Raw genomic sequence first — 70,456 nt, forward strand, 5'->3', positions numbered from 1 at the left:
CAGGGAGTCCAGTCATAATTGTAACAACATGTGTGCTGGTCAGAAATGCCAGGAGATGATTTTGGTGCAACAGAAGGGTTGGGTTTTTTAACTTGTTTTTCCTTGAAGGAAGGAGAACCGTTGGAATTGAGGCTCTCCAAGCAAAAGCCATTTCTCCCTTTGTAGTGGCTGCTGTGTCTTACAGTGTTTGGATTTGCTGTCCCTGGAGTGCACTAAGGGGAGGTGTGCATTGAAGGCAGGTGTGCTCTCCTCTCCACTGGTGTGTTATATCTCTTCAGAAGAATAGAAAAGTAAGTTCAGCACAGATCAGGAATGAATGGGCAGATCTTTAGTGAGCACCTCTTGCACAGGTAGGGGAGAAGTCTGAGTGTGAAGCGTGCCAGGATTGAACACCCCCAGCAGGGAAAATAGAGCAACATGTGATGTCTGACAGTAACACTACACGGCTTGTCACAGGGGACTTGCATTCTCCTGTGGCAACGTGGCCATTTCTGTGTTGGACCAACACATTACCATTATGGGATGAACTGGAAAACACCAATGTACAGCCCTGTGAGAATGTTACGAAGCACAGTATAATTGTCCGTGTTGCATTTTGGCCAGGATGTCAGGATTAGCACTCCCTCCTCTGTCAAGGAATGTTTAAATGAGCACAGATGGTCATGACTCAGCCTGGGGTTCCCATGGATGTCTACTGCGTGGTGTAAAACACTTGGACAACCCCCAATCTGATTGTATATCCAGCCAGATGAAGCTGGGCTCTCAAGAGGTTTGAGCTTGGGGTAGCTTTGTGGGGAGGGACTCAAGTTCTCCATCAGCCATTTGTCTTCCTAATACCTTTTGTGAAGTGTGCAGTCTTTCCTTTGAGCCTGGATCCCGCCTGAACTGAATGAGGAAAAACCAGTAAGAAAGAAATGTAGTGACTGGTCTAGTGGTTGGGGGTACTGTGTTTCCTGACCAGCTGCATGAAGAACATGCTAGAGAGGATTGCTCATGGAGCAGTTAACCTTGGGCAAAGTTCAGGAGCCAAAGAAAGGGGCAGAGCTCCACTGAATTCCCTCCCTTGCTGGGATTCCCTGTGTTCTGTATTTTCTGCTTGGGACAAGTAGGATCTATAGGCTTTCTGTTCCTAACACCCTTTTGTCAGGGTTCAAATTTGGATTAGGCCCTTGGGATATGGCTTGTCCCAGCCTGAGGACTGGAGCTTTACCCCACCTTTTGTGGGATCTTTGAGCATCTGTGGGTCCTGGGCTGAGCTTGGTACTTTTGTGTGACTCTTTGTAGACACAATGTCTTGGGTCTCTGTGCTCTGCTCTTGCACATGCCATAATTGTGTACAAGGGTTTGTGCAGTTACTGAGAGATAGCTAAAATTTTTCTGCAGGCCTGATCCAACCCAGAAATCTATGCTCAACACTTTGGAATTATATCATGATCCCATTTCTAATTCCATGGATACAAGCAGGTGTGGTGCATAAAGGGGTAAAGGGTTTTGCCAGTGGCAGTGCAAACAGTGTGTAGATGTGGGCTGGTATTACAGAAACCACATGCTTGTTAAGTGCCCTATTTAGGCTTGCCTGCATGGTCCCATTAAAGCGAGTGTTGGCTCCTTTGATGGGGCATGAGACTGGTTTCCTTCATCATTTCCCCTGATTTATGTCCCAGCAGCAAACTTGGTACGGCAGTGGGGAAAGACCAAGTAACGAGAGAAGTTAGCCAAACCTCACCCCCTCGGCATGATAGGACATCAGATCCTTCAAACCCTTGCCTTTGGCAGCCTGTTAGTTACAGGGTTTAAATCATGCCTTTTAAGATGCAGGTAGAGACACTAAAAAGCTTTGGCCTTTCTGAATTAGGGCCTGGATTGTGTAGTTAGAGTCATTTTCTCAATTAGCTAAACATAAATCAGTATAACGAGGCACTTGGGAGCACTGGGCAGGTTTAGTACCTTGTCTCTCCTGCCTGTGTCTGTACCACTCCCACCTGCTTGTTTGGCTGATCAGCCAGTGATTTTATTTTTCCGTGCTGCAAGAGCTGAGCAGTGGGTTTTAGTGTCTGAACTGGTTTTCACACCTGGCACATGTGTGCGAGAGGGGAGAACTGGGAGGAGTTGCTCTTAGGCAGTAAGCAAAGCAGCCCTCACGTGTGGCAGAGGTTGAACAGCCTCAGCACTCCGTGACACACCTCCAGGGTATGGGGACAGTGTCCTGTTGAATAGGCAGTGGTGGGTGGTGGCATGAGTGCGGAAAGTCCAGCAGCAGCAGGGATGCTGTTGGATGTGCTATCTGGGAGTGGAAAGCACGTGTGGGGGCCAGGCACTGCATTTGTCCTCTAGAGCTGGGTAGTGAACACGTGACTCCCTTTTCCAGGGCTCCATCATGTAAGGGCTGCGCTCTTTTCTGCAGACTGCTGGATAATGAATATGGGATAGCTTGCCCTGCACCCAGGTCAGCCCCATGCTCTGGTGGAGCACTGGGATCCATTTCAGCAGACAGCAAGAAAAATGCTTGGAGGTTCCTCACAGCAAAGAATGAAACCCCGAGGAATGGAAGAACTCATTTTAGGCCTTGTGATACCATTGAAGCGCGTATAAATCATCCAAGGGGAAAGCTGCAGTGTTAGGGACATCCCTTCACTCTGCTGCATGTTTTAGAATGGGGGAGGATGTGGCAAGATGGCAGAATGAAGGAACAGAGTTACTGTTCCCCCAGACCATGCTAGGGCTGAAGCTGTGGCCCTCCCTAAGTCAGCTTTCAAGACTTGGAGCTAAGTAAGAGACCCAAAAAACACCCAAACTGATCTTAAATGGTCTGGGGTGATAAAAGTGAAACATGAGCCATAAATACATCCCTGAATAATGGGCCTCTTTAACTTCCCCATGCAAGGTTTCTTGCTTTTCTTTAGCTGTTGGTAGTGCTGTCAGTGTATCTGAACACATGCCTCTCTGGTGTGATCCTCTCATGTTCATGTGGTCAGGACTCCTCCACAGGTATGGAGCTCAGTATCCTGCAGATGGTGTGTCAGCAAGCCATGTTATCTTGCTTCCTTCCTTTTCCCATGTGAAAGAGACACCCTGTGCACTACCACAGCCTTAGGAGACCATGAGTCCTTGGGCCAGCAAGGATACCCCACTAGAAGTGTTTGTTGACTGCATGTGGTTTGTCTAAAGAGTCACAAACTGGCTGTTCCTCAGTTGTTAGTTTGGGCAACAAACCCCCTGGAGCCTGTGCTGTGAGCCTGTGCCAAAATCTGCACTGTGTATCCTCACTGCCTTGGGAACATGAGCTAGGTAGAGTGAAACAGCTCTGTCTTTGCAGGCTCAAATCACTGTCCCCATTCCAGTATAGACAGATCCTGTGTCCCAAGGAGGGGTTAATGCAATTCAGACATCATCATCTTCAAAGTTTCTCCATTTGCATCTGGAGTAGGTTTCTGAGTATCACCCCAAACCCTCCATCGTGTCTTGAATAGTTCTGTAGCTGTTTAGGTGATGACTCTGGTTGCTGATGGTGCATATTCCATTGTCTGTGGTGCTGATGGTCTCCCAGAGGTTGTGTCTCTGGCTTGGCTGTCGTGTGAGCTGCAGCTGGTCCCACGTTTTGGTGGTTTGCTTCATGGCAGAGAGTTTGATAGTACTTGGCGTGAGGATGTGCTCATAAAGAACCAGGTCCATTCCAGCGTTTTCCTAACGTGCTTCCCTGATCCTCCAAGAAGAACATCTTGCAGCTGTTGTAAAAAATCATGCCTCGTTCTCTGCAGGATTTTCTTCTTGCTTCCAGATCTTTTTTTCCCCCATCTGCTAAAATGCCAATTGTTTTCTTTTCTTTGCTCCTCAAATCAAAATATTTAGCGATGGACTTTTCTCCATGACATCCCACTGCATCCCCCAACTACTGTGGAGTGTTCATCAGTCTCATTGACACTAAACAGTTCTGCAAACAGCACTGCCAAGCAGGCAGGCTCCTGCTCCTGGACTTGCTCAGCATATCTGGTACTGTCAGTGACAGTCCCTCTGTGAGTCTCTTGGGGATGATGCTCTTGCTGGCAGAACTTGTGAAGCTATTGGAAAATACTTTCCTTGGCCTGGCAAGTTGGACTTGGGCACTCATGATGCTCCTTCTGGCCTTGACATTTGCAAAGCTCTATCTGCTTTTCATAGAGGGGAGACACGATGTGCTTTTCAAGGACTACTCAGTCTCCTCTGCCCCAGCTGCCTGCCACACTGGAGCCTTTCATTACTCAAACCCCTCCAAGCCACCAGTAAGTTTTCTCCTTCTGTCCTTCAGACAGTTTCCCTTCCTCCTTCCAACAGCTGCTGAGAAACTTCGTGGACCCATCTGTCCTCCAGGCCGGGCAAATAACCAGGGCTCCCCAGAGCCACCAGGCTGAGCAGAAGGTGGGTGAGCACAGGGTGATACTGGAAGGACTTTGATTCACAGAATTAAAACTCAGTAAGATTAAACTCACAGCCAGTTTCAGAAGCCCGTTCCTTGCCATTCTACCCACCTCTCACAGGCTCCAGGGTTATCCATGTTCACCATTACACTTGCACTCAGAAATCTTTGCTTTCACCTACTGTGTCTGTAACCCCAGAGTGGCTGTTCTGAGTTGGTCACCTCTGGGGAGGTGACAGATGACAACCCATCTGGGCATTCCTGGAGAGAGCCAGAGGGAGACTTCCTGATGGGGGCGAGGCCTGGGGAAGGCATTTGGGATGGCTGCCATCCACAAACACATCAAAGGTGCGAATGGCTTTTATCAAGAGGCAGTAAAACTTTAATCCAAAGCCCACTTTAAATGTATTTGCCACATATTTAAAAGGGAACTGGTTTCAGAAATGCTTTTGAGAGTTTTAAAAATTCTTCTGGACCTGTCTCTTACAACTCTTTCCACTCTGGAAACACGGTGCTTTTGTTTTTGGGATCCCAGATGTTTGGGACTCATGAGTGAGGGAAGAATAAGAACTAAAACTATTTCTAAACCTCTTCTGAAACATGGGCACAAATGGGGATTTTTTTTCCTAGCTCTAAACCTCTGTTAAACTCTTGAGGGTTTTTTTTAATCCCAGCCCATGCTTACAGTAAATACCACCTCCTCAGTCAGCAAGTGAGACATCTTCCCATTCAGTTGTCAAAAATCCCTCATTTCCACCTCACTAAGCCTGCAAGACACTGGCCTTTTGACCTCCTGGGGTGCTTGCCCCTAGTCTGGAGCTTTAGGCTGGTCCTGTTTTGCTGGAAAAAGTCAACCTTTGGTGTGGAAAACAGGAGCAATTCCTTGGCAAGATCAGAGGAACTGTAGCCTTTCTCATTTCTTTCTTTTTTTTTTCCTGCAGGAGAGTTTAAACATCGCCGCTTTCATTTGGAGAGGGCGAGTGACTTTCCCATGCCGTAATACCCAGCAAGTGTTGAGAGAATGTGGTTACATAAAACCATATTTTTAATACAACCGACAGACTGTCTTGAGAGCTAAGTGTTTTTTGACAGTTTTTATGCACCTGTTAATTCAAAGCTCTTAACATGTGCCAGTTAAAAAGAGCCAGGCACTAAAACATCCACCCTGTGGACGGCAGGGGCTCAGCTGCACGCCAGAGCACAGGGAATCCGTGCAAGGTAGAAACTTGGCTTCTCTTATGCTGGTACACAACTAATTCAACTCAGAGCTTTTTTTTCCCAGTCCTGCTTGGCCTTGAAGATTCCTGCTTCTGCTTTGGACCCGAAGAACAGCTGATGTTTCTTTGTGTTTCTTCTATTCGCTTTTCCCAGCCGTAAGAAAAGAGCCTAAACTTCCTGTCAGGGCCATGTCCTTAGAAGAGATGCACTGACAAAACCTCCTGAGGCTCCTCTGCTAATTTTGTGTCCCCTTGTTTTCCCGATAGTGGGGTTGCTTCTTCTAATCAGTGTTGAGGCAGGCATTGGTGTAGCCCAGATGGAAACCTGACACACAATCCTCCAGCGTCTCTGCTCAGGTATCACCTCCACCATGCTCAGGTGCTCTGTTCACACACAGCTTTAAAGTAAGACTGGGAAGTTCTCCTACTCTTCCCTAAAATTTTCCTTACTCTCCACCCAATCAGTATTACCAAACTCTCAATTTAGAGATTATATCAGGGTCATTTGAAACCTCTCAGCAGACAGATCTTCCCTCTTCCTTCTAAGGCTTCCTCCCCACACTGCTCACATCACATCTCCACGGAGCTTTGTCTGGCTGTGCACGCTGTGACCCCCCTGGAGGCCTCATCCCTGTGGAGAAAAGCTTGAAAACTCAGCACCATCTAACAGAAAGGCTCAAATAAGAAAACCCAGAAGGCAGATACAACAATACAAGAAACCTTGAGAATTTTAAATACTTGCAGATGCTGACACAGTAGTTTCTGTGGTAGAAATGACCAGCTAACCCTAAAGTGAGAGGCCACTCCCTTTTTGTGCTAGTGCCTGTGCATTTGGGATGTGTTTCTGTGTAAGGGAGGGTCAGCATGGCACTGCCACCCTCCTGCTGTAGAAATTTAGTCAAGTTTAATCAAGCCCTCATCTGACAATTGCACAGCCTTCAGGAGATGGGGCCGTGGCAGCTCGAGACCCTTCCTTGATCTGGGCCAGGAGGCATGAGGACAGTCTCTAGTGTTAAGCCCAAAGTTTTGGACTCTGAAGAATCAGGACTGTCAGAAAACACAAGAGAACATATTTGGAGAACAGGGAGCCTTGGTACATCCTGCATGTTGAGCCCTAGCTGAGAAGATCACTGCTAGGTGGGCAGTGGAACTGATGGGACATGGAGGGCTTGTGTGACGTCTGTAGCTGAAGGTGGGAGAAACCCAGGGCACAGGTGTGCTGGATTTGTGTGCTACGTGATGTAGAGCCCCAGGTTAGTGGGGATCTGCCTCAAATTACAGCTCCACTAGCCTGGACAGTTGACTACGAGCAGGCTCTGTTGCCAAGAGCAGATCAAGGGCTGCTTGTCTCATCCACTGCTCAGAGCTGATAGCTGGGACTCCTCTGCTGGGTGGTTTTCTGCAGTGGGGCTGAACATCAATGTACCTTCTTGCATCTCTGCTAAGAGGCATAAATCCCTTTCCTTACAGGCTGTGTTTGTAGCCTTGATTGCTTGAGAGTGGGAAAACTCACCGTGAATATCCTACCAGGATGGTGTTAGTGTCTCTGGATGCTGCATGTGAGCTTGAACTGACATGAGGGTTCTTTAAGTAGGAAACACGAGGTGAGGGCTTGTCAGGGCAATAGATGGGGCTAGGATTCCACCTCATTAACACTCAGGCTGTGTACTGCAAAATCACCTGGCAGGACAAATCTGATCCAGGTCAGGTGTGTGCACACTGTTGCTTTGTATTGAATTAGCTAGAACACGGTATATAGTGTTTATATTGGCTTCACATTTTACATTGGCTGCAGGAAGACATACGATACCCCATCTGGCATGAATTCTGTTGGACTATAACAATTGAGAGGATAAATTTGACTAGGCAGAGTGGTATACATTGCCTCAGTGTTTTGCTGCATGGGGTCACAGCAGTTTTAATTGTGTCCTGGGTACAAAATTTTCTGTCTCAGTACTGGTTAACTGTGCAGGTCTGTGTGATGTTCATGGGGATGTTTCCCTGAAGAAATGTGACTCTGCTACTGCTGAAAGGTTGTATTAGTGTTATTCTTTATATTGCTACATTGCTGTTCAAGGGCTGCAGACTATGTCCTTTTGGGGTGCACCTTCCAAGCAAGATAAAGGTACAGCTGGGATCACCTCCCATTCTGGAATGACAGAACTGGAAAGGATCTCAACATGTCCTCTGCCTCATAGCTACAACCAAGTCCACCCTGCGCGTCCTGACATAAAATTGTCCTGTAGTTTCTGCACCCTGCAGTGATGGAGAATCTGTCTCTCAGCAGCAGAAGTTTAACCAAGGGTCTAACTGGAAATTCCACTGCTACAGTCAAAGCTGGGTCCTCTCACCCCATCAACTGTGTTCCAGGAGAATGGTTTTTCCTCTTCCCAAGGCAGAGCCCTTTCTCTGTGCTCCCCTTGGAAGTATTTGCACAGCAGGCTCTGCAGTGAGGCAGGGAGTGAAGAATGCATGGTGGGAAGCATCCAAAACTTGTTCAGATCTGCGTTGAGTTTCCAGTCGAGCCATCTGTGACTCATCTTCATGCTTGTGCATCAACTCATGGAGAGATCCTCAGAGCAGGCAAAGCACTGGATCCCTGCATGCTCACACGGACACCAGCTCCAGGTTTTGTGGTGCTTGTCCTCATGAGGGGACAGGGCTATGATGCAAGATAATGGTGGTTGTTTACTGCTGTATTTGAGCTCTGAAACACGCTCAGTTTGCAACTACAAGAAAATTATGAGAGTCATAATCCTTGCTGAGAGCTGAACTACTTTTCCAAACAAGTTGACTCCATTTCCATCTGATTTAAATTTGAGAGAACTGCTCATGTCCCAAAGCTGAATGATTTTATCACCTCTTCACCAGCCCCAGTATGCGATGACAGATTTTTTTGATCAAACCAGAGAATAACTTTGCTGAGAGATCTCCCAGTTTTCACCCATCTGAGATGTTTCCTTGATGTTTCCTTAGAATCCCTTCGCCCTTTTGCTGCAAAGGTGTCCTGCTCTGAGAGCAAAATGTCTCTCTAGGGCTGAAGAGCAAAGGGAGGCTGCAACACAGCCTCCAGATCAAACTTGCAAGTTTCTTTCTTTAAGCTCAAAGAATATATGCAATTTTTATTCTTTTATTAAAGTGTATGTTAACTGCATTCAGTTAGAAGGATTGTTCATGGGGTAAAACGTGCAAGCCTCATTTAGGATGCTAGAAGTTATTTTCATTATATTGCTTAGAAATGTGCAGAGTAAAATCTAAGGGGCCTTTTTTCTGGCGTGCTCTTTCTTCTTTGGAGATCTTCCTGAAAAACCCTTCCTCGGACTGGTGATGGTGCAGCCAAAAAGCACTTGGCAGAAAGGTAATGTGAATGCAACCTTAAACATTAGCGAAGCGCTTGAATGCTGCTGCAGTTTTCCCAGCTGCTGCTGACAAATTAATTTCCAGGACAGATGCAATAGCTGATCTGTCTTGGACAAAGGTTTGCCTTTCCACAGCCACGTGCAGTAATGGAAACAGCAATTTCCACTATACTTTCTGCCCAAGAATAGATCTGTTACAGACTTCACATCCCCTCACTTGAGGTATCTCTGAGTCCAAACTGGACAGCTCGGTTCCCTCTAAAATCAAGTGGCATGTTCTGAGTGTGGCTGGTCCTAAGGATCCTGGGCTGGAATTTCTCACTGTCAGCTATAGAGGGAGCCGTGATGAGTGAACCGGATCTGGATGGAGCTTCGGCACAATAGGAACTGCCCCGTTAAGAAGGGAATTGTGTAGCCATAGCTGAAGGGAGAGCTGTGCTGATGTACTCCTTAGGGTTTGTGGCCAGCCCTGTCCTGGGGGGAATGGCTGCGACATGGGAGGATAAAGGATGCTTTGTACTGCGGCCACATTCAGATGCCTGGGGGAGGGGACCAGGGAATGAAGCAATTCTGTTTGTTTTGAACCAAAACAGTCTTAAAAAAAAAAAAAAAAAAAAAAGATAAAATAAACGAGAAATATTGAGTCAACTTAGGACATGGTGTTTGATCTGAAACACAATGTTCCATTTTACAGTTTAATTTCATTTTTTTTTTCCTAACGTCGGGTTTTTCAATAAAACCTCCAAAAGGCTCATTTCAGAAACACCTATGTGAAGTCAACCCCTTTGCTTTGAAAACACTTTGGAATGAAATGTTTTGAAGTTTTAAAAAGAGCCTCCTGTATTAGGCTTGTTGGTTTTGTTTGGGTTTTTGGCAAAAGGTACTTGTCAAATTCAGCCCAACTTTGTGAATGGTTTATGTCCCTCTGAAATTAAACTCTGGTCAAAATTACTGTTCGCTGCACAAATTCACCCTCTGTATCTGTGGATCTGCCGAGGGCAAAACGGAGCCTGCGATTCAGCCCGGAGCTGTCCCACCTCCTTGGAACCAGGGAGGAGAACCCAGGCTGTTTGCATGAAGGAAGCAATTCAGCTCTCAGTAATCAAAACCCAGGTCTTGCTTCCTTTCCAAGGGCATTTGGAGTCCCCTTGCTTCCAGTGGCCAAAATTCCCATTGTCTCCACGAGGAGCTAAAACATACACTGCCACCACATGAAGAAAATAGAAGAGCACGGGAAGAAATGGCCCCAACCCATTTTATTTATCTGCTTCCAAGAAAAAAATACGAACACAAGACATGAGGTTTCTTTTCAGGCACTTTCTAATGACTCGGATGATCCAAGGAAACAAAGGAGAGCAGCCAGGAGAGCGCTGCTCTTCGGAAGGGCAGGGAAATATTTGCCAATGCAGCAGCTCTGCAAATGTGTTAGGCTGTTAAGCTCCTAATCCCATGTCTTATTTTTATGAATTTTCACACTAGTGGGATATAATGAACGTTGAGCCCAAAGACATTAATTGCTCAGGTCCTTTTTTTGAGAGGAATTTCGATGGAGTGTAACATTTTAAATTACAAGGTGTGAAATAAACTCTACAAAACTTACAGCTTTAGTGGAGGAACTCCAAAATCAAATAAAAATGCAAAACCGCTGATGAAGTCCAATTTACTGTAAAATGCCCTGGATCATGGTGTTCCAGTAATTTTTTTTTCCCTACATACTTTGGTTAAAATAATTTATATCCGCTGCAGTGTTTATGTACCTTAAGCTTTATTTATTAAAGGATATGTATATTGCAAGCCCAGTTTTAATGAGACATGCTGAAATCTGTAAGGTACAGTGCGACTTTTGTTCTAATCAGCACTAAATCTCTTCTCTTTTTCTGTGTTGAAAACGTTCATGCTGGACGGAAAGGGCCGTGTGTGTATATGAATTTCAGGTACATATAAATATATATGTAAAGTAATAAGCAAAATTTATTTCTTTTTTTCTTCTATCATCAGGGCAAATACTCCATCATTGTTCAGTCTGAGCACTTAAAATCATGGATGGATTTTATCCTTATTCTTAGAATGGGACAATTACTTCTTTTTTTAGGCAAACTATGTATTTGCCAAAGATTGTGCTTTAGGTTGGCTGAAAATGTTTGTGAATTCACATCAGTTTGACGAACTGTTCTGGCAAAGGAAGAAAAAGAAATCCAAGTGTTTTGGCTTTGTTTTCTAATGAAATGTTTTGAGATTTCATTTTGAACCAACACCCTTAAAGTAAAGTTAACATCAACTAAAAAATACTTTGGAAACTTAGAAACTTCTTAAAATTATGAATTAAATGGGGCCTTAGGGATGTTTGTTGGGGGAGTTGCTTTGAAACTTTCTTCCTGTGTTCTCATTCTTGCAAGGAAATAGAAAATAGATAATAGAAAATATATGGCCATTTCGGTGTAGCATTAGGAGCAAGTTCTAAAAATTCTTTTAGGTTTTAGGAACTTAATCAAACTTAAGCTGTATTTTCAAGACATTGTAGAAAGCCTGGCTTTCACTGACACCCCAGAGCAAGATAAATGGTCTTTAGCTGCTTAACCTTTACTGATAGCACTCGAAAATGAATATGATCACGCAAATGTCCCTTGTAGTCCCTAAACCACTGTTGAAAATGGTACAATGGTTCCTAAATTCCTTTAGATGTAGTACAGGGCATGGATATCATGGGCAGGAAAGTGACTCTCTGTCCATACAGAACAGGTTTTGATGAAAATGAAAAAGTCCACTTCTGCCAATTTTTTTTTTTGATTAATGAAAGAAAGAAATAGAAAAATCTTTAGTTTAAAGATTCCTGTCATAAAGAGGGCAAAATCTCTTCTGTTTCTAGAGATGTGGCAAATGGAAAATTTATGGTAAAAATCAGCTTTGCTCCGTGTTTCAGAGGCAATCTGTAAGTAGAGAAGGTCTGGTGAACTTTATTTCCTCCTTGTGCTTTCCTCTGCACCTATTTTTCTGATGAACCTGAAGACACAAGTTCCCAGCAAAGCAAAGTGTGGGAGCAGAAGGGGGATACTCTGCCTGTTCCACGGAAAATGTTGGCTTTAGAAATGAATGCATTTCTCAGAAGTGAACCCCAAAGCCCAGAAATGGCTGACCAAGGAATTTAAAGGGAGAAACACTCGGAATCAGGGAGCAGAGTAATAAAGTACAGGTTTGTTCTGTAACAAATTCCAGCACTTGCAAGAGTTTTTTAGACATATGGAAGTCCATTTAGGAGGAAAATTGGTTGCAGCCGCTGACTCAGAACCTATTGGAATCAGTGGAAACATTTCCATTGTCTTCTGTCCTGAAGAAATGCTGTTCCTGTCCTTCCTTCCATCCCTAGCCTGCGCTCACTCTCTGGGCCATATGGATTTCATCTCCCTCAAAGACATGTAAGAGAAGAAGGTTTGGCTGTTCAAGGGTATGATGTAGTTTTGTGGAGAGGAATGGCTGATTTCTACCTGATTTGCTGCAAATCAGGTAACCAACACCTCGGTTTCAAGCCATTGGCTTCGGGGGCGTTACCTTGGTGCATCTGGCTCTCCTGACGTGGCTTTAATCACATCATGTAATTGTGCCCCCTCAAGAAGAGCTTGGAGGAATGAGGGTCTGTGTTTCGACAGCCATCAGATTTCTTTACTGCTGACCATAATTGCTGGGCTGTCCCTGGGAAAGAGCGCTGGGGAATTGCTCATCTGGATGGTTCCCCCTTCAGCTATTTCAGTTTGGAGACTTTTCTGGTCTCCCAAATGCAGGGCATGGGCAAACCAAACCCACCAAGAATCAATTGTAAGGGATCAACTCCTGTTTCTCTTTCTGCACGGCAGGCTCCCAAAAATGGGGGCACAGAAGGGGATGGATGCTCACAAGCACTCCCTGTCCTCACAAGGTGTCTCCTCCAGATGTTCTTGTGATCGTTGCCATTATCTGCCTCCTGCCACTGAGGCCAGGACAAGTTCCCCACGGAAGAGGTGACAACCTGCAGAGCAAGAAATGTTGAAGTATTTCAGCCTCTAGAAGAAAACATTGATATTTTCAGACTGGAGCTTGGGTTGAGGGAAAGCATGAGAACAGATGGATCAGCTCAGTCGCCGCTGCCACCCCGGACCTGCTGTGTGGCCCAGACAAGTCCCTTCCCTGTCCCTCATTCCCTTTCATCCAGTCTTCCTTTCCCCTCCAATGCTCCAGTAAGACCTGCCTTACACAGAGGCACCCATCTCCTCCTCCTGTTTGTGATGACAATCCCAGTGCTACCATCAGCTCCAGCCTGAGTGGAGGTGCCATTACAGAAATCTTCCCTGAAACCATTCTGGGTATCAGCTGGCTCTGCTCTCCTCCTCTCGCCACTGAACTGCAAGTTTCATGGCAATCTTCTCTGGGTACTCTGGACAATGAATGTGTTTCTTGCCATGTAATTAAATTATCCACTTGAGAAAGAAAAAGATGTGGTTTTGTTCCCATTACAAAAACAAACAAACAAGGACTGATGTTTATTATGGGCCGAGGCTACTCAACAAGTGTTTTCTGGGACTCTAATAAATTGCTGAAGAAAGTTTACAGCTGAGCCCTAAAGATGGTTTAGTTTTCCAAGGGGCTGGGATGTATTTATTTCCCATTTTCTTAACCCGCAGTATGGTGAACAGTTTAACGTGCTCCTTCCAGGGTTCAGACGGTGTCAACCCAAACCCACGCTCCTCACCCCGAAACAGTTAACCGCTTTTTAATTAAAAACACACCAATTATTCATTTTCAAGTTTTGCATTTATTTTTCCCCATTTGCTCAGCCTGCTATTTGGTTTTGCTTCCGCTTCATTAAAACAGCTTCCAAAAAAAAAAAAATAATCTAAAAGCAAACCTAAAATCCCCAGCCCCACACACCAAACCCAAACAACAAAAGTAGCCCAGCAAGGAGCCTTTCAACCAAGCGATGTTTTGGGTGTCAAGGGCGTATCTGTGAGGCACAGGGCTGTGCAGGCTAGTGATGGTCTTGTTCTGTGGCATCTGGAGAAAGCCTTGTCCACAAGGACATCAGTCTCAGGATTGCAGAAGGACAGGGAGGACCAGTGACCATCAGTGAGTGGGTCAGGGCACCCACGTGCAGCTGCTGTGGGATCCGTCATGATGCGTTACCAATGCAGTGAGTATTTCAACAGCTCAGCAGCCAGACCCAGAGACTCCCATCCTGCCACAGTTTAAACACGCTCCTCACTTGAAGCACATCATTTGTGCATGAAGATGAGTGTGGACAGATGTGGGAGCAAGGCACTTAAATACAAGTTGGTTGTAAAGCACATGCTTAAATATTTGGCTGGATTAGGAGTCTGGTATTGAAGGCTTTGCTTTTAGAGAGAGACCCCAAAACATTAGAAAGTTGATTTTTTTTTTTCATGTTCATTACTGAGCCTGCCAATGACATCATTCGTTTGCAAGATGAGAAAAAGTGTTTAAACGAGATTAAAAAAAAAAAATTAAACAAGACGCAATTTTAATGGCCACTTACAAAGGAGATTTATGGACGTGCATAAAGCTGCTTTCCATGGGAGAGGGACTAAGCTTTTAACAGTTACCTTCCTTTGGATTTTTTTTTTCCCTCCTGCAATATAATACCCACAAATATTTGTGAGTTGTGACTGTGCTCCGAAGGGTTAGTCCTCTTCCAGAAAGGGGGGGTGGAGGGAGCAAAGACGAAAACAGTGGTGCCAATTTGTCTGCCCAGACTCTGATTATGGGAGGTGGTGTTTTTTTTTTCCTTTCCTGCAGGGGAGAGAAGCTGGTGGGACGCTTTTTCTCTCCGGGGTTAGGGATATCTGATACCCAGCCCAAGAGCAGTCCAGCAGACTGAACTTTCATCTCCAGCAGTGAGGGATTTAAAATAAAAAACCCAACCAAACCTTGTGGATAAACTTCTTAGTTAAATTTGCAGGAGATCTTGGAGTTTCTGCTGGGGAAATTAGGGCCACTTGAATGTCTGATTGTAAGGAGCAGAGTGTGTGTCTGGAGAAGGGGAGAGAGAGAGGAGATCACTTGGAGGAACAGAGGTGGTTTCAATACATCTATTTATTTATTTGCATGCCCTGGGCCCTGCCCTTCTCCCTCCTATCCTGCTATCCAGTGACCCTCGGTGCTGATTAAAGTTCCCGGGTGACCTCTGAGTGCTTTTGTTACCCTGCCCGGTAATAAAACCCCGGTTAAACGGCTGGCTTATCCAAACCCGCGGCTCCTTACGCAGCCGGCTCTGGAGCCAGCTCAAGTCTGAGCCCTTGGGAACATGCGGCTTAGCCCTAATTTAGCTTGGCCTGCCCGGGGCAGGGGGAGGGTGGGTGGAGTTCCTGGTGGCCGTCTCAGTGCCACCAGGTAGCCATCGCAGGCAACCTGACAGGGGCACAGGGTGTTTTTTTACCAGGCAGGCAGCTCCCCTGAAATCCTCCAAGGGGATGGAGCAGCTCAGTGCGATGAAGACAAGCATCACCCACCTGCAGGACTGTGCCCTGTCACCCCGTGCCCACGGGCTCATGGCCACTGGCACAAAGCCACTGTGAGGAGGTGTTTTTGCTCCTTGCACCTCAGACACGGTGCCGATCCGGGGGGGCCAGAGGCAGAGCTAATGACCACAAGGCATCCCTGGCAAGAGCAAAACCAGGGAAGGGGATAGCTGGACTCTAGCTCAGATTCACAGACCATCTAGGCTGAAGATTAGGATAGCCCCTTCTTCATAGCCCCTCTTCCAGTTAGTGGAAAGCTGATGGAAAAAGAAAATAGGAAACTTGTTCCTGCCATTGGCAGCTGGTGAATGTGCTTGTCGTCTCTGTTGAAAGCTAGGTGGCAACAGCTGAAATTTAAAAATTGGGACTTATACAGACAAACTGATGAACTAATTTCCACTCCCCCAGCCCTCTCCCCCACTTGTGTTTTATAAATGACAAGGCAAAGGAAGGGCTCCAGCCCTGACTGGGTAGGGGTAGGTCTGGGCAAGGCAGATTGGAAAAGGTAGGAGTCCTGCTAGTGAAAACTCCAACCCAGGTACTGCACAGACTGCCCAGCTGCCCCTACCCTGAAAATCAAACCTCTGAGATTTCGGGGTGCTCCCAGGGGTCATGCAGATGGACTTTGCAGAAACATCACTCAGGAGGAGTTGTCCCTGGCTGCATTTAGCCCAGAACTCCCTCCCCAGCCGTTGGCTGAGCATGTCTCCAAGCCTCAACTGGTGTCAGTTCCCAGTGGATGGTTCTGTTGCTGTGAGGCAGCTTTATCCTCACCTTGAGTAGTTCATACCTTCCCATCCTCCTCACCCACACATGGCCAGAGGAGATGGCAAACAGAACCCCTCAACTGGTATCCTGGGGAACCTCCCTTATTAAACCTGGTACACATCAAAAAAGCAATGCAAGTGTGTGGCTTTGCCCCACCATTCACGTGGGCTGGGGCAAAGTTGGGCATGTGTGCAACCAGCCTCAGGTTCTAAATCTTGTACAGTGAATTCTGCAATATTCCTAAATAAGCTCCCCAAGTCTAGTATTTATCACCTTTATGAACCAGTAACAAGCCACCTTGCTCTGGCTGGAGATGTGATAGCACTTCCAGGAATGACTGTGTGTGATGTGAACTCAGCCCCTGGTTCAAAATATTATGCAGTGGAACAATAAATCTCAGTACTAAATTGCTGCCCCATTTAAGCTTTGATTAGACTCTGATGGTCTGTTCACCCTGGAGCTGCTGGTATTAATCTGCATGCTAAACCCTAATTATAAACTGCTCGTGGCATTTCCAGATGATATCAAGATGTTTGGAACTAAAAGAAACCCTGATGTTGAGTTTACAGCTTGGAATGACTGTGGACTACCTGATCCCCCACAGATGTAATAATGCACCTCTAGTGGGGAAGAAAGAAGAGAGAGGGATTTGGGCCAAGTGTGTAGCAGGAGTTTGTGGGGGGAGGTTCAGCTCGAGACACGAATTTGGGCACGCACCCCCAAACGCTCACCCACATGTGTAAGGTCATACACCCTCGTGCACACACATGTTCCTGCAGGTGCTCTCTGTCTCCAGCTCCGTGGAGTTCTTATCCAGCCCTGGCTGGAGCAAGTGCAGAAGGACTTGAGACCAGACATTAAAGGGAACCAGCATGATGAAATGACTGGAGGAGAACTTTTCGGGGTAAAAGGATTCTGATTTCGATCCCCAGCACCTGGGCATCAGCAACAGAGTCCAGCAGTGGGGATATCACCGGACAGGACAATGGGGATCCATCCTAAGATGAGCCAGAGACAGAGATGCTCTGAATCGATGCCTCTCATCAGCTTTGCCCTAAGGAGCTGTGGCAGAAGTTTTGGGGTGCAAAGCGGTGAAGGTCTGTATTGGAGCACTCGCTCTCTAACATGCTGCTCTGGGCCTGGGAGAGGAGTAAGCATCATTTGTGCCCTCCTGCCCTCTGACTCACCCATTTAAACTGCTCAGACCTATCCAGGTCCTCAAGAGAGCAGAGCTGGAGGGTGCCCAGCATGTCATAGAATAGCTGAGCACCTGGCATGGAGCAGGAATAAATGATATGTGCATTTTGGTCAGGTTTCCTAAAGGCACAAGCTTGTTCAGTGGTTCTGGCTGTCAGCTCCTGTTCCTCACTGCCCTCCTGCATTTTTTTTTTTAATTGCTAGGATGAAACAAATTTGGCAGATCAAAAAAAGGGCTCTAAGACTTTACATGCTGACAAGTTTCATGAAAATAAGGTAGGGAAGAGAGAGGTCCAAAGTACTTTTCCTCACTGAGCAAAATGCTTCACCTGAGTGCCATGATATGATTAGATAGCTGAGGACCCACACCTGGGTGTCACAGGTTTTTCTGCCTGGTTTCTTTTATTTAAACTCCCGTGGAAGAGAAGATATTTAGGGCAGCTGAAAGAAGAAGGTAATGTATGCTAGGAAAGGAATGTGATGTGGTGGTCAGTGCAGGAGAGCTGAATGTAGGAGCAGAGCAGGTGAAGGCTTGGCTTACTCAGTGCCCTTCTGCATCCCAGTAATGCCAACCACATGGAGTGTGAGCTGCCCTGAGGATGTTACTGCTGCTCATCTGCCCCGAGTGTTTCTTGTTGGCTAAAGACCCCTGGGAAGGTTGTCAGGTCCTGTCTGTTGTAGCTGAAAACTGTCACCAAGACTGTGGTACTATAAAGTTCCTGTTCAGACAGATGGGAAGGTGAGGGGAATGTTTCTGAGGGCTTATGACATACTCGGGCAGCCCATATATTGGAGGTGGGAACCACAGGAGCTGCCAGTGCTGGGTTTCTTGGGAAATTTCAAGAATCAAAAAAAATACCCAAGTTAGGGACTTTCTCACTGACACTGCAGGCTGAGCTTGTAATTTTCCAAGAGAAAAGAAAGCAAAAGCAAAATGTCCTGGTCATCTGCAGAGATGCAGATCTTTGGTTTTCCCCTTCTTGATATGCAACTAGGGAGAGTTTGTGGTTTCTGCCTCATCTTCTCTGAGGGTCAGACATGGTCAGAGCACAGGGGATGGGTTTTGAGGCAGGGCTCCAGCTGGTGAATCTCACTGATATCCTTCAAAACATTAACCACTTCTGGGAGCAGGAAGGGCCACACTGGGGTCTGGCTGCTGTCTGTGGTGTGAGGCTTGACTTTTCAGCTGTGGGTGCTTTACCTGGCAGATTTCTGGCTGTTTCAGGACCTTTGGGCTTTCTCCTATTCTCCCCTGGCAGAAGAGGCTCAGAGGTTCCTGCCTTGCTGGAAGTGTGAGCAGGAGGCAACCATTTGCTGGACAGCTGGGAAGGGGAGGAATGGGGCTGTGAGCAGCTGCCAGGCAGGTGCACGTTGGAGAGGAAAGGTGGGATGGGAGAATGGTGGGGAAGGGGAGCTGCCTGTTCAGCTTGACACCAGACCAGTGGTAAGGTGGGAAATGTCTAACCAGCTACTTGAGGGCCTGTGGGATGTTGAAATGGTGTGTGCCTTTGCTGTCATGGGCCATCTGTTGCATGGGAGTCCTTCCCAGCCTCAGGGTCATGAGAACTGGGGTATCCCAGGACTTCTGCTTTGGGTTTGATCCTGGGGACAAGTTGCCTTTGCACGAGTTTCCCCATCTGAAAAACAGAAGTGTGTTGAGATCCTTGGGTTGCAGCAGACCACGGTGTGGCTCATTCATGCTTTATGATTGTTCATTCTGCAGGAACTCCTGGAGGCCCCAGAGTGAGCACATGGGCTGGGCTGCTGTACAGGGAGGAACTGCTGCATCTGAGATGGGTGACAAGTGTCCCATCCTTATCTGCCTTTGCCGATGGAGGGGGAGACACTGAACACTAGAAGGCAATACCCTTGAGCATTCAGGTAAGGTAATAATATCTGTCTGTACTCTAACCTGAAGTTTAAAACTAGTTCAGGGAAATTGCTAATGAAGGAATCTTCTGTGCTTGTCCTGTTAAGATGGTCCTACTTCTGTTTTAGTGGCAGACTGAGATGTGCAGCTCTATAGGGCCCTGGGACCCCTTGACCTCATCCCCTCTGTCTCCTCATCTTTCTGTTTATATTTTGCTCATGAACTTTGTGGACCACTTAAGTCACATGAGACAAAAGCGATGGACCAATTATGCACCTCCCTATACCTGTCAGAGCCCAGGAGGTTCCTGCCACACTCATTTCCACATTGCAGGTGTCCCTTGGCATTGGGCCTGTCTGGTCACAACAAGCTGAAAGATGAACAGCCCTGCAGTGTTCTGTGTGGTCTTGGAGGCCTCCCACTGTTCCCAGTCTTCTTTCTTCCGAGACAGACAGAGCTGGAAGAGTTTCCCTTGGGTTCAACTTGTCCCTCCCACCCAGTCACAGAAATCCAGTAGTGCTGCAGGAGGCACCCAGGAAAGGAGGTGTTTAGGTCACTCTCAGGATGTGATTCTGGCATCCCATGTTGGTGTTCAGCCTGTGGGTGCTGTGTGTGTGGGCAGCACCCAGGACTCACTTCAGGGTAAAGCCACAGCAGCTGGTCTTGGAGCTGAGCCCCGTTATTGCCCTGCAGGTGAGACTCTCCCTCTGTAGCAGATGCACACACATTGATGTGGTCACCCTCAGTACCAACACGCCTCCACCTACCATCTTTCCAGGCTGTCTGCTGGTACTGGGCTGCATTCCCAAAGCCAAGGCTGGAAGGGAGGGTTGTCTGAAGGATGCCCTTAGACATGAGGAGTTCTTATCAGGGATGTCAGTGAGGATAGTGGTGAAGGTGGCACAGAGACCTCTTGCTCTGGTTTCTGTGGCTCCTGCTGTCACCTCCATGGCAGAGGTTGTCTGGGGTAAGAGCAGACCCTGCTGCCTGTGGAAAGGGATGTTTGTGGCTGGGGCTCTGCAGCACCCGCCCAAAACAGCCAGGTCAGTTGTAACATCCATTTGAAGCAGATCAGGGGAAAAGAGAGTAAAAGCCAGCTGACCAAGAAGGTGGCAGCCAAGTATCTGGGAGACAGAAAAGGGCATCTCATGCTCTGGGCAGCCCACAGGGGTGTGTAGAGGTAACCACCCACCCTGCCTTGCCTAAAGCTGGAGTCCCTGAGAGCCAGGGTACAAGATGCCAGCACACCAAAGCCCGCCAGATACAGCTTCACACACCCATGTGAAGACACAGCTCCTTCCCCATCCAACATGTGGACACATATCACAGGACTTCACACACAAATGTTCCCTCAGATGCAGAAAAAGGGCCACACCAGTATGCAATAAGGCACACATACAGCAAGGCACTCACTGCTGCTTACAAAGATGCACACACAGCATTTTGGGTCTATTTAGACCCACACAGTTCTGTGCACTCACACAACCTTGCCCCAATGCTTTTTCTGGCCTTTCCACGCAGTGCCCACCAGCTTTGTTCACCCCCCAAGCTGGGGACAGCAGAGCCCCACAACCTTGCCATGCTCATTTGGGTCTTTGAGACTGCAAAGGGTAAACTGGGACCGGGGGGGGGGGCTGAAAGCAAACTAATGATGAAAATGTCTCCTCCACGCCTGTGCCTTAATTAAATGCATGGAGAGGCTCAGGGAAGCACATCTGTTTTCAATCTGGAGCCCTTTGATGGCATCAAATGTTCTTTCCCCAGATCAGGGGGGATGGAAATTCTGGGCTGGCTGTGGCAGCTCGGAGCCCAGGCTCCAGCCACCGGGAAGCAGCGGCCTTTCCTGGCCGGCGGGACCCTGCCCCTCTGTGCCGCCAGCCCTGCTGGCCTGGGGCCCTTCTGCGGCGAGGTCCGGGGGTACCTCCCAGCACCTCTACCTGTGCGTGGCCACGGGGGCCAGCCGGGCCAGGACAGGCTGCTGGGACCTCTTTGCTTGCTGGCCTGAGGAGCTCCGAGTGAATCCTCTTTTTCTTTTTGCTGTTTCTCTTTTTGCCTTTTTTTTTTTTTTTTTACCCTTCTGCTCTCTTCATTTTGTTTGCCTTTTGTCTGTTTCTCTTAGCTCTCTGTTGCACTTTTTCTTCCTCTTTTGCTATTTTTCCTCTTCCTTTCCTCTCCTCTCTCCTGTTCACACTTTCTCTTCCACTTACCCTTGGTCACCTTTTCATCTGCATTTCTCATTTTCGCTATTTCCCTCCTCCCGGCTCCTCTCCCCAGTCCCGGGAGCCTCCCCAGGGGCGCGTCCACCCTCCCCTCCAGGTGCAGCTCCGGCTGACGAGGGGGAGAACCCTCACACCCCCCTGCGCGCCCCCCTCGCCCCTACCCGGGGGGCTCCCCCAGCCGCCCCCCACGAGGAGCTGCCGAGCGCGGCGGGGCCCGCGCTGCCACCCCCGTCCCGGTGCCACGTCCCGGCGGGGCCCCGCGGGTGCCCGGAGCGGAGCCGCCCCCGCCGTTTGAAGTGCGGGGCGGAGGGGAGGGGAGGGCAGCGCAGGGGCGGAGGGAGCGGAGCCGCCGGCAGCGGGGGCGGAGGGACGGGGCGCACCCGCCCCAGCGGCCCCACAGCCACCCTGCGCTCCCGGCCGGCGGCAGCTCCCCGCGCCGCCGCCCCGGCGCCCCGAGCCGGCCGCCGCCTCTCCCCTCCGGCATGTTTTAAGCCCGGCCCTGCCCGCTCCCCTTCGGGCTTCCCTACCCGCCGCCGTCGGGTCCCGTCCCGTTCCCCCCGCTCCGGTCCGTGCGCATCCCCCTCGAAGGGCCGGCGGCTGGGGGGGCGCGGGGGCGGTGGGCGCCCGCGGGGGGCGAGGGCAGAAAAGCCCCGCTCGGCACGATGGCGTCCAGCTATGCCCACGCCATGGAGAGGCAGGCCCTGCTGCCCGCCCGCCTCGACGGCCCCGCCGGCCTGGACAATTTACAAGCCAAGAAGAACTTCTCCGTGAGTCACCTGCTGGACCTGGAGGAGGCGGGCGACATGGTGGCCGCCCAGGCGGAGGAGGGCGGCGGCGAGCCCGGCCGGAGCTTGTTGGAGTCCCCCGGGCTGACCAGCGGCAGCGACACCCCGCAGCAGGACAGTAAGTGCGGGGTCATCCCCTCCTTCCATCTCTCCCCGGGGCGAGGGGCCAGGGGAGCCGCGGGGGCCGGTCCCGGCCCCGGCCCCGAGGGGGCTCCCGCGGGGAAGTGGCCGGAGGAGCCGCCGGCCGGTGCCTGGACCGGTTCCTCCCGCTTCCCGAGTCGCTTTCCCAGGTGTGCAGGGAGACCTTGGCAGGGCCGGCACCGGTCGGCTGCAAAAACGCTTGTTTTCCCCCAGCCGCGTCCCGGGAAAGGGGCGATCTGCCCTTCACCGCCGCGCCGCGCTCGTCGGGTCCTGTGCCGTGGCTCCCGCACCCTCGGGAACTGGAGGAGAACATCCCGGGGAGCCGAGGCGGGCAGGATCGGGCCCGCGGGCGCAGCCCCCTCGCCCGTTCCTTGCCGGGGTGGTCTGAGAATGGGGCTTGGCTGGACGGGACGAGGCACGGTAGGCGGCTGAGCCACGCTCCATCCAGCCAGCCATATATCCCATCCATCCGCCCGGCCCGTCGGAGCGGTGACCGGCGTCGTGGTTTGCGGGACGCCGGGAGGCTGCTTGGAGATTTGGATGGAGTCCGGACGATTGTCCGACGCCCTGCCCGGAGCATCGCGGCTCGCAAACAGCCCGAGGGTGCGTGCGGGGCTCCAGAGTGGAGCCGCCAATTCCCTCCCCGCCAAGCCCCGGTTCTCCCTGATCCAGGCCCGGCGGGCAGGGCAGGACAGAGTGGCCGACCCGCCTCTGAGCTGCCTGTCCCGGGTCCGAGCTTGGGAACTCAAGTAGCCGTGAACCGGCAGCCCAGCGGCTGCGGGGCAGCGGGATGGGCGCCGGCTTGCGCGGCATTTTCGAAGCGCCGCGTGTTTTCCAAGGGCAGCGCTGTCAGAAAGGGTGAGGGGGTTGTGCAGGGCCAGTAACTCCCCCTTACCCTCCCTCTGCTTTCTCTTAAAAAAAAATTGCATCCCCGGCCGCGGGGACTGACCGCGTTTTCGTTGCGGGTGCGGGCCGGCTGCGGCCGCTCCGCAGGGACTCCCGTGGGCTGCGCAGGGGCCGCGGCTGCGGACACGGTCTCGCTTCCGAGGAATCCCCATCCCGCGCCCGGGGCTGCCCCGCGGTTCCCGGAGAAAAGTGGGAAAAAGATTCCTACAAAACGAAACGAAAATCGAACGAAAATGCCAATTGCAATTTTCGTTCGCTTTTCGTTTTCATAATTTATTTTATTTTATTTTTTTGCTGGGAGCCGCCTCCGACCCTGTTTTCCCCGCGGATCCGCCGTGGTTTTCCCGGTATCCTGAAGGAAACCGGGCAGGGGAGGCGGAGAGCTTTCCAAAAAGGAGTCGCTCCTTGCAGCAGCGCCCATGGGATCCCCGAGCTCGTCCCGGACGGAGCCGTTCCCGGCGGGAGCATCCTCCCGGAGCGGGAGAGCGGTCGGGAAATGGAGCGAGCGGTGCGCGGCCGCCGGAGCGGCTCCTCTCTCCCCGAGAGCCGGACCGACCGCCACTGGGGCATGGCTCTAAAAAATTTCCCTTCCAAAAGCCCGGAAAAATGCAATTTCTGGCTCTAAAGGTGTATATGTTAGTGGGGAAGGCAGCGATTGCGGCTCATCGCGGTTCAGCTCCCTGAACCGCAGGACGGTCCCCAAGATATTAACCAACAAGTTACGTAGACAACTTTTTCTTTTTCTTCCATTTCCCCATCCAGTTTCGTTTATCATATTTTATTTGGATTTATTCCCGATTTACTCCGAATTAGTCCTGGTATTACCCCTTGCCTACTGCTGAGCTTTATGGAGCCAGCTCGGTCAGAAAAAGAGGGGCTGTGTTTCTCCAATACCGACCTTGCTCTTAAAGCCTGTAAAGAACCAAAAAAACCCCAGCCCAAGGGCTTGTTTTCTAGCTAGCACTGCCAAGTCGGGACTAAACTGCAGGTTCAAATAATTTAGAAGTTCTCTTAGTGCTGTAGAAGTTTTAAATGTCGTTGCGGTGAATTAGAAAGTTTTGAAAGTATTCTAAAGCAAGCAACTAAATAAAAAAAAAAAGGAGGGGGATAAATTCTCCCGGGTTTGTTGGGCAGAGCTGTCATCTGGGCTTTCTGGCTCTCTCACTGATGTGTTTGGCACATCCCGAGTCTCCGTGCCTCAGTTTCCCCACCTATTGCATCTGTTCTGTGCAGTATTTTGCAATCCATGTAGGAAAAGGACTGTGCCAGAGCTAGGAAGTTCAACAGGGATATGAACTTTTCTCGGTGAAAAATGAAAGCTGTTTCAGTGGAAAAGCTAACACAAGGCTCGGTTATTCTCCATGTTTCTAAGGGAGAGAAGGTAAAAGCCGTTTGGAGAAATTGTGGAATGTCTCAAGAATATTAAAAATGTTCTTTCAGCCTGGGGGAAAATCAGCTGGTCTGCCACTGATTTCTGTCCCAAACTGAAGTGAAAAGCCAAATTATTGGTGCTGTTTTTGTAATCAAAAATTAAGGGAAGAAGGTTGAGGCAGAAATGACAGAAGCTTTTATTTGGACATTTGAGATCGAAGGAAATATTTTGCCGCTATTTCGTTTGAAAGAGGCTCAGGAGAAAACATTTCTCTTATTAAAAAGAGAAAAACAGCGTTTGTGTGAGAACCTCTGCTTGTGATATTTACAGGGAGAACTGTCAACGTATTACGGAGCTGAGTTTTCGGTGGTGCTGTGAAGCTGTCACTCTTACTGACTTCAGTTCAACTTGCAGCTCTGAAAACCTCGCCCTAAAAGCTGATACAATTCACGGCAAACCTCCCCACCTCTGCTGCTTAGCTGGGAGGACTTTGCAATCCCAGTTCCAGTTTGTCACAAAACCACCTGTTAACATAGAACCAACTCTTCGTTTGGTAGCAGGGCTTTCGCTAACTCCGGCTAAAACTGGGATGAAAATGCAGGTCCCAGCTCAGCTGAGGGGATTCCCAGAGCTTCCCAGCAAAGACAATCAACTCTTATTGCTCCTGTGCCGCCTGTGTGGGTAGCAGAAACCTGTCAGTGGCCTGTGGGTTCCCAGAGCTTGTGTCTCTGAGTAGGGTTAATTCACAGTTGCTCTTTTTTTAAAAAGATGGCATTTTTGATCTCTGCTTTTTCTTTTTGTTTTGGTTGGTTGGTTTGAGTCTTGCTGGTGATGGCTCGTAAAATGATGTGGAGAAAGAGTGACCACCAAAAGAAAAGTTGTTATGCTGGAGTGAATAAGCCCTGCTTCGGTCCAGTACGTGCTTGAGTTCTGCATGTTGGAGTTATTACTGTCCTTTAATTTCTCTTCAGTATAAAAGCGATGGCAGTCTGGGGGCTGGCAGATCACATCAGGCTGGGTCACAACTAAAGCTGGGGCACAGGCTGCCTGAGTCCCTCCATGGCTTCTTCTGTCTCAGCAGGCATTGTGACCCCTCGGCACTGCTGCTCCTTCCCAAGGAAGCAGAAACCCTGCCGGATAGCTGGGAGGAGGTGAGTTTCTCTGCTCAGGGTGGGTCAAGCAGAGCATCTCTGTGGCTTCAGCCCCCTCTTCTCTGGCGGCAGGTTGAGAGCACGAGGAAGGGCCTTTTCAGCCAGCGCATTGTTTGGTGATGGGGCAGATGTTGCAGAGATCAGAAATAGGCATTATTTCAAGCAAGGACGTGACAAAGTCAGGGAAGGCTGAGGATGGCTCCTCACGGCAGCGGTGCCTGGAGGCAGCGCCCGGCTCAGGGAGCCGCAAGGCACAGAGATTGGAAGAAGGGATGAGCTGGGACAGAGACCTCTCCATTGATGCCTGGGCTTATACCCTCTGGCTCCACTGGTGCTGGCCATCTGATACAGGATCCGGAGCTGAAGGACCTCTGCTACCACCTGGCTATTCTTTACATGGCTATTCTTTTTGCTTTAATTGCCTCTTTCTCTTTTTAATCAGAACCAAGTGAGGTTGCTGCAGGAGTAAAAGAGTGTGTGTAAATATAGAATTGTTTCTCTTTTTCTTTTTTTCTTTTTTTTTGTTTGCTGATCCTGAGGTCATCTGTGCTCCTGTGCCTCCCCATCCTTCACCAAAAAATACGCCTCCGTAAAGAGGTAGAAAAACTCTGCCATCGCTTTGAAATGTGAAAGAAAAGTTATTCCTTGGATTGCTGAGTTCCCGAGGATGAACGTGAGAGGAAGCGCCTGGGACAACTGCAGGGTTTTCTTCGCTTTATCTCGAAGTACTAAGGGGCTCTTTTGTTAGTAAATCACAGCCCTTATTCCCAGAAGATGCTGAGGAGGGAAAAATGTGGGGTACATGAATTCGGTCTATAGGAGCTATTTTCTTTCTCCCTTGTCCTGCAAGGCTGATGGGCAAAGGGAGAGCCTGCAGGCAGCAAGTGGCTGCTGGTGCCCACAGGTTGCACCCGGGTGAGCCGGGGAAACCGGCGGGTGCCTCGATCCCCACGGACAATGGGGAGCATCCTCGCAGGATGCTGCCACGAAAGATTTTCCAGAATTCTCCTCTTCCAGAAACTGATGTGGGAAAAGTGAGGATCAGATCAATACTAAGACGCTTGTTTATGTTATCTTCATGAAAAACACAACAGCTTTTTCTTGCCAGAGTAGTCTTTACGCACGCCAGTTGTACTGCCCATGTCCTGGGGGCTTTGTGGAGTGTTCACTTGAGTAAAGGTTGAGTAACAGGAATTAACACCAAGCAGTCATTAGAAATTTGGTTAACTTCTTTCCTTTCATGTTCTTTGGGCATCTCTCTCCAATTTCGGTCTCAGGATGGCTGGTGCATGGTAATTTCATTAAGTATCAGCGTCAGGTATTTTTCTTACATCCCTGAATCCTACAGTTTGAGGTGGGAAAACGTTTTGTGTTTTTCACATAAATTTCTACGGCTTCTGGATGAATACAGGAGATGGAAATGCGACTGCCACATAGCTGGGTTCTTAAAAAGAAAAAAAAAAGATGTGAAAAAGCGAACAAAAATGGTCAGTGTGCTGTTATTAACAAAGAAAAAGAGCCATGTGAATTTGGAGGAGGGAGCTGACTCGGTTTATGAGTGCTGGCCATGCTGCTTTCCTTTTGACGGGTGAAAAGAGACTTTTATTTGTTTGGGAATTTCGCTTTTTTTGATCATAATCAGTTTTGCTTCCTGGTTCTCATGGTCTCATAATTTGCTGATGGTATTTGTGTTTTCAATCCATCCACACAGAGCTTCCAACTTTTTAATTTGAAAAAGATTTCGCTGAAGGTTCTTACTTTCCCTCTTTCCCTCCTTAATGTAATGAAAACATTTCCATGAAAATTAGATTTTGAAATCTCTCATAAAACTTAAAGGTTTGGTCTAAACTGCTAGAACGCTTTTAATGAACATCAGCTTTCTGTCATCTGCACCGAGTTTCCAGTGCTAGCCGGTCTATTTTCCATCTTTTTGATGATGTATAAAGCAGTGATTGCATGGGAAAATATTATCTCAAGGTTAATTTGTGCAGGCCTTACTCACACGAGTCATTGCATGCGACTCAATGGGCCGTTTATGTGTGTGCCAATTGATGAGTATTAGTGTTTAAAGACTTGACCAGCAGCCTTTGAGTCATGCAAAAAACTTAGTTTTTTTCGGCTGGTGGAATATTTTTGCGCAGGCATGAAAAGGTTTTGCTGTCGGCACTCAGGGGCACCATCCTTTTGCCCCTCGGCAGAGGTGCAACACGCACCAAAATATGTGGTGTGAGGAAGCCTGGGAGGAAAGAGCCAAAAGCATGGACAGCGTATAAAGCAGGAGAGACTGGGAGAGTTCGGCGTTTGACAAGGCAGGCACAGAATTACAGGATCGTAATTCCTTCAAGGATATATTTTATTTTTCCCCCCGGTAACTGGGTTCGCTCCCAAGGTTTTTGACATCACCAGAATGACTTGATGGGATTATAGGTGTTTATTCCTGGTTGCAAGTTGTTTATGATATATTTAATCGTTTTTGAAACCCATATTAAGTAGCCCTGAGGGAGCTGTGTTCCTGCTGGGCCTCTGTTGCATAATGAAGTACATCACGAATATTTACCAAGTGTCACAGTATTCCAGACTTGGGCCTCTGTTTCTGGGGAAGATGAATCACTGCACTGCTGGTTCCCCACCCTACTCGCCTTTCCTAAAGGAGGCTTGGATTTTGGGGTGGATTATGGAGATTTGAAGTGAGAATCGTTGCAGTCCGTCTGGAGGAGCTGTTGTCCAAGGCTCTGATGTGACTTTCTGTTTGAACTGTCCTTGCAGCTTTATGCACAGGGCACAGAAAGGTTTCAACTTGTGCTTGGGTAGTGGAGCAGGTTTTTGGTCTGGTTCCCCCAAGAAAAACCTGTTGTATGGGAAATATCTTGAGAACCCACTGACTGCTCTGGTGGGAGAGCAGACAGCTCAAAGTGGTGGTGAAATCCCAGTGAGTTTTTGTGGCAGTTTGGTGGGGTGTGGAGAAGGATGGTAGCAGTGCCTGCTCCTGAGGGGGAGATGCAGGATAAATTCAACTTCTTACTGGCCGCTGGAGAGTCTCCACAGAGTCTGTGTTGTACACTCTGTCAGTGGCAGCTCACACATGTGTAGACACAGGTGCCACCAGCCCTGTGGCACAGGCACGGAGGGATTTGTCCTTTGTCATCCCATGTTGTGACTGCAGCAGTCCTACAGCCAGGAGGGCAAGGGTCCCCCAGGGCAATCCTGCAGTTCTTGCTCCTGCATTGCTGGCCCTGCTCACCTCTGTCATTCCTGCACTGACCTGTAAATGTGTGGTATGTACCTGACCTGTTCTTTCCTTTCCTACACTCTTTCTGCTGGACCCGGCTGGTCTCCGCTGTGTAGCCCTGGAAGATGCTGTGAGGTGGGAATGGGAGCTCGGCAGAGCTGTGCTGTGTGTCTGCTGGGACTGTGGAGGCATAACTGAACTTGAAGAGAAGTTTCTTTCAAATGAGAGCATCTGGAGGATGCTGGCTGGGAAGGGAAGGGAGCAGTGGTGCCAAAGCTGAGGGCCACCTCCTGCAGTGGAAAGCCTGGCATCTGCAAAGATGAGTCTGCGGAGGCCAAGAGGGAAGAGAGGCCTGATGAGCAAGCCAGAAAGCATCTATTTCAGCTTACATTGCTTTCTGGGCTCCTCTCTCACCTCCAGAAGCTGAGAAAAGGTTATGCCAGTGTTTAAAGCACTATACCAGACAGTCTGGATTTCATACGTGCCCATATGAAGTGAACATTTGCCTTGGGGTGGCAGCCCAGGACATCCTGGTGCCTTGTGTTCCTGGAAGGGAAGGTTAGAAGAGAGGTAAAGGGAGCCAGCTGTGCTCTTAACAAGTCACTACATCCTATTGCTGCAACCAGTTTATATTCCACCCCAATTTTCCCCCATTCTGGCTAGAGAAATTTTCCTATAGGAGAAACTCAGCCAGTCAGCAAGACCGCTGGGCAGGGCAAACATCCAAAGAGACGCTCAGGATCTGGCTGGGACCCTCTCCACTTCTTGATGAGCTGCTCAGGAAGCAAAACTGCCTTTGCACTGAGAGCTGGAACTCAACAGGAGCCTGAGGACACTGCTGCCTGCTTGGAACCCACCAGTGGATGAACTTCTCCTGTGGCCTCCTTGACCAAAGTAAAATCAAAGTTATCTGTGGTCCTGCATGACTGGGGCAAGACGAAATGGCCAGCAGCAGCTGCCGAGCGGGCAGACTTGGAAAAGGATGATGGCATCCAGCTCTGAAGGGGTCGGCAGTGGCAGAGACACTGGGATCAAAGCAGGGTGCCTGGTGGTGGTGGAGCAGAGTGGGTGGCTGCAGAAGGCAGCGTCCAAGTAGCTTCCAACCCTCTCTTGTAGCCAGCGTAGGTGCTGGACCAGTCAAAGTTGGGTAGGTTTTGAACCCATGGGGACCTTTAGAAGACTAAAGTTTAGTTTGCTCTTGGTTTTATTGTGTTTGTGGCTGCTGAATGAGCGGTGGGTGAGCTGGGCTGCCATGTGTCAGTGAGGCTGTGAAGATCTGCTTAGTGCTTCTGGAAATCATCCTCTTTTTTTGGAAGTGTCACTAATAGGACCCACATTTGAAAGAAAAAAAAAGCAGCTTTCAAAGAGCCGTCACTTCTCTGTGTCAGCGGAGTCGGGGCTCTGCGGGGATGGATTGGACTTTAAAAGGGAAAAGTGCCTGAGCCGTAACAGTGAAAACAGACTGTTAATGCTCTGGCCTGGTGCTGCAAAGGGTTGCCCTTGCTGGTGGCTCTGCAGGCGGCTCCTGTCCCCGTGAAGTCTGGGCTGGTTTCCCATAAAGGTTTACAGTGCTCTCCCTACCTTGTGGCCTAAAATGCTGGTAGCACTTCATGCCAGTTATCCTTCCTTGTCCTGTGCAGCATCACAATTACCCCGGATGGAAGATACAGAGCAGAGGTTTGGGAATCCAGCACAGAGTTCCGGCTTGGGGTGGATGACTCTCATGCTGATGGTACTTGAGAAAGCTGGTGACCAGTCTGTGTCTCTTTCCTGAGTGTGTTTGTCTCTGGATACGAGCTGGTAGTGCTGCCTGTCCCGTCTTGAGTGCTTGAGGTTGTCAGAGCAAATGTACCGGTGATCTTGCAGTGAGGGAGAGAAAAAAGCTTTCAAGACCAGTCCAGGCTCAAGCCCTGCATCCTGCTGCTGTCGTTCTGAATGTTGATGGCAGTCTGTCTGTTCCTCTCCAGGGATCAGGGATGGGGAGCTGAGGTGGCGGTGGAAACACAGGTCTGGATGTTATGCACACACACAAGGCAGCTGAGGAGGGTGTTTGTTCTGTGTGCTCCCCAGGCAGGGAGGGCCACTCTGCTTCGGGGGAACTGCAGGGCAGGGTTTGTAGGGCACAGTGTGTGGATGCTGGGAGCACCCTACTCAGAAAAGGCTTGCACCCAAAATCTCAGTTGAGACGGTCAGGCTTTTTTTCCTCCAAACATCAGTCGAGATGGCCCAGTCTGATGACCCAGCCTGTCTTTTACTGCTCCAAAATGCCTTTGTGCCTTGGCAGCAGAGTCTTGAAGTCTTTTTTTCTGTATACTCACTGCCATGACTTGACCAGGTTCACCTCACCAGGCCTCAGTTTTCCTACCGGTGTACCTGGGTAGGATCCTGGCCCCTAATTAAGAGCTTTGGAATTTCCTGGGTATATGTGTTATATTACAACTTGGCTTAAACAGTGATTTGGAAAGATTGTCCTCCCTCTGCATCACCCCCAGTAAATTACTATTTCATCTGCTTCTGCCTCTGGAATTGACCACTTTCCATGTTAATTAACTGGAAGAGATGCCCTTCCATGAACTGGAGCAACTTCCAGCAAGTTTGTTCCTGCAGGAAGCCCACCTGATATTCAGATGCATGTAAGTGCACCCCAGACCCTTGGGGAGAGTTGTGTTTGCTGTGTGAACCCATCCATGGAGTGAAACAGTTTTCAGTGGCAGATTTTTGCATGTGGACTTGAACCTCCTGAACATCTTGAGGTACCTGGGCTCTCCACAAGCCCAAAGGATACAAAGAGCAGCACGTGCCAGTCAGCTGGAAGGTCCTTGGAGCGTTTGGCAGCAGGCAGTGAAATTCCCAATGGCTGGTTGGGACAGTCACACTCTTTTTCTTGGCTATAGCCTGGTCTTGAAGGTTTGGCCAAAAAGATTGTTACTTGCAGTTTGTTTCATTTGGAAAACTTCTGATACGTGTCATGGAAACTCGGAGAACTGCTCAGGAATAAGTGCTTGCGGCACATTGCTTGTTTGTGATTTGTTTTTCATTGTTTTTCCTTAAAAAAATTTGAAAACTCAGCTAATCAGTAAAAAGAAACAATCACCTGTGATTTAGGAGAAAGATCTCTCATTGTAAATAATAAATTAGTGTCAGGAGACCGGGCAGACAGAATGGTTGATGAATATCCTGCAGGCTGAAAGTTGTTTATCAAGCCTGTTTGAAGACTTATGACTAACAAGCTCATTTACAGAGTTTGGAGTCTGTTCATGAACCGTTCTCCAGCTGGGAGGATGTGGGAATCATCAGAAAATGCATTCACAAGTTACTCGATCATTTAAAAAAACGATCAAACAAACAAAGGCTGGTTTTTGGAAGGGAACTGTAAATTCCTCTTCCCCCCCACTGGGTTTTCTGAGGCATTCCCGTTAGGAAAATGCAGGGCCCGGAGAAGAATGAAGAACCCCACGTCGCTGGCTAATGACCTATTTTGGTGCTAACCCTTCTGCTCAATGCCCTGCCACCAGCCAAGCCCTCCAGCTGTGGCAGAGCTGGTCCCTCAGGGGACAGCACTGTGAGGATCGTGGGGGCCTGATGGGATGGATCCATCTTGTCTTCACCAGTGATTCCCAGTGGATAAATCTGGCTTACAGGGGGAAGGGCTGCTCTCGCTCCTCTGATGAGGTGACAGAGATTTCCCCCACGTCACGTCAGTGTTTTTCCACACAGTGCCCTGTAAAGGAGGGCGGCATGGGATCTGCTGGTGTCAAGTGCCAAGGGGGATGAATTTGGAGTGCTGTGGCTCCATGCCTTTTGCAAATCTGCTTGCCTGGCCTGGGACCACGTCTCCTGCCCAATGCAAAACTGGGTCAAAAAAGGTCCAGAGAAGAAAAGCAGTAAGGAGAGCTCCATCTCCAGTTCAGGAGGACAGAAGAGGTGCTAATAGGTGCTCAGGCTCAAATATGAACTGATCTCCAAGCCCACCTACTTGCTGTTGCTGCAAGGGAGATGTAAGTGAGGCAGCAGGGAAATCCTCCCAGGCCTAGAAAGTATAGGGAAACCTTGGAAGGGATTGGTGTGAGAATTTGTTGAGACCCCAAGCACAGATCTGATGGAGACAAACATGTGAAGGAATAAACACCATAGAGTTCATCCTGCCTTGGAAATGGAGTTCTTCCCCCAAGTTTCAGTGGCAGTGTGACTTGAGTGGGAATGTGCCTGTTTGTTTAACCCTGAGTTTCATCTGTCCTGGCCAGCACAGTGGTGCTGCCTCCAATTTTCCCCCAGGTTCCAGGTGAGTTGCTGTGTTGTGTTCAGCTGGGGTGCCTGGGGGGTAAGAGAGACCTGTTCAGCTGAGGGAAAGCACATGGATGGGGAAGGGATGTGATTAGCAGGAAAACTGCCCCAGAAAGCTGCCCTTCATCAACCTAGGCAGGTTCATGTCAACCTTTGAGAGTGCTGTGTCTATCTCCTGGCCAGAGACAATCTGTGTCTGGAGGAGGTTACAGCAAGGAAGTGAAGGGGATGCCTTGTTCTCAGAGGGTTGAATTCAGCTGGGTGGCAAATCCTGGTTTTCTTTCTGGCAGCGGTTGCCAGGCTCCCCATTCCCTCAGCTTCCCTTGCTACCCCCATGGCACTGCTCTCCAGGAATCCTCAGAAGGACTTTGCTCTCTGCTGTGCTTCCCTGGTCTCCACTCCAAGTGGGAGCACTTTTGATTTGGTGACGTGTCACTGTCCCTCTCAGGCCGTGCAATGGCGAGAGTTGTTCCAGGCACTCGTGGTGATGGATTTGTATCCCTGTTTCCGTGACTCTCTAGAAAGAAGTAGTTTTCTTTCCCTCCCCCCCCTCCCCCTTTAATCCATCAGAGAAAAGTAAGAATGGGAGCCAGTGGCTGGGAGCAAAAGCCAGACATGCATTCAAAGGAGGTAGAATACATGCATTTTTTAACTGTGAGATGCTGTGTAATCACTAGAAATAACTCTGAAGGAGAGTGTTGGCTTCTCCATCCATGAATGTCTGGAAGCCCTTTTGGAAGAGCTGCTTTTGTCAGAATTAAACTGAATTATTGGTCTCCCTAGTGGGGTAACTGGGTGAAATGCTATGGCTGGGTCTCACACAGAAACCAGCAAACTGAAGGGCTCAGCTCTGGGCCTGGGACGGATGGATGTGCTGCAGCATTCCTGAGCAATCCAATGTCAGGGATATTCCTGCCAGGAAGTTGGATCACAGGACCAGATGGAGGACACAGATCCACTTGGTGCAAGTCTGTTTACAGGTTTAAACCAAAACATAGCAAGAAACACAAAAGGAAAGCGATGTCCTCATCTCTGATCGGAACTCAGGCCCTTATGTGAACCAGCTGCCACACATTTATAGGACAATCCCCTTTTCCAAATCCCGCTGTTAGGAATAGCAGAGATGGGGAAGCCTCTGCAGAGCTGTGAAGGGCAAACATCAGACATGGAAATAGCCCAGCCTTCTCTTGTGTTTCAGGACCTCTTCTGAGTTTACTGCGGCTCTGAAGGAAACAGGCTGTTGTGTGAGACTTCTGGTATTGCTGGCCAGGTTGAGAGTCCGTGTGAACGGTGTCTCCTGTAGTCACAACCCTGTTGGCTTTGGGTAAAATGAGGAAAACAGGGAAAGCTGCAAATCTAATCAGTGGTGGGGAGGGGGGTAAACATGCTGGGCACCCTCATGGGACAGAGCGTCTCTGAATCGGACGGGTGAGCTCCCTGGGAAGGTCAGAGGGGGCTGTGCGGGGCTGGCACCAAGGGAAGGGAGCAAAAGGGTTTGCAGGATTGGGATGATCAGAGCTGTCATTCATCTGCTTGTGTCTGCACTCCACTGCACGTTCAATTGTTGCCAGCCAGGGAAGAGCCTGCAAAACCAGCGGTGTCCAAAGAGCCAGAGAAGGGCAGCTCCCCCAGGAATGTTCATAGCACGAAACCCTGGTGGCTGATCCTCTTCTCCACCACTGAGCCCGGGGGGGATGGGACCCTTCCTCCACTCCACCAGGATGATCATTTTCCAGCACCAATGCTCAGCATTCGTGGCAGTGTGATCATGGATATTGGCCACGGAGTATGGAGTTGTGGAGGCTTCCAAATGTGCTCCTAGAAGGGACATTGAGTAAAAAAATGTGCTGAAAAATGGTTTGGCAAACAGTTTGGTTTGGAGGAATTACGCTTTCCTTCAGTATGATTAATAATGGGGATGTGGGGAAAAGATCAAAATAATCAAACTCCTTCTAAGATTTTGCTGGGCTGAGCCACATTCAAAACTCAGTTCAGGTGTGAAAAGTCAGAAGGTCTCTGAATTTGTCCCAGATTGACTCCAGGCATGATTCAAGCTTCTGAAAAAATCCCGGTGCCTCCATGAGTACGTTAAACCTCCCCCAGGCAGAGCTGTGGCCGTGGCTCTGAGGTGTTTGGCGTCACTGTGCAGTGCTCAGGTACATCTTGTTCACAGCTGAGATGGAAACTCGGGGAGTCCTGTCTGTGCTGCAGAGAACATCCTTCGAGACCACTATCATCTCTGCCAAGGTCCTTCTGAAAACATGGCTATCCAGTGTCGCTGTCAGGAGGTACCACAGGGTGGGAACAGGGTGATTCTAAACTGGCCGTGATGTGGCTGGATTTTGCTGCAGGGTGTGCACTGGCTGTTAATCCTGTTTTAGGGCAGCTTCTTTGTAAAGAGAAAAATTCTTGCACACCCAGTGTGCAAGAGAGAGGCAGGTACCTCCTGGGGGAAGTGGCCACCCTGACTCGAGCTGGTCCTGTCGCTTGGAGAGAGTTGAGAGGGTGCTCAGCCTGCTGGGGTCACGGGTGTTGTCTTTAGTGTAGAGCAGAAGCTGCTGGGGAGGAGCACTGGTCTTTCCTTCAGCAATGTCGACAGTCACAATGGCCAAAGACAGGGACCTTCCTACCTAAAAAAGGTAGCCAGGCACTTCTCGAGTGAATTGCTTCTACATCAAGAAATGCAGGTTCTGTTCAAATGCAGCAGGTGGGGAACTTCTGTTGGTTCCAGCTGGACAGGGGAAACCTCCTCCGCATTAAAGCAATTATGGAGAAAGCAGATGCTTTGGGTAGATACTTTGATTCTGTTTTTTATTTAAAAGTAGTATCTATGGGGGGGAAGAAGTGATTTTATAAGCCTCAAAAAGGGAAGAAATCGCTTAATTTGACATTCCTTTCTTTTTTTTCCCATGAATTTGTTTGGTAAAACTTTTAGAAGTCTCGGTAGAGGTCAGCTCCAAACAGGCGTTAAAAATAGAGGGACAAAAGCCATCAGTTGCTGTCAGTGTCCGGTGCCCAGTCGTGTTCAGAGGGTGATACTGCGGGAAGATTTGGGGAGGTACCGGGGGCTTTTCTGTTATTCTGGTGCCATCTACTGGTCCGAGCCCACAGGAAGGTCTGTGGCAGCGGGAAACAGCAGCAAAGCACGGGTGGCCGGTGTGGTGTGGCCGGGGTCTCACAGAGTGTGGATTCTGTGCCCTCTCTGCACAGGGCACACGGATGCAGTTGGTGCTGCACTCCCCGTTGTCTCCGTTGGTGCTTCGTCCAGGTTTAGTAGTTAAAGAGGCCAAAATGTGGGGCTTGGTCTGCTCAGTCACAGTTCTGGCCTCACTGGGGAAGGTGAGGGGGTGTGAAGTGAAGGTGCTGGCAATGATGCTCCTGATGCTGTGCACCGCCAGGGGTGTCCGTGGAGCAATCCAGGCTGAGCTCTGCTGGGATATTCCTTCCAGCAATGTCCTCTCTGGGTTCTGGGGTGTTTTGTAAAAGCTTGGTCTCGCTCAGCTGCTTGGTCTTTTTGCTGCTGGCATTAGTAATCCTCTCTTTTACTGAGCCATCAAATTTTGAAGAAAATTTTAAGAGCTGAACTATCTTCACAGTTCCTGTTCAAATTGTCAAAATGTGGTTGTAATTGGCCAACTACTCAAAGAGAGAGATCAGAGGCAAAGAGCATGTTGCATTGTAAGCATTTTCTCTGGAAAGCCACTTGAAACCAGCTGGGAAAGCTGGGCTGCCTTTCTGGAAGGCACCTGCAAGGGATTTGGTGCCCAGAGCAGCCCGTTTGAGGACACAGTCTCCTCTCCAGATGCACAGCTACTGCTGGAGGCTGATGTGAGCTCTGCCCCATGGTTTCTCCTCCTCTTTCTCCTGCCACACATTCCATGTTGGCTTTGCTCTCCCGGTGGCTGGGCCAGCCCCGTGTGGCACATCCCTGAGGAGAGGATGTCCTCTCTGTTGTGGCTGCTTCAAAGGGCCAGGGCCATCCTCGGCTTGCTCCGCTCCAGTGTGGCAAGTCGTGCTTTGAGCAAGACACAGCCTGCCTTGAACTCAGCCAGCACAGGCAGCAGGGAGGAGGGAAAACCAGGAGAGGGGAAGAGACCTTTGATGGGGTTTTCTGACAACCTTTCCCACTTTTTTTATTTTACAGTTTAAAGCAAACCCTCAGCAGGAGACCTAATGGCTCAGTAGCAGGATCTGTGCCGTGCAAACATATTCTCTGCTCTAGCAAACACAGGAGGTTTTACCCCTTTGCTTACTATCGGTAGTAACTTTTTTTCAAGCGCTTGGTTTTTAAGCCTTGACATTTCTCATGGTTATTTTCTCCAGTGATTTGAGAAAAGTCAAAGCCCTTTCTGTGTGAAAAGTAGAAGCCATGGGGAATTTTTGGACACAGGCTGTCGGTGAAGGCAGGAGAGGCTGATGCTCAGGTACTGGGGACTGCCAGATGGGAGAGGACGACCCAGAGCCATCTGGGCAGTTGCAAGGATTTGGTGCTGTTTTGGGGCAGCCTGGCCTGTTTCAGCCAGTGCTGGTGGAAATACAGGGTAGATGTGTGTTCAGGTGGATGTGGGCACCTTCTCTCTGGGCATGGCTCTGGGTGAGTGCAGCAGCAGATCTCCCAACGCAGGCAGTGAGGATGGAACTCTTGAGTTTGGCCATAGGCTGGCAGGTAACCAGGAAAGGATACAATCTGTGCCCAGGACTGAGAATTTTACTGTTTTATCAGCTCTGTGCCCAGGTAACAGATTCGATTAAACTACCAGAGCAACTGTGGAACAAACATCTGAGCAACAGAAGGGGTTTGTGGGAGAAACCTGCATGTTGTGTCACAGCCTGGGCTCAGCAAGCAGGAGGACTTGAAATCATCTGTGTGTAAATGATAATCCTTGGGAGCACTTTTACTTCCCTGTTCACATGAGGCAGGACCACATTCCTGTTATCCACAATGAAATGTAATATTTGTTTTAGTAACTCATCCATCCTTCATCGGGGATGAGTTCTCCAGCTTGAAAGGGGTTTTTCATCTCCATCTCCTGCAATCCTTCTAATGCCGGGAACTGATTTGGTCGAAATGTTACTTGGGTTTAATTTATGTGGAGACTTGGGTTTTTCTTCCTATTGCTTTTGATTCAGGAAAGTATCTTTATTCACCAGGGGCACTTAAACTATCTGCTGAGTAAAAGCAGTGTCTAAGCTGGGAGTGGTCCCTGCATCCGCTGTGAGTTCAGCAGGCGCTGGTTCAGGAATGAGCCCATGGCAGCAGATGACATGCGGTTTGATACACTCCTTCCCGTCAGATGTTGGGAAATAAAACATGATTCCGGTACAATCATTTGACAATGTTGGCTCGGTCTCCCTATGAGTCTCTGTGTAAGGAGAGTAAATTTAAAAGGCCGTTTTTTCCCTGACAGACAGCTAGAAATGGACTCCAGGGCCTCCCTTCCAGGCTCTGCCCTATCAAACATGCTGTCTGACTGCTGGAGCGGGAAAGGGCTGAAGTTTTCCCGTGCAGTTGCCTCAAGTTGGGCATTTCAGCCTGTAATTAGTTATCTGACTGCAAGTGGCTTGAGCATCAAAGCACTTTGCAGGTGAGTTTAGCTGTCACTATTCAGCTTTTAAATTGGGATAACGGGCCAATTACAGACCATTACCACCAGCTTTTGCCTGGCTCCCTAACGGAGGGCCCAGAGAATGTCACTTACTGCCTGAATGTGCTGTGCCAGTACAGCAGGACCAAAGTCCAGTCTCACTATTGCTGTGACTCATTGAAGGACTGTGGCTCTTAATTTCTTAATTTATTCTTTTGGGTTTGGGATTTTTTTTCCTTTTTTTTGTATTTTTATCTTGGACTCCAGATTCTGGGGTTGTGTTAAAACCTGGGATTAAACAAGACACCACATATCTGACAGTGTGTGTAAGGCAGAAGGATGAGACCCAGCCGGCTTTGAGGTTTAAAAAGAAGCAGAGGGTGCACTGAGGGAAAGCCCAGTGTGTCCAGAGCCTGTCTCAGTGCCCTATTCTTAAGGAGACAACTGTGTGATTCTCAGAGGATCCAACTTATAGTCCATGAACGTTTGGGTTGGTCCCATTCTGTCTGCTCTGGCTGTGCATGAGCAGCACCGGGGGGCACAGCCACGGCAAAGCTATCCCACCTTCCCAGCCCAGTAAAGACTCACAGACACCCCTAATTTCAAGCCAGGTGACAATTCCTGGGCTTGCAGGAGCAGGAGTTAACTCAAAGGCTGCAGACACCATCCAGAGGCTCTGGGTTTTACAAGTGTGTGGCTCACATGGGCAGGCTGCTGGCCGCGGGCTGAGCTGGCCGCAAAAAGTCTCCTTTTCCCCCTTTATTATTTGTTGTTGCTGCACAGGTCCTCTGAATAGTTAAATGTCCATCTAGGGAAAGGTAAACAGAGGGTCTCTGCCCAGTGAACCCCTGTTTGTGTAGGTCTGCTGCAGCCGTGTGCCCCTGACTCGGGCTGGGGAAGGAAACAGTAAAGTTTCCCAGCAGAGGGACGGGAGCGTTTTACAGCTCACCGAGCGGGCTCTGGGTTTGCAGCAGGAACACACAGCTCAGGCTGACCTCTCTGGAGCCGCCTCCGAGAGCCGAGGTGGAGATTGTTTCTGGACTGAGAATCCCTGTCGCTTTTTCCAGGTTAACTCAAGATAGTGCTGGCCCAGCTGAGGGATGACCTCTCCCTTCCCCACGTGCATACACTCTCCCCAGAGCACTCCTGTGTGGACACGGCGTTCGTCCTGAGCAAACACCAGGAGGGGTTTTTGACTCTGAGGTTTCCTTTCCTGGAGCACTCTGCAAAGCCGGGGGGAAAAATGTTTGAGGGCCTGGGGAGTTTGGTGACAGAGTTCTTTCTTCCTCTGGGGAGGTGGGAATAATCCTGCGGGACAGGGACAGCGAGGCTGTCTCTTTTCCTGGCATGCAGCTGAGCTGTGCAAGATCAGGAGGTAATGGAGCTCCCAAACCTCCCCATTGGAAGCAGAGCCAGGTAACTCACTCTCCATGCTTGACTTTAGTCTGTCCCAGCTGACTATCCAACCTGGAGGAATGGGATGCTTTCCTCATATTCCTCCTTAGCAGTAATGAGCTGTAGGGTTAACGAGCTTGGGGTATCTTGCTCAGGTAGAGCAACGTGCTGCTGTGTGGCAGGAAGGTTCTTTGCAGCCTGGTTAGAGCCAGCACAAGCCTGGCTCAGCAGAGCCTCTGCAGAAATCAGCTTGCTTTGTCCCAAGCCCTGTGGCTGAACTTGGCAGGCACGTGAGCTGGAGAGCTGGGGAGAGGGATGTCACCAGTCCTAAAGCAAGCAGCAGCCTCCTGAGAAGGGGCAGGAAGCACTGAATTCCCAATCCCCCCGCTGAACTGGCAGCTCGTGCTGAGCATTGTAGCTGAGCGCGTTTGCAGCGTTTTATGGGGCATAATCTGTTGTCATCGAAGCCGATGGCAAATTCCGTACTTTCTGCAGCTGACGCTAAATAGGTCTTTTGAAGGTTGTAATTTCTCGCTCAACCAGTGCCAGTTGCGAATACTTAGTACTGAGGAATAACCCCTTGGTGCCAAATAAAATACAGGGGAAGTCTGTGGCATGTTTTTCAGCGTATTGTTAGTTACAGCCCTCCTGACAGAGCACATTCTATGCTGAAGATAAATGCTTGGGAGTCTCTTGCCAGTTTATGTCCGAAAGGGCTTTTCTTGGATGTCCTCCTCTCAGTGGAAAATGCTTTTCTGTTTTTCCAGCAAACATTTAATGAGCTGTGCTTTAAAGAAAAAGAGGGCCTATTTCAGGACCAGACTGTTCTGCTTTAGTTCTCTCTGAGCTGGTTTGGGGTTCAGAGCACTGATCTCTGTTACACCACGTTGCATGGCAGTGGTCATTGCATAGCAATTTGGATGATCCAGGACCTGCATGGAGGATGTTTCAGTTCACCCAACACCACTCTGTAGCATCCCTCAGCGTGGACGTGTGTTTGCAGCTGACCTATCCCAGAAAATCCAGGCTCTGTCCAGGCTGCAGGTACAGTTTTTGTCACGTTAGGACACTGGATTCCCATGCTGGGATATCGGTCTTCCCGTCTGAATTCAATTTTTGTGACTGCAAGGGAGCCTGGAGAGCTGGTGTGAGTGGGCTGGCATGTGGGGCTGGTTGGAGGATGTGTCCGCAGGGATGCAGGCTGGGGGTGACCCGTGGCCAGGAGCTTTGTGTCTGGTTGCTCACAGCTGCTCACCAGTCCCAGTTCAGCATGTCCAGCACCTGGCTGGGATCTGGGACTGGCAGGAGAGGGCGTTCAGCCTGAGCCATGCTGTCCATCCCTGGTACCTCTTTCTGGGAGATGTTTGAAGAGCTGCATGAGGAGGAAGGAAACCACCTCTGACAGGGAACCACCTGCACACTTGCTTCTGTGACCAGAGAGATTGGCAGAGATTTCCTAGGTGAATGTGAAGGCTCTTGAGGTTTCTGTTAGCAGCCAGAAGCAGTTGAGCTTTCTTTCCTAGGGAGGAGATGATTTCAGAAGTCCCTTGAGGGATGCTATTGGTGAAGCAGAGAGGAAGCCCATCCCATTCCTGCTTCTGCCTAAATCAACCCAGACGTTCAGGGCCTGGGATGAGAGTTCAGTCAAAGAGGTTGAGAGTGATCTGGGGCCCTGTGCTCTGTGCCCTGTTAGCCCAGACAAGGCTAGGAAATGGGATCTGCAGTGCTCACAAATACACCAGCTACCATTTGTAACTGAAATGAAGTAGCTGCTATGTACCTTTATACCATACACTGAAAGTGTTTTAATTACTTGCTGTTAATTTATTTTCTGTGCTGTGAAGGTCAGCAGTATGAATGACGGGATTGTAATGCCAGTGCATCCCACTTGTGATTTATCCTGAAGTGATTTGCTTTTTGTCTGCCAGATGTGTTATGAACAAAGAGAGTGGCAGAGCACATCCTCCCAGAGTGGGATGTCTAAACAGATGGGTGAGGCAAAGCAAGGAAGGAAATGAAGGCACAGAGGAGCAGGCTGTCTTGCCCACAGTCTTTTAGCAAGCTGGAGACAGGGAGTTTCCCATGCTGCCAAATCCTACCCTGCCTGCCGTCCCCAGCTTTGATTTTTTTTGCTGCCTTTGTTGCCATCTCCTCAAGTAATCAAGCTGGGAAAGTGGTGAGGGCTCCAGAGATGTGAGTCTGGCAGAGAACTGATGAAGTTGTGTCGTCAGTCCACCTTTACCCCAGGGCCAGGTGGAATTTGCACACGCTGTTCAACCTACCCTAGCCCTGACACAAGTTCCTCTAGCTTGTCTTAAGGATCTCTGATGACGGAGAAATCTGTATAACACACATTAATCAGTCCTGCAATCTTGAATCCGGTGGAAGGTCATTTACTTTTTTGGGAGGGCTTTGATCTGGACTGTTTTAAATCTGCACATAAGTTCTGTGTTGAATGTGGCTCTGAGGCTAGGCATGCTCTCTCTAAATGTTCTCAAACATTGTATTTCTAGTGAAAAGCATCACCTAACTCCTGTAGGTTTTCTTGAGTAGTCCTTTTATTATTTGGAGAACATTTTTTTTCTACATTTATGTTGCAATTCATATTCACATACCAGTGTTTCTTGGCTTAAAAATTTTTTATACTTTGTACTCAACTTACTTTATTTTTACTTCAATTGTTAGTAAAAACACACATAATTAAATAACCAACCAATGATTTTGCCAGAGGGTTGATTAAAAAAAAATAAAAAAAAAATCACAAGATGTTTTCCTAGGGGAAGAAAAAATAATCTGTTTAAAAATTTCTCATTAAACATAATTGGCATTTCTGGACATGAGTGACACTAGGAAGTTTGAAAAAATGCCCATGCTAACAGGCTGGGGGAGAGGAATTTGCTGTATTTGACAGGCTGTATATGAGAAGGATGCAGCCCTGCAAACTCGGCAGCGTGGCCTTGCCAATGTGTCTAGACAGCCCATCTCTACGGGGGAGAGGGAAGCTTATTTCTTGGACCTGCTCCATCTGTGGCTGCTCCGATGAGACCAGACCACTTATGGTCTCCTTTATCCATGGAGACTTTCCATCCAAGGTTGCTCGGCCCTCGTTGCCTGGTGGTTGATGATCGACGTGAACTGATTCAGGTGAGACATCGAACCTTTTGCTGATTTTGAGATACTCCTGTGTTAGGTGAGGATGTGGCTGGTGGGGCAGTGGATGTGATTCATTAGCTAGAGCCTTTAAAAAGGCTTAAATTCTATCAAATTGTGCTAGAACAGCAGCATTTGTTTGCTAACCCTGCACCAGAAAAAAAAAAGCAGTGTTTTGTGGCCGAGATATCCCACATTTCTGTACAGGTCCTTTAAATTGTTTGATCCTTCAGGTTAGAGTATCTGACATTTATTTCAGACAGATTAAGAGCAGGAATAAGCAGATATTCTATAATATATTCATCACCTGGAGGCAAAAATTATTACTCCGTATTAAGGATCGTCATTTCCCACGTATCCCTTGTTTGCCTCAATTCACAAGAGCTCTGACAATTGTTATTCTGCCTCCTCTGCTGGGAGTTGTGCTTTTCAAACTGCGGTGAACTCCATGGAAATACAGACGTTTCCATTTTTCAGCCTTTTGATTTAAAATTTCTAGATGATTGTTCGACCCTGGCAAGGAACCATTCAAAATACATTCCAAAATATTCATCATTCCTGCAGGCTAAGGAACATAAGATGTAGCAGTTTATTAGCTAATGTGAAATGCATTCACCGTCCAGAAGAGGGGAAAGGATGGAGGTGGGTCTGAGCCTGATTTCCCTTTGCATCCCACAGAGCTGGCGTGCGGAGCAAGCTGGTCTATCCCATCTGCCTTCCTGTTTGGCTGAATGTCCCTGTGTCCAGCAAAAATCCCCCAGAGATCCGCAGTAGCCTTGTCCCACCTCCATGTCCCCTGGCCTTAGAAGAGCAGGTTTTCTCTGTGGACCTGGGAAAGAGAAAGTTGTTTTCAAATGGCCCCACGTGCTCTGATCCTTTTCCTCCCTTAAGCAATGCAGGATGTCAAGGTCCTTTATCCCCCACCCGGTCAGATGCTCGGCCCTTGGAAAAGGCAGGTGGGCTCGATGCTGAGAGCTGGGCTCAAGTTCTGTTATTTCTGGATTGTGGATGCCATCGTTTTTCCAGTTGTTATTAAGAGGGACCCATAAAATGCATTAGCAGTCAAAAGCTGGATTTCTGAGCGAAGCTTTGCAGCGGCTCCAGTCCAGTTTGCTCGGTAGAGGCGATGGTGGTGGCAGTCTGATTTCACTGAAACACATTTGTTCTTGGATGCTCATGAAAGGGGAGCTCAGCCTTTGCAGAGCTGGTTTCCATGTTCTCGCCATCGATTGCGCTTCCCCTTCTCCTGGCCCGCGGCGCCCTGTGGTCCCGGCACAGTCATTCCGTGCCATGCAGTTTTCAGTCCTGGATATTTCGACAGCACACAGATGCAATATCCATTGAGAACAGTGTTCCTGCCTGCCGGTGATCCAGCTGGCACTCGCATCCCGCAGGTCATTGTCAGTCTGTTTGTGTAGGTCCCACGTACCAAAAAAACACGTCCGAGTGAATTTCCAGATCCAGTCGGGAAGGCTTTTTAGTAATGGCACTTCCCAGCAGCACAGAGGGCCTCCATGGGGACCTGGGCAAGTGGAGACGTTCATGAAGCCGGTCAGCTTGAGTCAGTCTTTCCTGGGGTGGACAGGAGGTCGCTGGGGAACATTTGCAGACTCTTGTGGTTGCCACAGTGCTTGGAAATGCGCCCGCTGAAATGCCCGAAATGCCAAGTGGTTCATCTGCAATGTATATATGGACTGAAGAAAAGTCCTTCCCCAAGCACTCCTTTTCTATCTTGGCATATTCCCCCCTTCCCCCCCCCTTTTTTTTCTTGGTACTTGTCAGCTTTTTGCAAAAATATCTCATTTTCCTTATTAGAAAGTTTGTCTAGGTGAAGTTCATGAGGATTTTTTGCCACTTTTTCTAAGTACACGAGGAAATTTAATAAAAGCAGTGTTGCCCAGAGTTCAGGTGGGTGTGCAGGGGGAGGGGGAGTGCCAGGTCCCCACTTTGTGGCTTCTGACTGGTGCATCCTTCTACCTGAGTGCTAACAAGGAGGTTTAACCTGCTGAATCTGTGGCCATCAGAAGAGGAGGAAGTGGTTTCTGTCTGTGTTGGTCTCAGGGAGCATTCTGGGGGCTGGATAAGACTGAAATATGCCACCCCAAAGGGCTGGAGCAACCTGTTGCTCCCTAGCAACATCATCTCCTAGGGAGTCTCCTAGGGACTCCTGAGGAATCCAAATCCACCCCACACTTGATCCCTGCAATTGGGGAGTCTCCCTAATGTGTCCTGTGCTTTGTTGTTAAAGTCTTGTCCCAGCAGCTTGTCATCAAAGGGTGTATTGATCCCCAGGTCCTGGGGCATAGGTGACACCTGTTTGTGGTTCGTGTCCAGCTGTAGGGCTGGGAGTCACCTCTGTATGTAAAGAAAAGGGGACATCAGGATAATCCAACAGGGAAGCAGGTGGAAATAATATGTGTGCCTTTTGCATAATGTGTAACCTCTGGAGCTCACTGCAGGGGGATATGATTGTGAAAAATAGATGAGTAACCTCTCCGTGCCTGACTGCAGTGATGGTTTGTTACCATTGTCTTTGGGGCAGCTGGTGGTGTGTATCCAGGTGGATACTGGCCTTCCTGGTGCATCAGTCTGCTCCTGCATGGGAAGTTTTAATTCCAGGGTCAAGCTTAAGAGCAGTGGTGACTCTGCAGAAGAACACTGAGCTGATGTGCTGGTTTGGATATATACGTTAGATTTAAAGGGGGCAGCGTTGCACAGCTTAGCTTTTCTAGGCATTGTAGAAGGGAAGGGAAAGGGTGCTGGAAAGGAGAGCAGAAAGATGTTTTCTGGAATGAACTAGGGCAGGGAGAGGGCCAAGAGCACTGAGAGGCGGTTTTGGAAAAGAGAAGATACCAATGGAGCAGGGCGGAGGTTAGGAAGTTTGATCTGGGCTGCGTGAATGCCATTCCTGAGATGAAACATCAGGACCCATGGCACAGGAAGGGGAGCTGATGGGAAGAGGGCATGGGGGTTGGAAGTCTTGTCCCTGACCTTGCAAAGCCATGAGTTCACACATGTTCAGCCCTGCCAAACGCAGCGATCCAGGGTCTTAACCAGGAGTGAGGAAGGGGCTGTGAAGGCTGAGGGGCTCCAGCTCTCCAGGAAGGTGTGGTGGTCATACTGGCACCATTGCAGCGAGTGGTTTGGGGTGTGATACCTTGAGGTGTGGTGCTGGGGTTTGGTGGGGTTTGGCTGTGTGATTGCATTTCTGTCATGGGTCCAATGCTTTTGCGGCGTCGGGCTGATATAACGAGGGGCTCGGGGGGGAACACAGCCCCCTTGGATCCTGTCCCCTCCTGAGCCTGGTAAATCCATGCCGCTGGATCACCGCCACGGTCTGGTGGTTTGCTCTCTTTGTCAGTTACAAAGTGCAGTCTCACAGAACACGATTTGCCGCTGGCAGAGTTTTAAAATATGTGTTTGCTTTTGATTATGTATCTTTTTTTTTTTAAATTAATTTTCCGAGGATCAATGTGGTAATGCATATAAAAATTACAATATGTAAAACAAAGTATAAAAGCATACAAGGAATTCCAAACACATAACATACTGTGCCTTTGAGCTTATGAGATCCATACAGTGCTTATTGTATTATGGGAACACTCTGACCCCAAGACCCGGCGGAAAGGCTTGTTAGAAGAGCAGGACTAAGCCATGTGCCTTATGAGCTGTAGGATGCCCAGAAGGAAAACCCTAGTGAATATAAAAGTAGAGCTGTTACAGCAGAACTCAGACCGGTCTGTGGGATCTAGGGGGACTTTCAGTGGCTTTGTACCAATTTCTGGAGAAGGATGTATACTTATGCCCCCACAAATGTTGTTCTCCCAATAATTAACACTTAACATCATGTCTTTCCAGGGAGACTCTCTGGATTTCCACTGGATCATGATTACTTTTTTTTTATTCCCCTGAACATCATTTCTTCTGTCAGCTCCAGCAAGTGGTAACGTTGACGTGGTTAGGGAGGATGCACATCTCAACTACTCTAACTGCCCATGTGCTCTACAGGTTCCCACCAGATGAGAGGCAGAGCACCAGAGCTGAAACCACCCTGAAAAGGAGTTTGGGTTTACATTTCCCTTAGGATAGGGCTCTTGGCTGCTCACGCTGCCCTGCCTGTGTGTCAGGAGCAGGGCAGATGGGGGTTGCAGTGGGACCTGATCACTGCAGACCCACAGAAGTGCAGAGCAGAGCACAGGGAAAGGTCCCTGCAGTGTCCAGTAAGTCCAGGTGAAGGCTGTTTGCATGCTGGAGACTCTCCACCAGGAAGGTGACAGCCCCAGAACCTCATTCCTGGTGGGTGAGAGTCACCAGCTGGAGCTGTGCCTCGAATCCCACATGAAAATCTCCCTTTTGGTCACGGTGCAGGCAGGAGATCCCTCTGCTCGAGCTCTTGTCCTGGTGGAGGACAGAGAGGGTAACGCCGTGGGCGCTGGGGAAGCCGTGGTTGTGCAGGACCTCAGTGAGCTCCCCTGGTCTGGCAGGCAGAGCCAAGTGCAACAGGAGACCGTAGGCATGTTATCCATGCTATCCATGCAAAAGCTATTCACAGCTCTGTAATGATATGTAATTGTTTGTATGCGGTCAGCCAAAAATTACCCTGATAGGTTCCACATTGCAGACACTTTGGAGAGGAGCTGCCAGAGTCCCACGGGTAATGCTGAAAATACACACACTTTTCCATTTAATATTCAAACTCAGGTTTTGTATGAAAAATTCAGTATCCCCTTGCTGAAGCTTCATGCTCACACACAAAACAACTTATTATTTATGTGCAAAAATTGAACCTAATTATGAGATAATCACAAGCGAAGTCTTTTAAAAGAAATAAAGCATCTGTTTCTTTATTATCTTTTTCTGTGTTCCTGGTGATGTTAACAAGACTGGAACTTTGGATACTTGAATTTTCTGTATAATTGAAATAATTTGAGCATTGAGAAAAAACCAAACAGCAAAGGTTAGGAAAAAAGCTCAGCCGGTGTTGCGTAATGAGAGGCAAATGATAGTTCAGAAATCTCTGTAGTCTGACCTGTAATCACAAATATAACCTGCTGTTATCGGGGCTTGGTATTGCTGGTCACCGGGGCCAGCTTCAGAATGTGATTTAATAGGCATCTCCTACCTTAACACATTTAGTTTTCTTTTAAGTGTCATCTTCGTTTCGTATTTCCTGATTTATGATGGCTGCTGTAGGTACTTAGCAACTTGTCTGTGTAGCTTTTGTGTACCCTGAGGTTAAACCTTATTTTCATTTGAAAATACTTTTCACGCATGGTAATACGTATGAACTGGAGTTTGTTCTCTCCTGGGAGGCTTTAGAAAGATACCTCAGGCATGAAATCTTATCCCTGTATGTCCCCGTGTCCTTCTTCTGTCCCTGCTCACGTCTGGCAAAGACAACAGACCTGTCTCAGATTGGTTGGAGCAGGGCTTTGGCATCAGGTGGATTTTGTATGTTCCCATCCCTGCTTCCCACTCCCCTGCCTAGTGCCTTGTTTTAGCTTTGATTAAACCTTTTGGGTCTGGGGTTTTTTTTCTGATTTTTTTACAATGCAAGTTGACAAAGCTGCCCTGCACCCAAAGAGCTGCAGTGTTTTGGAGCATTACAGTGAATCGAAAGCAAAGCAGAGTCTGCAAAGGGCTGTAACTGTTTGGAGGTCTGATGTTGGGGAGAGAAGCCTGCCCGGAGCCTGGGGGGACCCGTGGAAATACTTCCACTCAAACTTCATAAAACTTAACTTTAAACCCAATAAAAACCTCTGTTCCTTTCCTTTCTGTTCTCCCATTTCCTTTCTTTCTCTACCGCTCTGAATAAAACTTCCTTGTTTTTTGGCTTGCAGTATTTTTTTTATTTTAAAAGAGGTTTTACTTGCTACCTTTTTTAGTTTATAGATTATTATTCTTTTTCGCTGTGAAATAATTTCTCTTGTTTTTTCTTAAATCTGTGCTCAAACTTTAGTGGTAACCTCTCATTTTGAAGGCTGTGATTAAAGTGTGATTCCTTATTTTCTTCCTGGAATCCTTTCTCAGTTTACAGTTTATATAACTGGTGTGACAAATCTTTCCTGCCTTACCGTATATGACACTGTGGTTAAATGTCTCCGTCCCTCACTTAATTAAATCCAATTGTTTACTTTCAGTTGGGATCCAATTAATGTACTGCAATAGCTGGTTCTGGGCTTAATGGAACCGGTCAAAACTTTTCAAAACTGCCCACACAATGTAAACCTCATCTGGAAATTAGTTTTTGTTCTGACCTGGAATGAAAGCAAGTATGCACAAGCATTCCTGCAAACTGGAAATCCAAAATATGTTGCGGTTGCAAGTATTGGTGCAAAAAGCACCAGTCCTGTAACTTGTACGTAGGCATTTAGTTCTCAACTCTGTTTTGTTTACAGTGCATTGTATTTTCAGTGTGGCATCCCAAGAGGAGCTGTCTGATGATGCCCCAGTGATAGTCACAGGCACTGGGACAGTAAGGAGCATGGATCGGAGTGTGGGCGAATGTGGATCTGCCTCGCTGCAGGAGGAGAAAAGAATAGGATATTTCCTACTGTATCTTTTAGGAGAACTTAAAAATGCTTCAGTGCACTTGTGTAGGACACCAGAATTTGCTTGTTATGGATGAATGTAGAGGTAGTGCAGGAAAAAATGCAGGAACAGGAAACAAAGTCCCCTAGCCCAGCATGAAAGGTTGGGATTTTGAAATGAAATTCCCAGATTTTCCAGCGTTGGGTTCCTGAGAGGAGAGCGTGCATTTCGATCTCTCTGGGGGACACATTTGTGAGCAGCTCAGCTTTTGAGAACACTGTTTGTAATAAAATTTTTGTGATTAAAAGAATGTTGATGAAAGACTTCTGACCTATCTAAAAACCTTTAGAGCTGTTTTCCTCTCCGTTTCTGCTGACTCCAGTCACTAGTGCTGTCAACAGTGTTTAGGAATACCATTATTCAGTGTTCAGTGTTGTTTCCTGATAAAGAAATAATGGCAGAAAAAAAAAATCCCCTGCTGACACATTGAAGGCAGCCGGTGTGTGCTGTGAGCAAGGTGACATTTGCAGGCATCTGGGGTTTAGGTGTCTGCAGTCCCTCATTAGCAGTTTGTAATCAGCATATGGCATGTCTGCATGGCAAGATGCAAGGAGTGATCAGCCCAGCCATGCTTTGGGCTAATAGTATTATGTTTTTTCCCCTGCTACCCAAGTCACTCCTGTAGACATTTGGATCTAGCTGTGTTGTGCTGTTGCAGAGCAGGTGCTGTGAAAGGAGAACCCAAGAATCCCAACCCCCCTGTCACAGGTTGTGCTTCACTCTCAGTCCCCTCCATCCATCTATGTCCTGGAAAAAGGGGGTGACTCACATCCCTGCTCCGTGCCAGCCGCTGCTGGAGGTGTGTTAGTGACCCGACCGTGCGTCACTGCAGCACGGACACTGCCTTTCCTTGGACAGCTTTCCGTTCCTTGGCCCTGCTATTTTTGGGCCCAGTAGTTACGAGGTGAGCTGTGAATCACCGGCGTCTCGCTTTACCCCGGGAGGAAACCAGGCAAATTGTGTTAACGTGCTTGGCAGGAGGAATTCTTGTTCTCCAGTGTTTTACAGACTTTGGCCCTTCTTCTTGCTCCCCAGAGTGATGTGCTCACCCTTCCTCATGTGTAGCTGTCACGCAGGATTGAGCAACGGCCAGACGGCCTCGGGCTCGGGTTCCCTCCAGCCGGGTGTAGTTTTCTGGGCAGAAACTGATGCTTCAGAGGCCTGGAGGGGATTCCCAAGGGGTCCCAAAGGCCTTAATTGATTTGTTCATACAGTTCTCATAGGCAGGGTTTAGATTAGAAAATAGTATTGAACGGATGACTCTGGAGGAGGCCAGACACACATGTTGACATTGGCCTCTACGGCAGCTGGTCTTGCAATGTTTGTGCCATTCTGAGGGACATTGGTGCCCTGAGGCTTGTTCTTCACTGTCTGGTGTGTTGAGAGGTGCACAGCAGCACAGCTATGTCAGAGCTCCCCAGCAGAACCAGGGGGAAATAGCTGACCCTTTTTGTGAAGGGTTTGATGGTGAGTCAAGAGAGGGACGTGTGGGACTTTCTTCCTTCTTGATAAGGGACGGACCTAGTGACAGCATTACCCCCTCAGCAGGTAGGAGTGTGTGCAGGGTGTTCTGCACAAGCAGTGGTTAAATTCCATCCCTCTGCTTCTCCGCTTTGCTTCCCACCACCTAACCAGGATAGGTTCACCTGTAGCCTTGTTTTAATTCCCTGGCATTCCTACACACGTTTTTCTTACACATTCCTACCTCTGCCAGTCCCTTCTCAGCTCAGATTTAGGATTCAACGTGCCTGTTAAAAACTGGTCTCCAAACGCTTCCTCTCAGATACAAGAGAACCAAGGGCGTATTTTGCACCCAGGAATCCCCAGGCTGGAAAGGAGTCTGCTGGGGATTGTCAGGCTGTTGGAGGAGGACTGGGGATGGAGGCACTGTAAACCTGCAGGAATTTGAAAAACCTGCTTTAATTTAAGAGGAATGTCCTTTTGTTCCCAAATGGATGGGCCTTGCTCCAGAGGCATTCAGGTGCAGTAACTGGTACCAGATGGGCTGTGAAAAGCAACACAAACAGGTGGTGAGGACAACAACCATAGACTTTAATTTCCTTGTCAGCTTCTCCCTGTACCTTACATACCCCCTGGAGAACAGGAGGATGAGGGGACCTGTCATGTCTGTATATGGCAAAAGGAATGACTGTCGAGAGGATGTTCTGCCACTGTGTATAGCAGGTCAAGCCCTTTGACTCTCAGTGCTGACTGTCATCTGGGCCAAGGTGCATAGTAATGAACTTAAAATATAATTAACTCACGTGTGCATTTTTATAGATACAGGGATCAATGTATTTTAATGTATACTGACAGGAATATTGCCTCAGATCCCCCCAGGTGTAACTGCTGCTCTGCCACGCAAGAGAGTGGGACCAGACTCACATTGTCCCACTGTGCTTGGGGGAATTGAAGGCTGGGGCTGCAGGAGCATGGGAAGCCTTGGTGTTTCTGGAGGAATTCCACACATACTGGAGCACTTGAAGAGGGATGAGCACAAGGCAATGACATGCCAGTCCTGCAGCCTGCACGGGACTGTTTTATGGCTGCAGCAGTGGCCTCCTGCCTTCCCAGGCTGGTGCCTTGCTCTCCACTTCCTTCAGTGTGGCATCCCACAGTAACTGAAGTGTTTTCTGGCCTGTGACTGCTGTGATGAGTGAGCATACTCTGGTACAGGACATGTTGCTCTGCAGCAGCACTGGAAAAAGGAGAGATGGTGCAGAGCAGATATTTGCTAAGAAAAGCCATTTCACAGTTATGTCAGCTCTGTTGTTGCTCCAGTGACTGTCAGCACAGACAGTAGTGATAAGTGTGACTCCAGATGTATTGATTTATTGCTGAGTAAATGCAAACCAGGTACAAAACAATACATGCTCTTATGGGACACACAGATTGTTGCTCAACACCTTGCTGGGCTGGGCAAGGCACAGAGGATGCTGGAGAGGGCACAACTGTTCCAAATTCAGCAGTATGCAATGTACTTATGCTCAATCTCTCTCTGGGTTTTTGCTTCCCAATTGCAATGCTATCCATGCCTATCTGACTGTATTTCTATGTCCTTGGCTTGCCAGCACACAAGTGAAACTGGCTTTTGTCCTTGTCTCACGTTCAGGCCCGTATCGGTCACGCTTCATTTCCACTGCCTGACACCTCTTTGTTCACAGCTCCCTGTTTCTGCCCAAAATGACGCCTCCTGGTCTGGATGTGGAGAGGATAAGAGAATTTAAACCAAACAGAGCTGCAGAGGACAGCATTACTTTGACTATGGTCAAACCTAGAGTAAAGCCATTTCCTTGTGCTTTTCTTACACAGAGACAGGCTCGCGTTCTGACAGTCAGTAAGAGCTGATGCAGGACTTGTGCTACCCCAGAGATCTGTATTATATCCCAGTCAGGGCAATCCTTGGAAATTTGAAGCCAAGAGAACAGGGCTTCATGGTTCTTTACAGTCACAAAAGGTTTCCAGGACTGTAGGTGCATTTTGGACTTCTTCTGTTTCTTTAATTTGAAGATAAGGAAGCTGAGGAATGGGGTAACTTGAAAGAGCTGGTACAAGTCTTAATGCAGTTGAGTTGGAAAATAAATGCTTGGGGTCAGTGGACTTTCCACCTCCTATTTAAATGGAAGCTAACACAGTGTGGTTAATGTGTGGTGTTGAAATTGTGCAAGCCCCTTTCCATCTTGAAACCATTGAGATTATCCACCCCGTGGCTGTGGGCTCTTGCCTTTTTAGCATTTCACATCTCCAATCATCTCTCCTAGATGATCAGCTGAACTCAGAAGAGAAGAAGAAGAGAAAGCAGAGAAGGAACAGGACTACCTTCAACAGCAGCCAGCTCCAGGCATTAGAGAGAGTCTTTGAGAGGACACACTACCCCGATGCCTTTGTACGGGAAGACCTTGCACGCAGAGTCAACCTCACTGAAGCCAGAGTTCAGGTAATGGCCTTGTATCCAGGCACACCTCACCTGGGAGACCATCATCATCATTATTCCAGTAAGGCAGCAAAAATCCTTGAGGCCTGTGGGGCACACAAGGGTCACCAAGCTCTGGGTCCTGCTGTATTGCAGCCCCAAGTGTGACATGCCTTGAGGAGGACTGGGAAGCCTGCTGTGCTGCCACAAGTGCCACCTGCCCAGTCACACGTGTTCACGTGGCTCTCTCAGGGCCAAGAGGGTGAATGCTCAGGCTGCTCATGTTATCTTGAGGTGTTCAGCCCTTAGCTTGCAAGCCTGTACCTTTGGAAGGTCAGAGCAGACCGTGGAACATGGTGTGTTGTACAGCACTCCCAGGCCTTGCTGCCATCAGCACAAGACAGACCTGGTCCCACAGGGACCTCACTGAGGGCTTTATAAGGATTGTGTTGTCACTAGAGTTCCCAGGGACAGGCATGCCAAAGCAGCCAGCTTTTACAGAGTCCCGAGGGCTCGGGTGGTGTGGGGAAGGAGTGTGTCACAGCAGAGCTGGTTGTGATGGCCGGTGGGTCTGTGTGCTTCCCGCCCCAGGTGTGGTTCCAGAACCGGAGAGCCAAGTTCCGCCGGAACGAGAGGGCGATGCTGGCCAGCAAGAATGCCTCTCTGCTCAAATCCTACTCAGGGGACGTGACCGCCGTGGAGCAGCCCATAGTACCTCGCCCAGCTCCGAGACCCACCGACTATCTCTCCTGGGGCACCGCCTCGCCTTACAGGTGAGTGAACAACCCCTCTGGGCTGGCCAGTTTTTGGCATAGTATAGAGCAGCCTGAGAGTGGCCCCCAGACAGCTCTCACGGGCTGTTTATATTCACATGGAACAACTGGAGGGTACAGCAGTTTGACCACCCCACTGGTTCCCGTCCCACCCCATCTCACTGCCAGGTTTGCAAGGTGGGCTCAGCTCAGCATCATTGTGGCTTTCTGGCAGCTTCTTTTTTGGTGGTCCCTTTCTCTGCACTTCAGGAAGTTTCAAAAGAGGATCAGGTAGAGATACATAGAAACAGGAGGGGTTGCACTTGCTTCATGCCTGCATCCAGTTTAAAGCAATGAAGAAACCTTTCTGGGCACAGATCCAGAGGAGGTGAGGGCAGAGCACTTGGGGAGGCTCAGCCACACACAGTGGCCAGAAGAGGGAGTTCTGTGGCTGTCCCATGGCAGTCACTGGTTGGGATGCAAGGAAGGGCTGGAAACACTCCTTGCGTGTTGCTCCCATTCCTTCCCTCAGTATGAGCAATTTCTTTCTAGTTGCCTGAGCACAAGTGTGTGTGTGAACGTTGTGCTGTGCTGTGGTTTGCCCGCAGCAAGGACCAGGTGACAGACTGGTGTTCAGTGCCCACCTCCTGTGGTCAGTGCTGCTTAAGGGGTGACAGAAAAGAAACGTAGATGTGGCAACCCCAGTCTCAAAGGATCTGGGATGTCCATGCACATCACAGGCCTCCCTGTCCTCTTTCGTGCCATTCACAGCCCAGCAGGAACTGGGTGTGGATGTAAGATCCACAGGATGTGTTGGTTTGTGGGGAGCCAGCTGGCTCATAGGCAGTTAAAAATGAGGTTGGTGGGTGTTTTTTAGCACAGTGCCTTCATTGTTGGTAAGGACCTTGAAGCATTTGGCTGGGTTTCTTCCTGTTCCTCTGGCCTGGTCACAGCCACCCTCCTGGCTTCCAGGAGCCACACCATGCACAGGACCTCTCTTGCTTGGTCATCTTGACCCCCTTTTTGCTCCCAAACATTGTTTGCACAGTAAGGCCTGATAGTTTGTTTGCTTCAGTGCCACGGGGTCCTCCCCATCCCCCCTGTAACTCCAGAAGGACAAGTCAGGCACTGAAAATGATGCATTTGACAGCCACCAGTTTGGTCTTGGAGATAGCCCTTATCCTTTGGATTTTATCCAAGGACTGCTGTCTGGCAAAATCCCCGTTTTGTGGTTAAGGCTTTCTATGAAGTACTACGTAGTGTAGCACCCTAGGGAAGCATCTAGATGGTGAGATCAGAGAAGAGAAGCAAGTTCTTTCCCCACCCTGCTGAGACTGTGCTGGTCACAGTACCACATCCCTGCTGAATACTCGTGACTTATTTCTACCTCTCACATTTTTAGAAGTAGATCAACCCTCCGAAGATGTTTACATAGGGGGCTTCATAAGGGCTTCTAGGAGAAGACTCTAAAAAGGTAACTTGCAGAGGTACACTGAGAAGGGCTGTATGGGGCCACTCTGGGCAATGAGAAGCCCAAGGTGCCTGGGATGTGAGAATAAGGCAGAAGGGAAAGTCTTAGGGTTGGGTTTTTTCCCTCTGAGGTCCAGACCTGGCTATGGCTCTCCACAGTGCAGAGACACATCCTCACTGTTCTGATACCTTCCCCTTGCCTTAAGCCAGTATGTTTCAGCAGAGACATGTGCAGCTTACAGTTGTCACCACCAGCTGACATGTCCAACTGGGATGGACTGTCACCCTCCCACCGCCCAGCATTGGCAGAGGAGCAGAGCAGATTTCTGCAGTGTGAAGTGGTCAGGACTCTCAGACACTCCATGCTCCTCAGGCTTTCTGTTCCTACTCATCATCTCTTAGCAATAGCGTTCATCTTAAAGGGCCAAGTTGTCACAGCCTCATTAGAGCTTTGAACTGAGTAAGGTTATTAAAATTCTGGACACTTGGTGAAATAATATTGAAACACTCCAGCCATGTGGAGTGTTTGCATGGCCCTCTGCCCCCTCCCCAGCCCCTGATTTACAGCTACTCCAGGAGAGGGCTGAGAGCAGGGCCCGGAGCTGCGCCGCCGGTGCTGGTTTTACTCTTAGATCTGGGGAAAGTTTTCAATCAGCGTGTTTATTCTCCAAATACACTCAGCCACAGGTCAACCAAAGCTATTTGCAGATCTGTGTCACATAGACAGCCAAGTAGATACTATTATTTTTTTGAAGTTGAAATGTTTTGCTTAGACATTTTTTAGCATAGGTTCCTAAGAAAACAAGACTTGCAGTCACGCTGTCAGCCCGCACTTCCCACTCCAACAACCTTTGACTCCACGGGCCATTGAAAACCATATTTGAAGGGAGGATTTTAGGACTCAGAAACATGATGTTCCTCTGTGTTTCATGAAAGCAGACAGCTGAGAGGAGGAAGGAGAGTCTGACTCTGCCCGAATGGGGCAGAGGAAGGGGCCAACGGGGTGAATTCAGACCTTATTAGACCCTGAAGAGTCTCTGGAGCAACCCTCAAACTATTCTGATGTTTGGAGACAGCCTTCTTGTGCACTGCTCCTGGTAGAATAATGTGCTAAAAGAGGGTGTTTCTGAAGATTTTTGGTTTAGCAGAGGTTTCACCTGCACCAGTAATTTCCCTCACACCTCTGGGGACTTGGGAGCCAGAGACTCCTGGGAGTTTCAGCCCAGACTTGGGCAGCAGCCTGGTTTTGAATGGGGACAGTTTTACACTCAAGACTGAAAATTCCTATTTTATCTAATCTGGAATATCCTTGAGGCTCGTCTTCCAGCACAAAAACATGGGAGAGATGCACACTATGATAACAGGTAGGAATGAGAGCTTAAGTAGCCACCAGCTTTAGGCCTTGTGAGGCTTTGCACACTTCTGCAGGCAGCACTCGGCTTCTGACATGGTGCTGCCTTACAGGTGAGGAGAGTGACCAGCCCAGGCATGGAGAGGGAGCTGAGGGGGTGCAGCCAGCTGGGGAGAACTCCAGGCACACCGATCCATCGCATCCTGGATCCTGCTGAAATGCAGCTGTTGCAGCCCCAGTTGGGCAGAGTCTCTTTTATTGTCCATCCTCCATGTTCTTCCAGTAGCTGTCAGAGACTCTCAGAGTCCTGAATGTTTGCTCTCCTGGGGAGAGTATTCAGTGCTTTTCTCTGGGTGGGTGTGCAAGCAGCTTTATATCCTAAGGATCTCAGCTGCCCTTTCCATGTGTGTAAGCTGTGGTGCTTCCACCGGTCCTGATGCAAAGATGACAGTCCTTCACTGAAGAAGTTGTTTTCCTTGATTTTAAAGTGCGAAATGGGAGTCATATGGCCTGGGATGGGATCTACTAGTATTCCCTGGTTTGGATCTCCTGGAGGCTGAGGATTCAGGCAGCACTGGATGGCATTTAAACTCCTGACAGGTCAGCTCTGCTCTACAAGGTCAGAGATACGACCAGTACTTTAGGATGAGCAGGCATTCCTCCGGCCTGGATCTGTGCAGCAAATGCCCCTGTCCCTCAAGGGAGATTTGCTGTTGCAAAGACTCCTCCAGTCACAGAGCTCAGTGCTGGAAGAAATAAAAAAAAGAAAAGAAAGAAAAAAAGGGAAAAGCCAAGCCATCTTCTTTCTTGGGCTGTGGATGGAGGGGAGTATTTTCCAGAGCCTCAGTCATGAGCCACCTGGGCAGGCAGATGGAAAAGGTCAGCACCAGACCTGAGCTTACCTCCAGCAGAGCATTTGTGGTTTCCTCCTGAACGCACTGTCTTTGTTATATGGGCACCTCTAGTTTGTGTGGTGATGGTCAACTGGTTTTGATCTGTGGATACATGTACAGGAAATGCAGCAGGTCAGACAGTGGGCTGGTTTGGAGGAGGAGGGGGGTTGCTTTTTGCAGAAATCCCTGGGACGTGTGGGTTAAACAAGTTTTCAAGTGGTCTGGAAAACAGATTCACAGATTTTTTGGTAGGATAAGAAAGGAGTCAGAGATTTTAGTTTAGCCTCTGCTGTTAGAAGTGATGGTTTTCATGAATAAAGTCATCATTTGAAGGGAGAAAAAGTGTTTCATGGTTGGGTTTTTTCCCCTTAACCTTTAGGGCATGCTCTTTATGATCAGCTGAAGTTTTGAGGGGAAAAAAAAATGTGGAAATTTTCATTCCAAAAGGCTGAAACCAGAAAACATCACAATTGTTGAAATGGGTTTTTCCCAGAGCGTTTCTTTAATGTAACATGTGTTTCAGAAGTGACGTGATTTCATAACCAATAAAACCAAAAATTGCTCTCATCAAAAAGACACTGCTTCCAGTGGGAATACTTTTAAGGACAATGGTCTAACTGGCAGGCTGACCTCATTGTAAACCTTTTTTTCTGGGGGGGGTGAGAAAATAGGAAGTGGAAATTTTCCTGTTGACTTCAAGCGGCTTTGGGGCTGTCTGTCCCTGGGTGAGTGAACTGCAGCGGAAAGATTTACAGGGGTGTTGAATAAAGAGGAGTGGTAATTCCCTGCTGGCATCAGAAATTCATCCCGCAGGTGTGGAAATCCCAGGGTTTGAGGCCACGTCTGATGTGGTGTTTCTCTTTCCGTCCCACAGTGCCATGGCCACCTACTCCGCTACGTGTACCAACGCCAGCCCGGCGCAGGGCATGAACATGGCCAACAGTATTGCCAACCTGAGACTGAAGGCAAAGGAATATAGTTTACAGAGGAATCAGGTGCCCACAGTCAATTAACGACTGGAGGCAGCTGCCTTGCAGAAGGAGAAAATGCAACAGCACCCGTCCTGCTTCGCAACTTGCCTGTGCTGAACTAAAAAAAAAAAAAAAGAAAAAGAAAAAAAAACATAAAAAGAAAAGAAAAAAGAAAGAAAAAAAAAAGAAGAAAAACAGCCAACCCTCGCCCAGAACTGAACATGGGGAGCAAACTGAACCGCTCGTGAGTGACAAGGTTCCTCCTTCCTTTTGGGATAATGCCACCATTTTTTTTCTTGTTATTGTTGGGTTTATTGCTTCTGCTCAATATACTACGAGCTTCTTCAGTAAAGGACAGTCTCACCCTTGTTGGTTTCCATTTTTGTTATGGGACTGCAAAAAGAAACCTCTGCCAGTCTCAGCCCAGGGACGAGTCCCACCACCACCATGCTGAGATGCAAAGCTTGCTCCTTTCCCTGCTGCCCCAGCTCACCCGTGGAGAAGTTGCTTGGTCACCGCTTTCCATTGTATCCACCTGGCCCTCATCCCTCCATCCCTTGTACCACAGAGGCAGCACCGTTAGTGATAGTCTGCGAGAAGCCTGTTAGTGCAACGAGATGGATTCATCCTGTCTGGGTTGCCTGGACCACTCCAAGGTGTGAGGAAGACCTCCTTGGGCTTCTGAGCACTTTGTTGCTTTGCTGGGTATTGCCAGCACTGTTGCCTCAAAAAGCCAAAGAAGAGAGAAAAGCCCACGTGGGTGTGTGAGCAGGGGGAGGGCAGCGGAGGGATCGCTCTGTAGTGCCAAGAATAGGACTGTTAGGACACTCCTTTCTATGCCTTATAGTTTGTGCCACAGGGAAAGGCGTTGTCCGGATGCATTTGTTTTATATATACTGTATATATTTATATATATAAGATAATACATGCAAGCTTGGTTGGTGTTTTTTATTAAACGAAATAAAATCCATTGAAAATGTTTGGGATGTTTGTGCTGCATCCAGGTTCCTGGAGCCAGGCATTGAAATTCCAGCCACAGCCTCTCTCACTCTTGTCAGAGCTCTGCCTGGCAGCCTTGGGCAGCGCTGGAAGTGGCAGCTCACGTCCTCCCGTGAAAACCCCACAGAAGTGGTGCTGGAGGGAGCCACACTCCTTTGCAGATTTTCCCCACAGGCATTTGCAGCTTCCTAGAGTACAACAATGATCTCCTCTCCAGTCAGATGGGTTCATGTGGTTCTTGGGAGCACACAAGGACATCCCTATGGAAAGTCTCTGCCGGCCCCTCTGATGACAAGTGATGTCTCAGCATCCCACCAAAGACCTTATCTCCCCCCACTTCCCATAACACTGCCCAGTGAGGCTTGTCCTGTAGCCGTAAACACTCTCCTTTGCTCTCCCTGCCTGCTGTCCTCCCTCTGGACTCTAATTAGGACCTAATTTTTTTCTGTCCATGAGGAGTAGAGGAGATGCAGCCCAAAAGAGGTTTCTTCCATAAAAACATCCTGAGGAAACTAGGATCTTTTATGTTGCTGGTGATGTCTGCCTCTTTGAGGGAGGCAGGGGGCTTATTTATGACCAATAGCACTTGTGTCCAAACTTTGCCATGGAATAGTCTGACTGAAAGTAGAAGAGCTACTCTGTGGTCCAGACTGGACCATAAGAGAAGGAAACTCAGTCATGAGAGAGAGTTCTGGTAGAGGGGCTTAGGTCTCCACCCTGGTTTGCTGCAGACACACTGGGCATATATAGATGTCTGACAGGGGGCTTTGATAGACTAAAACAGCATGTTGCAGGAAATGAGAAAGAAATCTCTTCAAAGTGAAGGTGAAAATTAAACTGGCAGAAGATGAATGGAAATCCAGCCAAAGTATTTGAGCTAACACTAGGAAAAAAGCCCCAAATCCAAACTTGAGTAAGTTGTGCCTGTGATTGTATGTGTTGCTGCTGGAATTTTTTTTCCTCCCTGTATGGGTATTTTTGAGGGAAAAAAAAAAAGGAGGTTAAATTGTGATCAGGACAAAAAGCTGAAAGTCACAACCAGAACATCAGCAGGGACAGGGAGGCTGGGCAAGCACTGCATTTTAAGAAATCCATCATGTTCTATTTGATCTCTTTTTTTGGCTTTCTGCAGTCCAGAGAACCTAATGTCTCTAAATATTTCTATCATGAGTAGTGTGGTTCCAGCTTCTAGAGCCAAGTGATCATGTTGGAAATTTCAGCCTGCACTTAGAAACTCACTCCTGATTGCTGTGCCTACACAAACAGAGGAACTATTGAAGACCGTGTCCTGCATGAGCAGAAAGGACACAGTGCCATGCAATGTTACTCAGAGGTGGAACTGGTTGTTGAGTGCCTTAAACTGGTGCTCTCCCCTCTCCTTGCCTTGCTGCCCTTCTCCACAATCCATCAACATCCCAGCAGTGACAGCGGCCTGGATGAGCTCCCCTGGCCTTCCCTGAGTGTTCACCCTGGAGCTCTTTCCTTCAGCGCCTTGGTGGCCTTTTGGCTTTCCCCTTGTCTTTGCCCACCTTTTCTGCAGTAGGAAAATCACCTTGAGCAGCTTTTTTTTGTTGTCTGTATGCAGACACCTCTCTCTGAAGTTAGCAAGGAGACAGTTCAGAGAGCATGAAGCTCCTGGTACCCCATCACCCATCCGTGGACCAAGACACCCATCCCCACACTGCGATGTTCACATGAAGGGGTCACATAAACATCTGTGCAAACCCACCTTCAGCCTCCTCACTATATTTGTGTGAGGAATGGAATTGTCTGGCACAGGCTGCTCCTGTGGGAAGGTTGTGCAAGCTTTTGACTTCCAGTTTGAGTTGGGTCTTGCCTTGGTTCAAGCTTGTTGGTCAGGGATGTCCTCACAGGTGGCTGGGCTGTTGTCAGTTCAGATGAGACCTTTTACATCACCTTTGGGCTGGGTGATGGGTGACCCAATAATTGGGTTTTTTACATGGATTTACTAAACAGAGTCCAGCCGGATGAAGGGAGAGATTTTGGTGTTTGTTTCTTAATTGTTGGTGATCTCAGCCAACAGGCAGCTTCTCGTTGTCTATCAAGCCAAAGCAAAATTTTATTATTGTGTATGTTTAATCTGTATTTTATTAAAACATGTAAATATATGTGCAAATCAAGGGCCTTATCCTCAAAGCATGGAGTTCTCCAGGGTTTTAGTAGACTTTTGGTTGCAGCTCTAGGAAGTTGCCATGGTTACCACAGTTATCACTAGTTTTGGGTACCATTCAGGGAGAAAACGGTCTTGAGACACATTTCTCTCACCAGCTCTGTACAAATGCTGTTTTCTCAGGCTCCCCTTTTCTCAATAGGTGGCTGATTCTCTCTAAGTGGGATTTTTGAGCATGACAGGGGTGGATGATTGATGAGGCTGTTGGAGCTTGACGCGTGAAGCCATAGGATTCCCAGATGGAAGTGTATCCTGTAAATTATCTCTTGCTTTGTGATGTAAAATGTACAGTGTTTACACTAGAATAGAAATGATCATTTTCAATAAAAAGGGGAAAAGACTCCCCAATCCTTTCTATAAGCTGCCACATCTGTGTCCTGTGTTGCTGCTCTGAAGTGTCCTACAGTGTTGGCTGGGGCTGGGAACATGCAGGAGCCTTGTGGGGGGAAACAGGGGGACTGGGGCTGCCTGCCCAGCAGGTTTGTCCTGGAGACACCGTGCAACCCATCAGGGGACCACAGTGGAGGTGGGGACCCCTCTGCTTCACACGCTGTGCAGGCCAGCAAGTCAGGCAGGGCCGGATGCTGTGTCCAGACCCCTGCCTGAACCACAGGATCCTTCTGTCAGCACAGGCAGCTACAAGTTCAGCAGCAGCATAAGGCAGGAAACACCCACAAAGAGTTCTCCTAAAAGAGATGATTTTCAGGAAAAGGCAGGACACACTGTGGCTTCACCCCCATCTCCCTACACTCCCCTGGGCTGGTGAGACACCAGGTGGGGCTGAATGTGGGGCAGGAGGGATGAAGAGGGATCTCACTTCAGAGAAGGGAGGTGAGGGAGGGATGGGGATCCGTGTGGGTGCTGGAGTTGGGCAACCAGCAGGGAAGGATGGGAGGAGGGGAAGCAACAAATGAGAGGAAAAGGATTGAGTCCCTTCACCTGTGCAGGGAGCAATTGGGGGTGGGCTCATAAGGGAAATCCCTCCACTGCAAAGCAAGGGAGGTGGTTAGAAGGAGCTCAGAGGGTAAGGAGGGCTAATTAGCGCAGGCTGCCTGAAGACACTAAGCTGGGCTGGAGCTGGTGAGTTGTGCTTCAGTGCTTGGGTCTCTGCTGGGAGCTGCAGTTGGGTGGGGGAAGGATCCTGGGTGTCTGGGGCTAGTGGGCTTCTGTGACTTCCCTTCTTGGTCACTAAGTGATTCATTTGAATTTCAGCCAAATGTTGGGAATCAGGAGTGTATCTGGGCTGGCCTCCTGTTTCTCTGCTGATCTGGCTTCTGACCCTCCATGGACAGTCAAATTTCAGCAGCCCAGTCCACAGAGAGACCCCCTTAAGAGCAGATGGGTATCTCTGCAAAGCCTCCAGCAGTGAGCCAAGCTTGCGTTTCTTGCAAAGCTGATCATTCACTCCTCTGAAGCTGAAATAATAATAATATCACTCACTTACTATTTCTTGGTTGCCAAAATAAGTAGGCTTGTAAACAGCATTGCTTCCAAGCTGATTTTGAGACTAGAGTGGCTTGGACTGAGTTGAAACAAGCCTTGGATATCCATCCAGACCTCCAGCTGGTTCACCTGAGCTCCCTTTGGTAGGTGTGCATCTCCCCACCTGGCACTGTTGTGCTGTATCTCCTCACCTGATTACTCCAGCTCTCAGTTTGGCTTGGATTTTTCAGCAGGACCAATAACAACCATGGCAGAAGCAGGGTATGGTGGCCTCCCCACAAGCAGCTGCTGCAGGACTTCCTGAACATGCATTACACGTGTAGTATTCCCACCATGGAAGGAGATACCTAATTCACTTCTTTATAGGAAAGTCCTATCTCCTGCTTACAGCTGAGTGACAAGGAAAGCCCCTGGGTGGTTCCATGCCTGGGGGTTTACCCATGGGGGCTTTACTGTCCACCTTTCCCCACTTCTGCCCCTCCAGAGAGACCCCAGGTGAGCAGGAGCAGCTGCCCAGTGGCTTGGTTGGGTCTCTGCAGCCTGGATTTGGGGCTTAGCACTGCACCTGGGCTCACCACCTTCTCTCTTGTGGCTTCCCCACCAGTTCTTTTTCTGCCCTTGGCTGCCTAATACACTTTTTCCTGCCTCTCAGCGAAGTGTAGCTCAAGTCAGGTGTTTTGTGTGTTTCTGCCTGTTCAGCGAAAGTGAGGAAATAACATGAAGCAGCAAAATTCAGGAGAACAGAGTGGGGAAACCCCAGTTCCTTTCACAAGCCAGCAGCACCTGTGTTTCCTACCAGCAGGTGGTTGGCACATGCAGTGTGCGCTCAAGTGTGTTCAGAAATTGGGTCTAACCAAAAAAAAGTCTTTCCCTGAGGAAGGGCAGGCCAGCAGTCTCTTTTTGAGGGCTGGAGAGGACCATATGCTATGCCCAAACCTTCTTCCATACCCCTGATATCTGCTTTTGGGCAGGAGAGTGTCTCTGGGGCTGCTGGGATTGTCCCAATTGGGGAACCCTGCCGAGGTTGTCACGTCATCCAAGAGCCAGGTGTTGGTTTTAAAATGAAGTTGAAAGGTAAGGGACTGTCCCTTCTTAAGATGGGGTTAGGAAATGGTTGGGCTGTGCCCTGTGCTCCCCTGCAGCCTCCCAGTTCACATGGTGGAGTCATGAGGGTGATGCTGGGATGGGGCCCCAGAGTCTCCAGCTATAAAGATAAAGCTGAAATGGCTTTGGTGGGGCAGGGGGATCAACATCTCCATGTCATGGCATGGAAAGGTACCGTGGGAGTTAACAGCAGGCTGAAGGATGACAAATGGCAACCAGCATCCTATAATGTCTCATCCTCTTTTTTTTTTTAATAACTCTTTCAAGATTAGAGTTACTCTTTCCAGCATCTTGGCCAAATTTTGCTCTCTGTCTAGCTGGAGTCCCTCAGCAGTCTCGGACAGATGCTGTTTTCCTTTGCTTCCTGCCTCTGCCTGTCCGAGCGGTGCCAGATGTTGTCTCACAGCTGCTCTTTTCCAGCCCAGAGGTGGTTTCAGAGTGGGTCCAGGTGGAGCATTCCTTGTAAATGGGAGGGTAGTAAAATTAGCCAGGCTATAAAGCCATCTTGGGACACCACAGAGCCTCCCATCTCAGTGGCCAGGTGATGAGGTCAGTCCTGCTTTCCCAAAAAGCAGCCATGTGTGAAGGAGATGAGCACTCCTCCACAGCCACCCCCAAGGAGCAGGGGAGGCAGTGAGCTTTCCTCAGGGTAAGTGGGATGTGAGGTTACACCGCTGCTCCCTCTTCTCATCATGGGGCTGGCACTGTGGATGCTCTCAGAAAAACCTGTCCCCAGGTGGGAAAAGTCACGCTGTGCTTCTGAGGTGGGTCCTTGTAACGCTGCTGAGCTGACATGGTGCTTTCCATCCATCCTGTGTGCAGGTTTGGGACTGGCTTGGTGACACATGTGGGCTACGGGCAAATAAAAAGTGAAGGCAGGATTAAAGCAGCTCCAGAGTGTTCTTTGTCCCCAGCTGTGAGGGGTGTGAGACAGCTAAGGGTCTCTTCTTCTTCCTCTCCAGGACAGTCAGCTCAGGTGGGAGCTGTCCTGCCTGGGAAGCGCCACTCAGCACAAACCACAAAGGTGTGTGTTCACCCAGAGGGGTGAGCCAGGTCCATCCCACAGTGGAATGAGGTGATTCCCACAGCTGGTGCTTTGCCTGTGGAGTTGCACCCCACAAAACTGCCTGACTGCTGTAGCAGTGCTGGTAGAAATGGTTTCTAGAGGAGCTGTGCTGGAGAGTCTTCAGCGGACACGTGGGTGGATGTGACTGAGCTGAGGCTGGTCCTTTTGTGGAACTGGGAACTGAGCTTCTTCCAAGTCAGCCCCATCATTTCCTCCCTTGCCTCAGCAAAGAGATGTGAGTCTTGTAGATATGGGAGCCTCAGGGAACAGGGGTATCTGGAGGAAAGTTGAGCTCTTTGCTCTTCTGGCTCGTGAGGGCTGGGTGGGACAGGGAGCCAGGGAGCTCTGCCACTTGCCCTCTCTTGCTGCTGCCTCCCATCAGCAAAGCAGTGTCTTGGGGGAATCTTCAGCCCATCTCAGAGGGGTGGGACAGCAGCACCTCCCTGAACTGGCTGCAGGACCAAGACCCCCTGGACCATGTTAAGGCCTGATCTAAGAGGCAAGTACAGCTCTCCAGGTTGGCAGAAGATTTATCACCGTGGCCGAAGGCTGTATCTAAAGCTGGTTGAAAAATGGAGTTTCTTTTCCTGTGGCAGCTTCCAAGATTTCACATATTTGACTTCATCCCAAATCAGGCCAAGGAGTGGAAATCTCTAAATATACTGCCAGGAAAATGCAAGTATGTACAGGCATGGCAGGAGAGCTGACACGATAGATTTTCCAGCCTTACTGAAGTGGAACATGTTGAGCTTTTGGAAAACCCACTCCAAGAAAACTGTTGCATTTTGGCAATGCCTGTTTTTGTGCCCTAAATGAAATGTCCAAGTGGGACACTCCACATCCTGAGCTTGGCAGGACATGGGCTGTTTCCTCCAGCATCTCTGTCGTGGGCCAGTTCTAGATGTCTCCTCCGACTGCCAGTGAGCCCTGTGGTCAGCCCAGGGGAGTGGATCTTGCCTGTCATGTCCACAATAAATGTGTGCACAGACAAAACTGCCTTGCAGATTCAAAGGATAATCCATGTGCCTTCTCCTTCCCCATCATCTGATTCTTTTAAGGCCATGAGGACCCCACAGTGCCATCCAGATTGAGACTTGGGGCATGAAGGCCAGAAACCCAGGAGAATGGACTTCCCAAAATCACAGAAATCAGGGCTGGGAGTTACAGTGGTGTGGTTACTGCTTATTTTTGGCAATGCATGATATTTGATTTTTTTTTCCCCCTTTGCAAACCATTTGTCAAGGTGGGGTTTCACTGATGGAATGCAAATGTCTGAGAAGGTTTTCAGAGGCAAATGGGGGATTCCTTTCAATACAGTGACTTGCCTCTCGCATGAAACCAGAGGTGAAGGTCCTAGAGGCACTGAGCACATGCAGCAGTGATGCATCCCCCACACCATAGGGTGACTTCTCCCTCCCCAGTCAGCATCTGCTGTGCCCAACCTCGCTGTACCAAGGAGAGCTTGCTGGCCAAACATGGCATCTTTGAATAATAAATAATAATAATCTGTCTTTAATTCCCCCCCTTTTTTTCAGTGATGAATGGCTTCCATCACAGTGTGTGGAGGAGAAGCAGCTGTTGACGGGGGGCAGGGTGGCTTCTCTGGGGTTTATTGTTTTAATCATGGCCTGAGTGAAAGTGACAGCCTGAAGATTAAATATCTGCTGAAAGGAAATCATAACTCTGGGTGACTCCACTTAGCTCCACGCCTATTAAGAATGTATTTTTGTTGGACATGGAGGACGTGGTTTCAACCAACTATGCACTTAAACGCCAATTCTGTCGACGTTAATGCTGTTGGGGTTGCAAAATCTCTGGTGCCCTGGTTGGGAGTCCTTAGACCTACCTGGAGCCTTGTGTCAGAGCCTCTCCAGCCTCATCAGGTCTGTTTTTTCAGTGGATCTGTGCTGCATTCAGAAATGGAAGCCATGACACTGGGTGGGGCTTCATAATCCCAAAGGAGACAAGGTGGGAAAGATGGTGAGCATGAGTTCTGCTCCCTGTTTGAGGGGAAGGACCCTCCCAGTGGGGGCAGAAGGATGCCAACAAATGGGGGGATGCATTGGGTGACACCTGGGCAGCTTACACCCACCTTGTGACCATCCTCACTGGACACCTCTTGCTCTGCCCAGGCTTTCATGTCCATCTCTGGATGTCTGCAGTGCTCTGCACAAACAAACCCTGCTCTCACCCAGTGCTGGCCTGGGGCCGGCACCAAGAGGTGTGTTTTGGGGCTGTGTGTCAGTGCACAGAGTGCCATGGCATGTCCTGATGATGATGGCCTTGGTGTTGGGTGCTGTAAAGCTGCAGGAGGTTGTCAGCCTACAATGAGTGCGGTCAACCCCTGCCCCCCACCAGACCCCTGCCCACCCTCTCTCCACAGCACAGATGGAGTTAAACGCTGCACGTTGCTGCAACGTGTTTCAACTGGCGCATCTTTTATCCAAGCACCAGAAATACGGGGGAGAACAGTTAAAAATAGCAGCTCCCATGTTCCTGCAAAAAAAAAAATGTTCTCGTGCTTTGCTGGCTGCAGCCACTGTTATGAAACGAAATATTTCCCATCAACAGTCATGAGCCTTCAAGTCCAGGCTGCAATCCTGTTTATTACAATAAGAGCCATTACCCAGAATAGAACAGGATTGGAATAGAAAAACCAGAAAAGTTATTACTTTCCTAATTAAAAAAAAACCCACATCATAGGCCATTAATGGTGCAGAAGGTTTGTTCTCCTCCTGCTGGATGGGAGCCCTGGCAGCACCTTCACACTGTGGTCAATCTCCAGCCCCCAATGCTGCAGTGCAGGAGGCCAAGGTGGGTATGAGCAGGAGTAGTTTTGCCCCTGCACACAGCCCAAGGAAGCTGTTTGTGCAGGGTGAGTCCTGTTGAAGAGCTTTCCCTTCGAGGAGGTGGCATTGCTGCGTGTGTGCAACCTCAGGTGAATTTTGCTGCATGTATTGGTTCTATTGAAACTAACAGGGGGAAGATGTTGAGCAATAGTGCTGCTTTCTCTCCATGTTTTTGTTCACCTTTCCTAGTTTAAAAAAAAAAAGGGTTGGAAGGAATTGTTTAGAAAAGAAAAAAAAAAAGCTTTTCCTGGCTGAAAAATACACTTAGTAAACAAATCCAAACTCTTTCAGAGAAGACTGAACATGTGGAAGTCCCCTCCAAAACTCTTATGTATTCAAATATCACTTTTTCAATGGATTCTAATCCTCATGGTTTCTTTGATGCTTTGTGATTCTGCCTGTGCTTGTTTTTGCTGGAATATCATTCAGGTATGGATCACAAAAAAAGCAAAGCTTGAAGATGCTGAGGTGCTGGGCAGGATGGCAGCAGGGCTGTCCACGTCTTGTTATGAATGAGTAACAGGGATTGGTGATTAATGGCAATTCCCATGTTAACAATGAGTTGGAAGGAGCCGAGTGTCAAAGTGTGGTTGTGCCACTTGTGAACCCAGGAGCACCCACTCCTGCTGCTGCCAGGGCCTGCTCAGAGCAGTTATTCCAAGAACTGGCCAGCAAGGAGGGGGATTTTTGACTTTTTTATTCTCTTTCACTTCCTTTTGATCATTTATAGCAGGTGTCAGATGCTCTACTCCATCTCTCATCATCTCAGCATTGCATGTCTCCATCCTGATGTTGTATGGATGTGTCCAACCATACAAGAGGGGTTTTTCCTCCCAGCTGAGTGAAGGATATGTGGACAACTCTGCCACCAATAAATACTACCCTCAAACAAAAAGGACTGTTGAATGGAGTAACCAAAGCATGTCCTGGTCTCTGGATGAGACTGAATCAGTCATGGTGCTGCTTCCTTACAGGAAAATCGGTGTTATTATTTGCAGCAGTAAAGACCAAACTCATCCTGATAACTGACAGGAGTGAAACATCTAAAGCTGGCTTAACTCTTATCAAACCTGCCCTGTTTTGTTCTACCACCATGGAAACTGGAAAGCAAAGGTGATGCAGCTCCCAGCACCGTGGTCCTTCAGGTCAGCAGCTCCAATGCTCTGCTCCCGAGCCTTGTTTCTCCCTCCAGCACCTGCTTCTTGCAAAGTCAATCACTTTAATACGGTTATTTTAGTAATATGAATCTTGTCAATGATGTATGTCTAGGCTTAGACCCAGGAGGGAACAATTTCAACCCAAAGAAATTTGTCTTAGGAAGTATGTTTTCAGCTGGAAC

At 48.8% G+C, this 70,456-nt stretch overlaps 1 protein-coding gene across 1 annotated transcript; it reads left to right on the top strand.

Annotated features, from left to right (window-relative positions):
* Window positions 1–21,961: 21,961 nt before the first annotated feature.
* Window positions 21,962–59,606, top strand: PRRX1 (paired related homeobox 1). The gene is made up of 4 exons (XM_027694707.1): window positions 21,962–22,429; window positions 53,877–54,052; window positions 54,620–54,801; window positions 59,369–59,606. The coding sequence occupies exons 1-4, from the start codon at window positions 22,189–22,191 to the stop codon at window positions 59,505–59,507; spliced, it is 738 nt and encodes a 245-aa protein (XP_027550508.1). The 5' UTR covers window positions 21,962–22,188; the 3' UTR covers window positions 59,508–59,606.
* Window positions 59,607–70,456: the final 10,850 nt, after the last annotated feature.

The sequence above is a fragment of the Neopelma chrysocephalum genome, unplaced genomic scaffold (genome assembly GCF_003984885.1).
Source record: "Neopelma chrysocephalum unplaced genomic scaffold, ASM398488v2 Primary Assembly neopelma1_98, whole genome shotgun sequence".
Taxonomy (NCBI): Eukaryota; Metazoa; Chordata; class Aves; order Passeriformes; family Pipridae; genus Neopelma; species Neopelma chrysocephalum.

What these genes read in the sequence shown, in the direction of transcription:
- PRRX1 (XM_027694707.1), top strand. Translation starts at nt 22,189, where the DNA reads ATGGCGTCCAGCTATGCCCACGCCATGGAGAGGCAGGCCCTGCTGCCC. An exon ending in CGACACCCCGCAGCAGGACA is followed by an intron (nt 22,430 to 53,876) that starts GTAAGTGCGGGG and finishes CATCTCTCCTAG; the next exon opens with ATGATCAGCTGAACTCAGAA. An exon ending in GGCACCGCCTCGCCTTACAG is followed by an intron (nt 54,802 to 59,368) that starts GTGAGTGAACAA and finishes TCCGTCCCACAG; the next exon opens with TGCCATGGCCACCTACTCCG.